This window comes from Phoca vitulina, unplaced genomic scaffold (assembly GCF_004348235.1).
Source record: "Phoca vitulina isolate PV1807 unplaced genomic scaffold, GSC_HSeal_1.0 scaffold127, whole genome shotgun sequence".
Lineage (NCBI taxonomy): Eukaryota > Metazoa > Chordata > Mammalia > Carnivora > Phocidae > Phoca > Phoca vitulina.
Window position 1 is genome coordinate 6,924 of NW_022589830.1, and position 69,685 is coordinate 76,608.

General features: G+C 52.4%; 3 protein-coding genes and 1 non-coding gene across 4 annotated transcripts; 1 reads left to right on the plus strand and 3 right to left on the minus strand.

Annotated features, from left to right (window-relative positions):
* Positions 1-1,872: 1,872 nt before the first annotated feature.
* On the plus strand, positions 1,873-1,976 carry LOC116628752. The gene has a single exon (XR_004298659.1). It is a non-coding gene; the product is annotated as a U6 spliceosomal RNA (small nuclear RNA).
* Positions 1,977-4,207: 2,231 nt separating this feature from the next.
* On the minus strand, positions 4,208-13,514 carry RBP3 (retinol binding protein 3). Its single transcript, XM_032399063.1, has 4 exons — positions 10,467-13,514; positions 7,984-8,174; positions 6,044-6,186; positions 4,208-4,604 (listed from the first exon to the last, which is right to left on the minus strand). Exons 1-4 carry the CDS (start codon positions 13,512-13,514, stop codon positions 4,210-4,212), a joined length of 3,777 nt encoding a protein of 1,258 aa, XP_032254954.1. The 3' UTR covers positions 4,208-4,209.
* Positions 13,515-27,095: 13,581 nt separating this feature from the next.
* GDF2 (growth differentiation factor 2) lies at positions 27,096-30,950 on the minus strand. Its single transcript, XM_032399056.1, has 2 exons — positions 30,605-30,950; positions 27,096-28,039 (listed from the first exon to the last, which is right to left on the minus strand). The coding sequence occupies exons 1-2, from the start codon at positions 30,948-30,950 to the stop codon at positions 27,096-27,098; spliced, it is 1,290 nt and encodes a 429-aa protein (XP_032254947.1).
* Positions 30,951-39,360: 8,410 nt separating this feature from the next.
* Positions 39,361-52,572, minus strand: GDF10 (growth differentiation factor 10). Its single transcript, XM_032399061.1, has 3 exons — positions 52,257-52,572; positions 42,374-43,299; positions 39,361-40,331 (listed from the first exon to the last, which is right to left on the minus strand). The coding sequence occupies exons 1-3, from the start codon at positions 52,570-52,572 to the stop codon at positions 40,140-40,142; spliced, it is 1,434 nt and encodes a 477-aa protein (XP_032254952.1). The 3' UTR covers positions 39,361-40,139.
* Positions 52,573-69,685: the final 17,113 nt, after the last annotated feature.

Below are 69,685 nucleotides of genomic sequence, written 5' to 3' on the forward strand. Positions count from 1 at the left end.
ATTTGGGTTGCATCCTTTTTTTCTGAGCCCTGTCCTCTCATTGCATTCAAGCTGTGTGGATAACCAAGGCCCTCACTGACAGGCAGACATGCAAACACGGCTGCGTGTAGGGCTGTGTAGGTAAGCAGGAGGGTGAGATGGAAGGAGAGCTGGGGTCTTCCCCTCTGATGCTCCACTGTGGTCCCTCGCTCCGGCTGGACCGGGGACTTTGGACAAGTCTCCAGCAAGGATCCTGATGGTGAAGGTCCAGCCTGTCTGTGGGCTGGGGTTACCTTGGGGGATGGGGAGGACAGGCTGGCCCCAGCCCCTCTCACTGCAGGTCAGTGGGTGCCTTGTGGGGGGGGGGCGGGCCTCAAGCAGGGGGAGACCTGAGAAGGTTGCATGGCAGAGACCTGAGAAGGTTGCATGGCACAGAAATGGGGGTAGGAGTCTGTGGTGGGGATTTAAGAACCAAACCAGGACCCCAAAACAAGGGAGGGGGAATGGCAGGTGGGCCCAGAGCAGAGTGCAATTAACTCAGACAACTCATTATCCTGGTGATTGTGTGGACACAGCGGGGTGGGGGTAGAGAGGAGGGATTTCGGGTTAGCTCTCAGATCTCTGCCCTAATTTCAGGAGGGAGGTGTGGCTGTGCACAAGAAGGGGTCTTGGGGACAGGAGCAGGCCTTGGCCAGGCAAGGTAAGAGAAGGTAGAGGTAATGAGCTCATACTGGGACATCAAGAGCTCAAGAGGCCTGTAGTCTATTGGAGCAGAGGCTCCTAGGCAGCTGTGGGTCATCTGGCTCTGCCACCGGAAGAGAGGCCTGGTGGGATTTTGTTTTCCTTTTCCTTTTTCTCCAGTCTTCTATCTCCAAGCAGGTAACAATGCAAGAAAACCACCTCAGAAACACTGACCCTTTCTCTTTGGTCTGAACAGGACCCTTTTGGTCTACTTCTCCCACTTCAGGCCCTCTTCCCAGGGCCTCTTCATGATGTGGTAGAAACAGCAGGGTTTTTGGAGCCAGACAGATGTGGGTTCAAAGCTCACCTGTCCCCTAGTCCAGCTGCACCAGACAGTGCAGTTTGTTGTAAAAAAAAAAAAGTCTGTGGTTGATGGAAGCAGAAAAGGATGCCTTGAGAGGAGCCTGGCCTGCACCCAGCATTGGATGGGCAGGCTGAGGGCTCAGGGTGGACAGTGGGCAGGAAAAACGAGCTACTCAGCAGGACCTCAGCCATGGTCAGGCAGGGGAACTGCCTCTGGAGGACGTTGCTGCCACCTCTGCTGAGTGGGGTCATGACTCCACAGCCCTGCATGCTAGGCATCTGACCACTGCTGCTGCCCAGCTCCCACTTGCTTGAACATTTAACTTGCTTAAACAGATGAAATATTCTGCACAGGAACCTCTGATTGGCCCAGGAAGGACCTCGTGCCTACCCTGGTGGCCAGGGTGATGGGAAAGTGAACTTCTGGTGTGTCCAGCTTGATGGCGGGGGAAACGGTGTCAGATGACATTGGCTGGACACTGGATTAGCTCATTTCGTCTTCATAGCCCTGAAAGTGCTATTATGTCTCTCATTGTCCAGATGAGAAAACCAAGGCCCAGAGAGGTGAAGCAACTTGCCCAGGGTTGCGCAGCTGGGAAGTGGCTGGCCTGGCCTTTTCCCCGGGACAGGTTCACGATGGAACCTGGGCTCCCAAACACCTCACTGCTCTTAGTGAGTCTGTTTCCCACAGGTTCACATGGGGAGCGCTTCTCTGAACGCTCAAAGGGGGTGCATATGTTGGGTGGCCTAAAGGACACGTGTCCTTTGTGCTACCTGTATGACCTGTGAATTTGTGAGCTTAATTGAGTGTCAGCTGACTCCTGCGGAAATGGTAAGAATGGTTGTCCAGTGTTCGTTTCGGCAGCACATCTACACAAATCACAGTGACACAGAGATTAGCGTGGCCCCTGCGCAAGGATGACACGCAAATTCGTGATGTGTTCCATTAAAAAAAATTGTTGTCCATGCACTGTGAGGCTCAGAAGAGAACTATGTATGTCACCCACCCTAAGAGCTGCCCCACCCCTTCCCCTATTTAAGACCCATGGAGATCTGTGCCGTCGGCAGACCCCCAGCACCTAGTCTGACACCTTAAACAAAATCAACTGTCAATAAATGTCAGTTGTGTAAATCAAGGAAATCCAAATAATATCAAAGGAAAACCCATGGAAAAAAATAAGCAATCACTAGTGATCACTAAGGTATGGTTAGTGACTCAAGATATAATTTGTTTTATTTATTTCATTTTTGGAATAATGACTGCTGCATTTGAAAATTATGATCTATGCTTATTATAAGGATTTAAGAAAAAAAAGAAAAGTATAAAGAGAAAAAAAGTTAAAATATGACCCCTGATTCTACCACCTAGAGGAACCATTGTTTGATTTAGGTGATCATCAGATAGCTGTGTGTGGGGAAGGGTGGGAAGGAAGAGGGAGGAGAGAGAACGCCTAGAATGTAAGCATGTAGGGGCGTACACATCTGCCCGGATGTTAATAGGTCTAATGAAGAAAAGGGTGAGATTCCAGTATCTGTGCTACAGCTAACATTCAATCGTGCACTTAATCTTAGTTGAATTTAGCAGAAGGAAGAGGAACTGGAATGCTTTCCATCAGAGCTTTCCTATTTAGACAGGGTTGGTTCAAGGTTTTCCAGGTGGCGAAATCCCTAGATATTGCTGGTGACCCAGGGGTGTGCTTAGACTCCACAACTCTCTGGGACCTGGGGAGGGGGCTGGTGAAGTCAGGGTTGTGTAATGAACTCGGCCCAGTGCCCTGTGGGACGTCACCTGTGGCAGCTCCAGGCTGCACTCCCCAGACATCAAGGCCAGATGGCACCAGGACTTCATCCTCACTCAGACATCTTGGAGCCCGGGCTCTGAGAGCACTAATTGGGGGCTGTGGATGTCCCCACTATTCCAGCTACATCCCCACCATGACTTTGGGCAGGGGCCTGGAAGGCTCCCACTTTAGGGTCCCTGGTGATTTCCAGCAGAGTAAGTTTGTGTGGCTCCCAGGGCCAGCCAGGGGCCTCATTCCTCCAGGTCACCCCTGAGCTCCTCATCTCCTCCTGGGGCTTTCTCGGTTCTGGAGGAGGTCTTGGGGTCTGCCAGCTTCTCACCCTATTAGGATTGGGCTTGGTCGCTGGAGCCAGCACAGTGATAGGCTGCACTAGGCCAAGAGGGGCAGGCACCCAGACCACCGTCCAGGGCCACTCTCCCCTCAAGTTGCAACTCTGCATGTCCAAATGCTGCATGGTACTACAGCCCACTTTTGGGGGCCCCTGACAGAAGCTGGAGAACAAGGCCAAGGGAGGAACATATGAAGGGAAGACAGACTTGCCATATAGAATTGGATTGGGAGGATTCCAGGTGAAACTGGACCCGTCTTCAAGGGTCTAAGGGCTGCCACCTAGAGGAAAACAGACTTGCTGCCAGTTACTCATGTGTGTTCCTTGGGCACCAGGTGCTGTGCTAAGTGGCGGGCAGTAGGAGACCAGGGTGAGTAGGATGGCCATTGCTCCCGAGAAGCATGATGGGAACAGAAACAATCCCCGGGCAGGAGGGAGAGGTGCTTTAATGGGGAAGATGCAGATGCAGGGAGGGCAGAGCGGGCGCAATGTGCTGGGGAATTGGGGTGCCTGGCCTCTGGGCCTGCGCTGTCCCACATGGGATCCACCAGCTGCAGGTGGCCACCGAGCACGGGACATGTGTGTGAGAAATGGGATGCACTGTAAGTGCGGACTACATACTGGATTTCAAAGGCTCCCTGCAAAAACATCTCATTCATAATAATTTTTATACTGCTGAAATGATGCTACTGTGGATATAGTTGGTTAAATAAATTACACTATGAAAATAAATATTACCTGTTTCTTTTTACTACTAGAAAATGTTGAGTGGCGCATACGCTGGTATCCGTGGCTCGTGTTGTTAACTCTATTGGATAGAGCTGCTCTCGGACCAGGGGTCGGCAATGAAGAAGCACGGGTGGGGGTGCCTCTGGACTTCACCTCCCCCAAAAAACTACTATGGATGGGGTTGCCTCTGAGGGGTGAGCTCCCTGTCCCTAGATGTTCAAACGGAGATGTTGGCAGTGGTGAAGAGACCATTGGATGAACTCCAAGGGTACCACCAACTCTAACTCTACGGGAGCTCAGCAGGCCCCTTTGCTGCCCCTCGGGGCCTCAGGCAGGACCACGCGCTGGAGTGCCCTTTTTATGTGGCCTGGAGGTCCCGCCCACCCCGGGGCTCCTTCTTGCCCTCAGCAGAGTGTGCTGGAGCATCTCCTTGGCTCTGGCAAGGGCTGCCTCAGCAGGAACAGCCACGTGGGGCATCACGCCCACCCCTTCCCAGGAGCTGCCATCTGCAGCCCCCACTGAACGGGCTGTGGGGATGGTGATGTAGAGATGAGTGCCATCTACGTGGTAGGTTTGCGGTGGCTGGCAGCCCCCACTGGTCACCTCCCCGATGACCACTGCCCGGCCCAGCCTCTTCATGATGTAGGTAAATTCCTCCGCGGCGCCGGCCGTCAGGGCGCTGGTCAGAATGGCCACATTTTTCTCAGAGCCGTAGCGTTCACCTGGAAAATAGAAGGTCCTTCAAGATGGCGAGTCCAGCCCCCACCCGGAGGCACCTGCCTTCTCCATACTGTCTGGCCCCGCAAAGAGGAAGGCCTGGACTTTAGTTCTGTGGCCTTGTGTCCACATGCAAGTCACTCCTTCCTGAGCCCCAGTTCTGTATCTGTAAAATGGAGATAAGAATGTGCGCCCAGAAAAAGGATGCTCTTCCTCTTCGTGAATAATGAGAATGCCTAACCTGACCAGTCTCACTTTTCACTTTGGACTTCTGGAAGAGCCAAACGTGTGACTTCACCGCAACAACCCTCTAGGACGGCGACGTCTGATAGAAATGCAACAGAATGTGAGCCAGAATGTGAGTCTCAGGTGTCACTGTAAGCTTTCTAGGAGTCACATTAAACAAGTAAAAAGAAACAGATGAAATGAATCCTAATAATGTTTTATTTAACTCAATATAGCTCAAAAACGTAATCAATAAAAATTATTGAGCGATTTTACATCCTTATCTTTCCATAAGAAAGTCTTCCAAATCTGGTGTGCACTTTATACACTTTTTACATCTCAGTTCATATGAGCCCCGTCTCAATGCTTGGTGGCCACGTGTGACGTGCAGCTCCTGGGTTAGACACCACAATTCTAGGACCCCATGATCTGCAGATTCGAGTCTATTTGTTCCTCTTGGTTTTGAATGTCTATTTGAATTTACAATTCACCTGGTTCTAATTTTTATTTACATTTTGCAATATTTTTGCATGTATGTCTTGAAGCTCCCCTCAAATCCTCATGTGATAAGGAAGTGTAAAAAGTGTGAATTGTGGGGTGATTTTCTGGTCATATGCACCCCCCACCGTTGGTCCCCTAGCCCCTCGTCAGATGGGAGTGTAGGTTCATTGGTTTGTCGTGCTGAGCAAGGGAGTCGGAGCTTGTCACCCACAATGGGGCTGTGAGAGCCCTGGGCCTGCATTCACTCCTCCAGCCACTGCTCTGGGTCCAGAGCCACAGACTTTCTTCGAGCACGTATGCTGAGCTGCTGCTGGGAGCTCAGGCAGGATGGGCGCCAGACACCCTGTGTGGTTTGGCGATGGGCAGGGGGATCCTTACAGTTTTGCATTTGTCTTGTAGGCTGATGGTTGTAGTGGTGAGAATGGAGGGCATTTTGGTTTTAGACAAACCAGTGTTCAAACTCTGGCTCTTTCACTTGCTAGTTGGGTGATGTTAGATAAGATACTCAACCTAGTTAAGACTCATTTTTCTCCTCTAGAAATTAAGTATAAAGGTAGCATTTTGCAGGGATTAAGGATCATCTGTAAAAGCGCACAGCATAGGGCAGGGGCTTTATATTTTACTATTACTTTTCCCGGAACCCAAGCTATCTTTCCTTTCCCTGATTTTCCAGAAGCTTCTAGAATGAGAACAGGAAAGGGAAGGCTTCTGCACATACCTGCGAGCCGGGAGTGGGTCCAGAGCTCACTGACAGAGTCATTGGGCCGGCTGTAGATTTTGTCCAGCAGAATTGGAGGGCCTTCATCGAAGAAGTAGGAGCACAAGGCAGAGATGGAGGAGGTGGGACCGCCGATGTTGAACCTGAGGGAAGGGAAGTGGGAGCCCTTGGGGAGGAGTTCACAGGGAGGCCCTCCGTTCCCCTCTGGGAGCCTGGGACCTTTGTCCTGAGGAGGACACTAATTCCAGGCAGCCTCAGTGCCCCATCCTAGTGCCCCATCTTCCTCCTGCAGAATTCCTTGTTTGGCATTTCCCAGCATACAAGTCTCTTGAGAACAAGAGACTTTGTGGTCAAATTTGTGTAGAAAATATTGAATGCCATACCTGCCCCTTCTGATCACATATTAATACATTATGTGATATGTATTGTATAAATTACATTAAAGGCTCTGACAAGTCCTGCAGTCATGAAATTGTTGATAAATTTTCCCCACTTACTGACCATGGACTGCTCTCCCGCACCCCTGCTGCCTGTGAGGTCACTGCCTTCCCCAGCTGCATTCTCCATAATCCCACAAAACCCACTGGACATTTTTGTTGGTGTGTCCTCATGGGGCACTTAGTGTAGCAGAGTGCTCAGAATTGTGGAACTACATTGGGGGGGTGGGGGGACACGGGAGGAGGGGAGAGCCTGTGCCTGTCCTAGGACAGGCACAGGGTAAACTACTTGGGCCTCTGTCTCCTTATCTGTGAACAAGAAGTGTGGGCTGGTGATATGTGAGGAGTCAATTCTGGTTGATGGTCTAGGATGGCCCAACAGGGTTTAGGGCTTGTGACCTCGGCGTCTGAACCTCCCCCAGCCTCTGGTTGGAAGGGTCTTTAAGCAAAGCACACCTGTAGGCTGGGCCACTTCCTCTTACAAATGTGGCTACACAGTTAAGTAGAAAGGGACTTAGCATGAGCCTCATCTGCATGTTCAATAAGTGTTTGAAGGATAAAATCTTCAGGAGTACGACAGGAGCCTCAAGCACAAGTTCTGGCAACACACACACACACACACACACACAGAACCCTGGGAGATGTTTCCTCTTCCAGGGAGAACAAGCCTCTGAGATCCGGACCCCCTCCTAGTGAGGACCAAGAACTATGGCTGAGCGGCAGGTCATGACTTGGCCAATTCTGGCAGCTTCTCTCCTGCAGCTGGGGGGTTGGGGTTCCACCTCCGGGGGGGGCAGCCTGCCCCTCCCTGTGCCCACGCAGGGTGCCCAGAGCAGTCAGGGAGTCCTGGGCCTGGGTGCTGCAGGCGGGGAAGTTGCTCTTCCACCCTTCTCCAGGAGGGAGGTCTCTAGCTGCTAGAAAGCATCCCGCAACAGTCTTTTTGTGAGGCAAAGAATTCTTTTTGCAACAATAGTGGCTAATTTGCAAATTCTCTCCGGGACTCTGGCTTTTTTCTTTCTTCTTTCTTTCTTTCTTTCTTTCTTTCTTTCTTTCTTTCTTTCTTTCTTTCTTTTTTTAAAATTTTATTTAAATTCAATTAGCCAACCAACATATGGGACTCTGGCTTTCTAATTCTCATGACCGGAGTGGTCATGGGCTGATTTTGTATGACATGAGATTGATTGATGGTCAGAATCACCTGGGATGATGCCTTTCAAGTACACAGATGACAAGGCCTCACCCCTGGAGCTCTGGATTCAGTAGGGTGCCCTGGAATCTGTTCTTAATGTCTCCCTTTCCCCCTCTCTCTCCACTGAATCCTATGACCAGGCAAGTTTGGGAGCCAAGGAGTAGCCCAGTGATTCTCAGCCTGGAATAAACATTGGGATCATCTGATGAGCTTAAAAAGACCACCAGTGCTGGGGTTCCCTGCAGCCGACCAAGGCAGAACCCCCAGGGCCAGAGACCTCTGCCTGCCCCTCCCCTCCTCCCTGGACCACTGACCTCATGTCGATGATCATGGCATCCGTGTGCACGATCTTCTTCCAGACGTGCTCCACCAGCAGCTCTGACACCTGGGTGAGCAGGTCACAGTCCCCAAACATGTCAAACCTCAGGTAGCCAAGGTTGTCCTCAAACACATTAGTATGAAAGGAGAACTTGATCAGGTCCTCAAAGACTTCAGGGGAAGGGATCTGAAAGATGAGGGGGGGGTCCAGCTCAGTGTCTGCAAAGGAGCAGATTAGCAGATTTTACAGCTCAGGAAAGTGGTCACCGTAGTTTTCCTTTATACATGAACGATACTGAGGGATGGGAGCGGACTAACTTTTCTGAAGGAGGTAGTAGGTGCCAGGAGCTTTTCCGGTGGAGCATCTAGGAGGTTATGTGGGTGGTGGGCCTAGGATGTGGACCCAAGATTGGCAAGATGTGGTTGGCAGACTCCTTACAGAGAACACTCATGTGTGCAAACCCCACACCATGGGCCATCGGGTCCAGAGCTACAAGGCCCAGGTGTGCTCTCCACTCTGATTCCTCCCCCGCTCCCCTCACCGACATCACCAGACACTTTCTGATGTCTCTGAGTTCATCTTCCTTTCCTTCCCTGGGGCACGGAGGGAAGATATTAGCTAGCTCCTGGGCCTCTAAGTCTTCAGCAGGGGTTTGGCCTTCTGCCAAGCACATTGCAGCCCTTACCATCACCCTCAGGGCACCCTGGAGCATCCCTCCTCCTTTCAGTGAGGAAACTGAAGCACAGAGTGATCACAGTCACACAGTAAGTGGTGGAGCCAGAAGCTGAATCCACATGTGACTCCAAATTCATGAACCCTGGCTACACTAGAAAGGAGTGATTTGGAATCTGGTGGCCCTGTGAGCCCAGCACAGTGCCACATGTGAGGCTCCCCCAACATGCCTCGTGCCTCCTCTTCTCTCTTCAAGACTGCTAGAAGGACACAGGCTCTGTGGGCTGGAATGAGAACAAGCAGTGTGCCGGGGCTTAACTGGGACACCCGGCCTCCAGGGTCTGCTCTGCCCTCAGTCACAAGCTCTTTGGCCATTGGCCACTCTCCTCTGCACCCCTCTGGGCTTCCGTTTATGTTTTTGTAAAACGGGGATGGCTATTCTGCAGTAGATGCTTCTCGTGCCCTTAGCCCTCCTCTGACTCTGGCTGCCGCCAGCCTTGGCTGCCAGGGCCTGCCTCCAGCACACCCCATGTCTTTCCACCCTCTCCTTCAGGACCTTCTCCAAGCTGCCTCAGAGTCTGAGAGAGTTTATGTCCACAGGGGGACCTTCAGCCAATGAAGGACAGGAGCTGCCCGGTCCCATGTGCAGATGGACAGCTCCGGGAGGCATTCCCCTCACTTGTTAGGTTCCCACTGGAATCTTCAGAAGCAACAGCTTCAACAATGCACCCACCTGTCCCCACCTGTCCACTTCCCTCCTTCCCACTCTCTCTGCTCCCGCACTCCTGCTTCAGAGACCGCCTCCCCCATGAACTGCCTACATCCAAGACCTGCTTTCCAGGGAACCCGAGACAAATGCTGCCCTGCCTCCTCAAGACTACGCAGTGAAATAATGGATGATAAATCACGTGGAGAGATGTTGTAAATGCTGCCTTTTGATGAGGCTCCTAGCTGATGGGAGTGCTTGGTGAACCCTTGGCTTATCTGGGCCACGGGTCTGGAGAACCTTCTCCTCAACCACCCAGCAGCAGAGCTCCTCAACCTTGATTTACCTTTTCAGTGTTTCCCCAAACGTCACTGCTGGCTTCAAATAAACTGACCACAATCACCTTGCGCAGAATTTCCCATCCAGCTGGCCCTCGGTTCAGAGCACGCCCACTGAGTGAGCGCCTTCCGGACGCGGTAGAACTACAATGACATGCGTGGTGGGAGGGGAGGAGAAGGCAGGGGGGCCTCACCACGGCCGTGGTCCTCTGGGCTGTGCGAGGCACCCTGACCACACCCCTGGCCGTGTCCGGGCTCCATGCTTTAGCTCTGAGGCGACTGTGAGGTCGAGACCTCTGCCTGCTTCTCTCCCCACCCCCTCAACTCATTCACACAAACTGCAGCACCACCCCCCCCCCAGGCGGGCAGGTGGTGAGAATGAACACAAACCCCATGTTGCCAGAGGAGGAAACCATCGTGACTTCTCGTGACCTGACCTTTTCCTCACCGCTGACTATAAGCAGCGCTGCAAACATTTGCCTTCCGCCCCTGCCAAGAGTGAAACTCCTTCTCTACCAGGGCTTTTCAAACTGCGTTCCTGTGGGTACCACTATTCCACAGAGGTGCTCAGGGACCTCATGGACGTGAGGAGGGGAAGGGATGACAGGAGGAGAGGAGGGAAAAATGTGACTAGTGAGAACTTGAACACAGAAACAAATCTGGAGGCCATTGTCTTGCACCATGCCCAGAGCCCTGGGTGTGCAGACAAGTGATCGGCTCACTCCTAGGACCGTGCTAGGCTAAGCATCCCTTATATCTCACCTGCATGGGCACAATCCCGGGAATGCGGTCCTTGGCATCCTCAGGGATATGGGCTGTCTTCAGGTGCGGGTCTCCGGACAGCATCTGCAGATCAGCCCCCAGCATCTCAGCCAGGGCCCCTTCTGAGGTCACCCTGGAATAGCGGCTCTGCAGACCGCTCAGCTTGGCAGCCATCTTGGCCCCCAGTTCTGGAGAGGCATAGTTATCGGCTACCAGTTTCCCGGTTGTCTGCAGCACGGTGGACACCTTGGCACGCAGGGCCACTATGTCCCGGGCTGTGGAGAGGGCCTCACTCATGGGCACGGCGATGTCCGGCTCCACCCCAGCCAGGTCCCAGACCTCGCCTGTGCTGGCACTCAGGGCCATCTGCGTGGGCATGGAGGCATATAAGGGGCTGCTGCCCACCTGGTAGATGCCCACAGAGAGTGCCCCTCCAGCTGTGGGCTCCCCAATGACTGTGGCCCGCTGCAGGTCCTGCATGGTGTGGGCAAAAGCCTCGGCTGCCGACCCGCTGATGTGGCTCGTCAGGATGTAGAGGTCCTTGTGGGGGCCATAGCGCTGACCGGCCACCTGCGGCAGGGTCCACACCTCCGTGACCCTCGAGGTGGCCCTGTCAAAGACAGAGTAGAGGTGCTGGCGGGGCTCTGCCTCAAAGAAGTAGGAGCAGAGCAGCGGCACGGCAGTGGAGTAGCTGCCAGGGTTGTACCTCAGGTCGACGACCAGCGCGGCTGTGTCCACCAGCCCCTGCCACACCAGCTGCACCAGCTGTGGCCCGATGGCCTTCACCGTCTCCAGCTCCGCCATGGCGTCGAAGCGCAGGTAACCCAGCCGGCCAGGGAGCACCTCTGTTTTAAACAGGGCTTCAATGAGGTAGGAGACCTCCTCCGGGGAGGGGACAGCGGGGGGTGGTGGGGGCACCTCCTCAGCCACCATCTCACCAGGGCTGTGGAACACCAGCAGACGGTGGTCCCCAGACATCTCCTGCAGGTCGGCCGTGAGCTGGGAGGCCAATGACTCCAGGTCCACGGCTGTGCGGTAAGCCCCCTGGGCCAGCTTGGCTCTCAGCAGGGCACTGGTCTGCCCGACGACCTCTGGCTGTGCGTAGTGCGCCTCCACCAGGTGCCCTGTGCCCTCCACCAAGGCCTCCAGGCTGCGGTGGAACTCCAGCACCTCTTGGGCCTTGTCCAGGGCCTCCTCGGCCAGCACGATGGCATCGGGCACCACGCCACCCCCCAGCCAGCACTCGCCGTGGTTGTCGATGAAGGTGAGCACGGGCACCGTGAGCACCAGGTCCCCCTCGGGCATCTCGAGCAGGGGCACCGTGCGGGTGTGCAGCAGGCTGCCCGCGGTGATCTCGCCCACCAGCGTGGCCCAGCCCAGCGACTGCATGAGGAAGGCCAGCTCCTCGGCGGCGGTGGCAGTGCGGTGGCTGGTGAGCAGGTACACCCCGCGCTGGGTGGGGTAGCGTTGGCCCAGCAGCTCCATGCGGCTGAAGTGTTCCTGTGTGACGTTGGTACGGCGGTCATAGGTGGTGAAGAGGCGCACGGAGCCAGCGTCGGGGCCCTGGAAGTAAGAGAGTAGCAGGGGCACAGCAGAGGATGGCCCCCCGGGGTTCTGGCGCAGGTCCATGATGAGGTGCTCCGTGTCCTGCAGGGGCTCCCACACCTGGTGCACGATGTATGGGCTCAGCACCTCCAGCACCGAGGCGTCGGCAAAGCTGTCAAAGCGGAGGTAGCCCACGTTGCCCGGCAGCACGGACACCTGGAACATAGAGTCCACCAGGGCCTGCTGGACAGCCTCATCCTCGGCCACTGTGGGGACCACCTCCGGAGGGTCATCGTCTCCGACCTCAGGCCCAGAAAAGGTTTCCTTGGGCCTGACGGCCCGCACCAGGAGCCTGGGGTCCTCAGACGCAGTCTGTAGACCAGCGTTGAGCTTCGTGACCAGGTCCTCCTCGGAGACCACCGCAGAGAAGTCCATGTTGGCCAGGTGGTGCAGCAGGGTGGGCACGCGGTCCACCAGCGTGTAGTAGGCTTGCAGGGCCTCCTGCAGGCGCTGCACGACTCCTGGCAGGGCCCGGCGCAGAGTGAGGATGGCCAGGGCTTTCTCGAGCGCCTGCTCTGCTGGTGTCCCCACGCAGGGCAGCACCCCGCTGCCCTCCCATGTCTGGCTGCCTCCTCCCAGGGGCCCTAGGGACCTGGACACGGGCACAGTGAGGAAGAAGTCGGACTGGCCTATCCGCAGCTTCTGGAGGTCCAGGGCACCCCCCACAGTCCGCTCACCCACCACGATGGCCCTGCGCATCTGTTTGAGGATGTAAGTGATGTCCTCAGCCACGCCCCCCGTGTGGCCGCTGGTGAGGACCACCACATCCTTGTCGGCACTGTACCTTTCTCCTAGGACCTGGGGCAGGGTCCAGATCTCAGTGGTTGTATTGGAGGGGCGGTTGTAGATGGTATCCACGTGCAGGACTGTGTTCCCTGGGTGTAGGTAGGAGATGACATAGGGGATGCCGGAAATATGGCCCCCAGTGCAGTGCCGGAGGTCCAGCACCAAGGCAGAGGTGCCCATGAGCTTCCTCCAGACGCTGGTCACCAGGAAGCCCCCCAGCTTGCTCACCACCTCCTGGCCTGGGATGTCGTCCATACGCAGGTAGCCCACATTGCCCTCCAGAACCTCGTGGCGGATGCCCTTCTGCAACCGGGCAAGCTGTTCCTCTTGTGTGAGGTTGGTGAGTGCTGGGGCTTGCCGGGGAGCCTCAAGGGTGCTGGGCTCATATGAGATGACCAGGCGAGGGTCGTTCAAGGAGCTCTGCACCCCCGTGGTCAGCACATGGGCCAGAGTCTGAGGGTCTGAGATGGCGAGGATCTTACGACTCTTGATGGCCTGCTCGATGGCTTCCTGCATCCCCATCAGGTTCTCTGGGAAGCAGTAGTTATCCAGAAGGACCTTGGCCATGTCTAGCACCAGGCTTGGCTGGAACAAGTGCGTGGGGCCAGCCAGGCCACAGATCAGCACGGACAAGATCAGGGCCCATTCTCTCGTCATGGGGATCCAGCAGGAGAGCTGGCTCCTGCACAAAAAATCCCTTGACTGTGCGTCAGGCACCACCCTGAGTGGTGGCTGCCTCCCTCCCTCGTCCTTCTCAGCGGGCGGACAGAAGGTCTGGGGCTAAACTCGGGAGTTGGGGTGCGGCTTCTAGCTCCAGTAAGCCTTTAATCCTGTCTAATTCAGGCGCATCAGCCCTGGGGACTGGGGAGCAGGGGCCGAAGTGGTTTGACCCAGAAGGTACGTTGGATCTCGTCTTGCTGTGCCACCTCTGTGTGTAGTAATCTGAGTAACTACCATTCACTTTGAGTTCCTGCCACACGCCAGGCACTGTGCTGCATGCTTCACCAGGTGACAGTTTTCACCAGAACCTAGCAAAATAAGAGCTATTAGCCTGCGGTCAGCAGCATTTCCCCACCACACCAAGTGACCCACAGTCTCTGGAATTAGGCAGAACTCATTGGAGGCCTGGCTCTGTGACTCTCTACTCTGTGGCGTTAGGGAAGTATCTTATTTATTGTGTCGATTAAGTAAGAAACTATGCGTAAAGCATCTCATGGTTTCAGGCAAGGAGGGAGCATTCCATTACTGATAAGTTCTCCGTGGTGGAAATGATCTCTGCTGTACGGCTGAAGAAATAGAGCTCAGTATCTCACCGCAGCCCATCATCTTAGCTGAGAGGCAAGGGGTCACTGAGAAGAAGTCAGCTCCGACAGTGCAGAGGCTGAGGCTGAGGCCGCTATCCACTTCAGGGCTGGAAGTTGATTTTTATGTCTTGCTAATGCATCCAGGGAATTGGTGAGGGCCCCCCAACACCTTTCAAACAGTAAGAATACAATGTCTGGAGCTCAATGCGGTGTGTGGTGAGTGGGCGCGGTGTCCACCTTCCAGACACCACGGGATCGGTGATTCCAGGTCAGATGAGGTTGTCTCTGCGACCTAACGAGTGTCCATGCTCCTGGCTAAAGAAGACCCTTGCTGGTTGAGGGCTCGGGCCGTGGCCCGCTGTTTGCAGGGAGAACCCAGTTGTAGAACTTGAGTCTCTGGGGCCCCAGACCTCACAGGCATCCAGATCATTCCCCCACCTGCACAGAGCACACAGGCCTGTCTCAGGTGAGCGCTCCTTCGCATGGAAGTGCCATGCTTGCGGCTGACTTGCCACAGATCTCCAAGGAGCCTAGAGTCTAGAACCCCTGCTTTGCCTCCGCATCTCTCTGGGGGTGGGCACTTCCCATATTTAACAGACAAACATGGCTCAGAGTGCACACAGCCAGGGAGGGCACTGGGAGAGCGGCCCGCCTCCCCTCTCCTCGCTTGGCCCCGTTCGCGCCGCACACACCCCTTGGGTCATGCAAGCAGTAGGCAGGTGCACACGTGTGCCTCAGCAGGCAGCTGCCGGAGCTGTTCCCGGGGACAGGGGGCCTTTCTCGGCACCCTCGAGAACCACAATCCGCTCTCTGGAAATCATTATCTGAGGATGTTTACCAAGGGGTTTATGAAGGCCAAAGAGGTCAATTAGCTAAAACAAACATATTTTTAGCTCATTAGGATTTGTTTAATGCCCAAGTGACATATGGTCACATCACTCCACTGTTTGCAGCCAATGAGGTGAGCCCGATTTATTATAACAATAAGGCCTCCTTAGTCCCCACTGGGAAGACTGGGCCTTCCGCTCTGCCTCTACTTGGGGAATCACATGTCCGAGTATGCCATCCTGGGCCTCCGAGGGCACTTCTCCGTCCTTGCTTGAGCTCAGGCAAAGCCTCCGGACCCGGAAGGGCCGAGGATAATGACGACCAGGGGAAAGTCCTTCTCTGGGGAAAGCGCTTCTCCTGGACTCTTCCTGAAATGCAGTTACCGGATGGGATGCCTGGAGCCATTGTTGGCCCCGATTTGTGGGGATGGATGGCCCAGAGCCTCGCAGAAGATGTGGAAAACAGAATGTGGGTCCATCGCAAGTCACCAGGCAGGCGGAGTTAGTGTCTACAAGGAGACATGATGGGTCCTCCTGTGGGTGTGGCCCGAGAAAGTTCTGTCCCCAGAGTTCGTCTTTCCCTCAATGTTCTTTATGGACATTTTCAAGCAGTAGAGCAAATATCCATGTCCTTAGATTTTAACATTGACATTTTCTTTTTTTTTTTTTTAAAGATTTTATTTATTTATTCATGAGAGACAGAGAGAGAGAGAGAGAGACAGAGGCAGAGGGAGAAGCAGGCTCCCCGCGGAGCAGGGAGCCCGATGTGAGACTCGATCCCAGCACCCTGGGATCACGACCTGAGCCGAAGGCAGACGCTTAACCGACTGAGCCACCCAGGCGTCCCAACATTGACATTTTCTTACCCTTTCTTTATCTCACCTCTGTCTCTCTGACTCTTTCTCTAAACCTTAAACCAGCATATTTTTTGGATGCATTTCAAAGCAAGTTGAATCCTGTCTTTATTTTATTTTAATCCTTTTTCTTTTTACTTTTTTTAAAAATAAGAGTAAAACATACTCATTTTTTCAAGTTAAATAATTCATAAATGTGTGAACAATCTTTTTCCAAAGCCATTCCAAACCAGCCAATAATAATGTGTATTAGACATACATAAACAATGTTTAATGTGTGGCTGTCCTCACTTTTCTCTGGGTTCATACACGAATGCACATATGTAGGACATGTATTGTCTATTCATCTATGGATGCCTATCCATCCTTCCATCCATCTATTTATTATCATCTATGTACACATAGTGTCCATACTGTGTATACATGGTAATTTGCCTTTTGTTTTACTTACTTAAACATATAGCAGAAACAATCCTCACTGTTGAAGCATATACATAAAGTTCATCCTTGTAATGGCTGCATTGTAGTCCTTGATAATTTACTGATCTGTTCTCCTAGTGAGAGATATTTTAAGTTATTTTTGTTTTTGTTTCTATAAACGATATCGTTAATAAATGTTCTCGAACACGTGTTCTAAAAGACTAGTGCTTCTTGTTTCTGTAAATTCCTAAAACTGGACTCGGTTTTATCATATTTTCAGTAACTTTTAAATTATCTAATAAATGTGTATTTTTTCTGTTTTTTTTTAAACTTAATTGATGTATAACTGACATACATTGAACTGACCATATTTGAAGTGTACAATCTGGTTAGTTTTGACATGTGTATTCACCTATGGAACTATCACCCAGATCAAGATAATGTGTATTGCCCTCACCCTCAAATTTTTCTCATGCCTCCTTGTTATCCAACCCCCGCCTACATCTCCATCTCCAAGCAGACGCTGATCCGCCTTCTGTCACCACTGTGGATTCATTCTCATTTTCCAGAATTTTAAATGGAATCATACCATGTGTACTGGTTTTTTTCTTCCTGTCTTCCTTTATTCAGCATAATGATTTTGAGACATACCTATGTTGTTGAGTGCACTGTTAGTTTATTTATTTCATAGCTGAGTAGTATTCCATGGTATAGATCTACCACAATCTATTATCCACTCACGGGTTGATGGACCTGCAGCTTGCTTCCATATATAACGGTTACAAATGCAGCTGCAGCGAATGTTTAAGTATAGGTCTCTGCATGGATATATGGTTTTATTTTCACTAGGACAGGAATGCACGTTTACATTTTAAGAAATAACCTGTTTTCCAAAATATAAATTTATACCAGCAACATATGAGACTTCAATTCCTCCACATCAATGCCAACAATTGGTGTGTATGGTCAGACTTTAATCTTAGCCATTCTAATGGATATAGAGTGTCTTCTCATGATTTTAGTTGACATTTCCTTGATGACTAATGGTGTTGAGCATCTTTTAATATATTTGTGGGCTATTTGTATGTATTCCAAGATGAACTATCTGTTTAGACCTTCTGTGCATTCGTTGGGGCTGAGGGGGATGTCTAGGAGTGGAATTGCTGGGTCATGCGGTAATTCTCTGTTTAACTTTTTGAGGAATCTCCAAACTGTTTTCCCCTTGCAGTTGCACCATTTTGCATTCCTGCCAGCACGTATGATGTTTTGATTTCTCCACATCCTCATCAACACTCGTTATCATCTGGCTTTTTGATACTAGCCATCCTAATGAGTGTGAAGTAGCTTTGATTTGCATTTCCCTAGTGACTAGCAATGCCAACTATTTTTTTATGTGCTTATTGGCCATTTGCAATCCTCCCTAATGAACTATCTATTCAGGTTCTTTGCACCATTTTTAAATTAGGTCATTGGCCTCTTTATTATTGAGTTATAAGCATTTTTTGTATGTTCTAGGAAAAAGTCCCTTATCAGATACATGATTTGCAAATATTCCCTCCTATTCTGTGGGTTATCTTTTTTAACTCTTGGTTTCAGCTCAGGTCATGATCTCAGGGTCTTGAGATTGAGCCCCATGTCAGGCTCTGCACTGGGCATGGAACCTGCTTAAGAGGCCCTCTCTCCTTCTCCCTAGGCCCCTTCCTGCCTCCCTGCTCACATGTGCTCTCTCTCTCTCTCTCTTTTTTTAAATTTTGTTGATGACCAGTTTACCTAGTTTTTCTTTTGTTGCTCTTGATTTTGATGTCATACCTAAGAATACTTTGCCAAACCCAAGGTCATGAAGACTTATCTTTACGTTTTCTTTAAGAGTTTTATAGTTTAACTCCTATATTTAGGTCTTTGATCCATTCTGAGTTAATCTTTATATATGATGTGAGGTAGGGGTACATTCATTCTTTTGCTTGTGAAAATCCAGGAGTCCCAGCACTTTCTCATTTGATCTTCAGTAGTGAACCCAAGGAACAAGATACAGAGTTGATGATAGATAGATAGATAGATAGATAGATAGATAGATAGATAGATAATAAAGATGATTTATTTTTAGGAAATTGGCTGGCTCACGCAATTGTGTGGGATCACAAGTCTGGAATTTGTAGTGCCAGCCCCAGCAGGCTGGAAACTCAGGCATGATTTCTATGTTGCAGTCTTGAGGCAGACTTTCTTTTTCCTCAGGAAACCTCAGTCTTTCCTCTTAAAGCCTTCAACTCATTGGATGAGGCCTATTCACATTATAGAGGATAATCTGCTTTACCTTAAGTCAACTGATAGTAAATGTTAATCACGTTCACTAATACCTCCACAGCAACATCTAAACTAGTGTTTGATCAAACAACTTTGCACCAAGCTTTCTTGACATAAAAATTAACCATCACAGGTAATATTGTTCCCATTTTATAGGTGAAGAAACTGAGTCCTGGAGAGGCCAGAATTCTCCTCCAAGGGCACAGTAAGTAGCCAAGTGAAAACTTGAACTGAAAATTAGCTCCAAAAAGGCATTCAGTCCTCACATCCACACGAAGCCTTTCTGTTTGTTCTGAGAACAGTCTAGGCTCAGAGAACGCTTGAGTATTCTGCAAACAGGTTTCAGAAAAAAATAGTTTCATTGATCACAAATTCATGCTGCAAATGACTTGAATTTCTCTAAAACATAAATTCCTCAACCCATTGTCCCTGAATTTTTAGCCCCAACACTGCCTTATGTCTCACCAAACGTGAAGTTAGACACAGACTTTCTCAGCCCACTTTCTCCAGATGTCCAGAATGGCTTGGACTCACTCCTCCATCTGCTCTGCCATGGCCCCCAAGAACTGTGCTTGGGTTAGCGCAGCCTCCCCTCTTTGGTGATCCTGTGAGAGTTTGCTTCATCATCTTCTAAACTCAGCTTTTAATAATGTACTGTGCTGTCCTCTTTCTGCAGGACTCGACAATTCTGGGGTTTGGCCCAGAGCATGAGCTAGGCTAACTAGTGAGGATGGCCCATCTCTGCTGGGCATTGTGGGTGTATGTGTGTGTACATGGATACGCACGAGTGTGCACACGGATATGTGCGTACATTTGTGTGCTCACGTTTGTGTGCATTTCAGATCACACTGTGTTTTTGAGCCTATACTCCCTGCTTAGGAGCATACTCAGCCCTGCAACCTGACTGCATGGCCTGGGAACAAGCAGGAAGCAAGTCCACACAAGTTTAGTCCACAAGGCCACCAGGGCAGGGCCACACACTGTATTGGTTTTCTGTGTCCTGTCACAAATGACCACAAACTGCGTGGCTTAAAACAAACAAAATTTACTTCCTCTCAGTTGTGGAGGCCAGAAGTCTGAGATAAAAGTGTTGAGAGGGCCGCATTCCCTCTGGGGCCTCTAGGGGACAATGTGTCCTTCACCTTTTCCGGCATCTGGGGGCTGCACCATTCCAATCTCTGTCTCTGTAGTCACATGGCCTCCTCTTCTTTTGTCAATCCTCTTCCTTATCTCATTAGGATACACATGAATGCATTTAGGGCCCACCTGGATAATGCAGAGTATGGTCCTCCTTTCAAAATCCTTCATCACATCTTCTGCCACTAAAGTGACAGTCACTCTTCGTGCCATATGAGGCTACACTCAGGTTCTGGGGATTAGGTCGTGGCCATGTTTTGGGGTCCATACCCTCCACAGGGCTAAGCTAGGCTTGAGATCCTGTTAAATGATGCCAACAGCCCTTATGCCCTGTGTCCTCTGGGTCCGGACAAGGTGTCTCACTGAAGTCCCGGGTCTGTCTAAAGGACCCCTCTGCCTTCCATCCTCTATCGGCCCCGACTGCTGCAGTCTCCTGGGTGATGCCACTTGCCTCCTCCAAATCCCCTGTCTTTTTACATTTAATTTAAATCTCCCCAAACAAATGATGCTTATTGTAAAACAAAGAGAGAGGGAAAGACAGAAATGGTCAGAGGCAGAACATGGGAAGTGAAGAATTCAAAAGCAGCTCACATTCTGCCTTAATGGCAGCACAGTTAACAAGAATGAGGGTCGTTGTTGCCTGCAGCTGGAGGGTAATTTTGCAGATCTGATGAGCAAATTCATAGTCTGAAGAAAGAATGCTTGATGGATCTTCATGGAGACTGACTACCAGTGTTATGGCCGTGCATTCCCTGGGTGGTCTGGCAGAACGAGAAACTTCTAAGGTGGGAACCCCCTCGGGGGACTGGAAGCTGACTCTTCTGCCTGTGTCTGCAATTTCAGACCAACAGATTTTTTTCCAGTGTAGCCAACATGCTGTGCATAATCCATCCTGCATCTTAGGAGGGCCCCAGGACTGCCCCTGGACAGACTGCGTAGCGTAGTCACAGGCCCTTCCCCTCTGGGATCCTGGGTTGGTGGGTGGCCCCGGGGCCCCACCCTCAGGGCCAGCAATGCTGTGGCTGCTGGACATATGTTTGGCATTTAGCTGGTAAGTTGGGACATATGCTTGTTTCAGTTTATTCTCTGCTTCCACTGCTTCCCGCTATTTGTGTGGCACGTATCTGTCAGTAGTTCCCCATGTAGAACACTGTTCACTGATGCTAGTTCACAATTTCCAAGAGAGGAGGTCGTGGTCAAATATGTTGTTAGAGTCTTGCCATGTCTTTTCAATACCTCTTCAAGGGAACAAGCTGTGGAAGGTTATCCTGCCGTTGTGTGTGTGTGTGTGTGTGTGTGTGTGTGTGTGTGTGACAGCGTCTCCCAGTGGCACTGAGACACCACCCTGCTCAGTCCTGGGTTCCTGTCAGAGCCCCCCCACCCCCAACCCACATGCCAGCCCCCTGAGCTGCTGCCTGGCCGGAGCCTTGTCCAGCAAAGGAAGGAGAGTCCAGCATTGACATGGAAGACCCTGAAGGCTCTGGGAGGTGGGGCCCAGCACTGCCTCCAGAATGTGAGCGTGACACTGGAGTCCTGTGACGGCCACAGAGCTCACACACTCACTGTCCCGCTCTGCAGACCCAGGAATGCTCTCTGGCTCCCACGGGGAGGTCGCACCTCGGACGTTGTATTTGAACCACCCTAAACCAACACTCTCAACTCTGTTTATTTACTGCCTTTCTTGTTCCTATTTATGTATCTTTTTAAAAAAATCACAGAAGGAAAAAAAGACCTTTATGGATAAAGCAAGATGTCTTTTTGATACTCCTCACCTTCCTGCTATTTGCCGTATGTCCTCCTAGCCCTTTTATAAACTACTTCCGTGTGTGTCTGCATGTCCCTCGGTGGGTTTTTGTTGACGTAACTAGTATCACCCTGCACATCTCACTCTGCAGCTTGCTCTTTTCCACTGCATGGTATTTTTGATATCTAGCCATCCTGGCGCACATCAACTAGTTGGCTTTTTAATTGCCCTACCTCATTTCACCATATGCGTGTGCCATCCCTTTGTCGATGATTCCCCACTGATGGATATTTGTTCTGTTGCAGGTCAGGTTCCCGGAGAAACAGAATGAGCAGGAGGCACACGGGTAGGAGCTGTGCCTGTCAGGGAGGGGAGGATGTTGGACTGGACAGAGAGAGAAGTTGAATGTGATACAGCTGTCATGGGGACCTCAGCCAACTTCGAGGGGCTCTGGAGTGGGGATGGCCCTTTAAGAATTACCCCAAAGTGGGGGTGCCTGGGTGGCTCAGCGGTTGAGTGTCCGACTCTTGATCTCAGCTCAAGTCTCGATCTCAGGGTTGTGAGTTCGAGCTCCACATTGGGCTCCATGCTGGGCGTGGAGCCTACTTAAAAAAATAAGAGTTACCCCAAATCGAAGCCAGGGGCCAGACCTTCATACCCCACACAATCAGTCATTGGATGAAGGTTGTCCATGAGGAGGGAACATAATCTGGGCGAGTTATTCCTTGTAGGCAGCCAAGAACAACTCCTGGGAAGAGGTGAGCTGTCAGCTGATGGTCCTGAAGGGGTCTGTGGTGCACAGGTGCTAGGAGCTGGTGTACAAAGCCTAGAGTTTGCAAACTCCAGTCTCCACATTAAGGCAAGTCTGGGAAAAGCCAGACCCCTTTGTGTCAGGCTGCTCTAAACCTTCTCAGCAACCTTGGTCCCCCAAGGAGTTGCCATAATGATATAATAGGCTTGCCTTTGAGAGCCTTTGGTCACAAGCTGGAGAAGCTTTTGGGCCTCCTCAGTGTGCACCAGGGAGAAGGGGGCATGGCCGGTCCTTTCACTCAGACCCCAGGGCAAGCTCTCAGCTGCAAAGCTCAGACTCCTTGGCACATTGGGATCACATCAATGTTGAGGCCTGAAGTAGCCTCCAGGGGGGCCCTGGGACTTGGGAAACCAAGATGCTGACTGCACACATGCATTCAGTGTCAGCTACACTGATGTGTGAGGCCAAATGCAGAATGAAAATGCAGGATCCTTGTTCAAAAATTATTGTGAATTTCAAGATGGCGACGGGAGAACATGAAACCAAGCGGGCCCCATGCTACTGCCCAGGCCACGCCGCACACTTGTGTGCCTTCTAGAGAGCAGGCAGTGCAGGTTCCCTGTAGGGAAGAGGCCAGTAGGGACCTCTCCTCATGTTGCTCAGTGCCAGCTAAAGGCTGGAGTCTGCTGAGGGCAGCACCCATGGAAGTAGGCTCACCCCGGACTCCTAACTACGCCCTGGGGAGGAACTGATGTCCAGGACAGAGGGCGCTGATCAGACAAGGTAGATATGTAATCACAGCCTTCGAACATGGGAAAGAAGATGTGACCTCCCATACCCGCCTATATTGGCCCCGCTCACATGGGAATTCAGCTGGGCTTGGAAAGAGAAAGCTGCAAGGAAGGATTGACCCAGGGATTCCTGCTTTCTCCTAATTTTGATAGAATTCTGGAAGAGGTACAAGCCACAGTGTTTCTGTTACCAGTAGGAGAGTCTGTGTTGTGTGAATGGAGGTCTCAGTTCTTGGATTTGCCATGAATGATTTACATGAGGATCCGTGCTCCAGTAAGGACAGCCAGAAGGGAAGGAGCAAGCACAAAGCAGTTTAGTAAGGATAATACACCCTTAAGGTGGGAGAGTGGGCAGGCCCAGAGGTGGCATCTACCCTGAGGCTACAGGGGTCCTTTCTTTTTTGTGTGAGCTGGGTCTTGGGTCATGGACAGACAGGGTGGTCTCTAATGGAGGATGTTTCTAATCATTTGGGAAACTCCTCCAACAGGTTGGGAGGGGGAGTTTTTGACCCTACAAGGTTTGTACCAGAACTGTCGTGATAGCCTTCCACATGGGGGAGGGGGCTAAAACTGCAATGCAAATGCATAATAATGAGTCTAGGGGTTACCCTGGGGCAGAGGTGGAAGAGGAGAGTGCCTATTACGCACCTGTGGCTCTTGGTCTGTCAGCCCCCGGGGTCCTGGGAGCCACGAGGGGTCTTGGAGGCCACAGTGTCAGGATGTTGTGTGTGGAGGCATTTAATGTGTGAACTATTTATCACTGTCCTTGCCTCCAGCTCAGGTCTAACTGATTGCCTACTTTACCACTTCGTGACCTTGCCAATAGAACGTTAATCAAAGGGGAGAAGGGTGTCCTTCTCCACCTTCTCCTGTGAATTGGTGTCTGGCTGACCAGAGATGTGACCTCCCACACCTGCCTAAGTGGGGCAAGAGAGGCAGTGACCAAGGAGGGCAGAGTCCACAGGAAGGTGGCACTTGCCCAAGAGAGCACAGGCTTTGTCTTTAATTCTTCCTGCTCATGTGTCTTTACCTTGAAGAAGGTCATCAGGACAGAGGCCAGTGCAGCAGAGAGAACTTGGGGTTAGCATCACAACAGGGGTTCAAATCCTGGCTCCAGCAGTTCCTGGCTAGTGGCTCTGAGCAAAGTGTGAAGCCTCCAAAAGCCTCCATCTCCTCTTCATTTGCAAAAGTCAGGATAAAAATGTCTTTTATTCTATGGTTGTTGTTTGAGCTAGCGAGTGCAAGTTCCCAGCCTGTCCTGCTGCTCGGGGAGCCCCCCAGCTTTCCTCCCTGGCTCTTCTCATGATCTCTCCACACCAACCCCATCTCACTGTCTCTCTGTGTCTGCCTGTGGCTTTCTGCTTGCCATCCCTGAGCCTTTCACTCTCCTCTTGCTCCTCGCCCAGAAGGGAGGTCACACGAAGAACAGGGGACAGCCGATCCGCCCTACCAAACTGGTCACTTTGCTGGGCTTTAGCTTCTTCATACGTGTGATAGTGATAATATCACCGCCCTGATATGACAAAAATGAAACGTTCTAGGAAATGTTACACGCGCCGCAGTAAAATTGGTCATTAGGCCGAGGGCTAACTAGCCACGTAACAGAGTGTCCAGAGGATGGCGCTGTTGCATTTCGTTCTGGGGGTGAAAAGGTTTGGGGAACCTGGTGGGAAGAATAACCAGTGAAATGGAAGCCAGACAGCATTTTTGGGGGTGCTCCTTGCAAGTTCATTTCCCAGCACATCTGTCCAAGTCAGTCTGCCCTGAACCACAGCCCATGGCAGCCTTCTGAGAGTGACCCAGGCCAGAGGCTCTCAGGCCCTGTCCCCAGAGGACGTGGCACCGCAGGAGGCTTAGGACAAGAGATGCCGAGCCCATAGCAGCCACAAGACAGAAGCACTGTAGTGCTCCTCAGAGTGGGAAGATCAGAGCTGGCGCATCAGGAGGGGGCCAGAGGGGGTGGCTCTAGAGTCGGGCCTTCACAGAAGGTGACTTGGGCTGTACAGCTGGGGGTGGGGTGGCCAGGGCAGTCGCCTGAGACTGAGGGGGTGGCCCTGAGGCTGGAGCTGGGCCTTGAGTGGGAGTGTAGTGGGAGCTGGTGCTGGAATAGTGGAGCAGGCCCCAGGCCATTGGGCAGGGGTGACTCATGACCCAGACCTCCCTCCCCTGGCATGAGGGAGGTCAGGGAAGGCATGGGGCTGACTGTGGCCTGAGGGGAGGGGTAGGCAGGCTGCCGCATTGAGGGGCCATCAGGCCCAGAGCTGACGTTCAGGAGAAGTCCACAGTTTAGACATTTGACTTTATTTCCCAATGAAACTTTGAGGCAGGCACAGAAGTACACCACCGGGACTAAAAGAGGTTCCCCGTCCATCTTTATGATTGAGCGACGTTGTTGTACCAGGAATTAGTATTTTCTACAACTCCAGTAATTAATTGTATTTAAATTAATTAATTTGTATTAATTGTGTTAAAGCTGGTTCATTGGTTCCATGTAAACATTTAACACAAACCATTGTTTAAAAAAATATATACTGGGAGCTTCAACCAGTGGGAAAGGTCCGGGTCTCTCTAGGCCTCTCAGAGGCTCTGCTCTGGCCAGTGGTCAGAAAGGCCATGGAGTGGAATTTTCACCACTTCCAGACTCTTCCTCATAACCCCACCCCATTCCATGTGTGGCTTCTAGAGTCAGAGGAGGAATGGAACGCAGAGGAAATGGAAACTCTGTCCTCTCTTGGGGTCAGTGGGGGCTGAATCCAATCCTGAGGCCCAAACCCAGGACAAAGCTGAACACACACAGCTCAAGAAAGCCAGCAGGTGTGGGCAGAGCTGGCTGTGGCCAGTAAGGACCTGAGCTCCTCAGGGATGGGGAACCCTTACCCAGGAAGGCTGGACGTCATCACTAGAGTCACCAAGGAGTAAAAGTAGGGACATAGCAAATACCAAAGCAAGAGCACATTTATTCCAACAAAGTCAAATCCAGGTCCTGTCTCCCATGGAGTCCTGGTGGGAGGGAAGCCCACGGACGTGTTATGTGGGTGAGCTGGTTATGCTGAGTCAATTAGCACAGCCATGCGAGCTGTAGGCTGCCCCATCCCTCAGGGGAGATTGTGCCTGCTCTTCCCAAACTGTCTCAGAGTTTGAGGCCACGGGCAGCTGGTGGCCCCGTGTGAGCCACTGGTGGGACAAGCACTGCACCAGAGGGTCCAAGTACCTCCAGCCCCAGTGCATACCGCAAGCCGAGGGCTCCCGTCACGCACTCTCTCCATCCTGCAATCCTGCAGTTGGTTTGGGGGGTAGTTTTTCCAGAGTCGAACATCATCTTAAAAAGCACTAGGCCACTGAAGCAGCACAGGCACTGAGCAATCAGATTGTGCCCTGGATGCTCCAAGCAGCCCAGTCATACTGGTGGGTACTGGCCAGGGCTGAGTCCAGCTTGCTCCACGCTCCCCGCCTCCCAGAATCTAACTGTTCTTTCACTGCAAGGTGACCTGATAAACTTGGATGGGGTATTTGAGAAGCTCCCGGGCTTTGGTGGTCGACGGACCTATGCAGACCTACGGGTTGGAATCATGCTGCTGACTGGTGTTACTTGAACTGCCTGCGTTTTGGTTTCTGCATGTGTAAATTGGGACTCATAATACCCATCTCAATGGGTTGTGGGAATCCGTGAAATGATGGGTGTAGAGCACATGGCTGTCCCTGTCCCCTTCACTCCCTGAGGTTATTGGAATGTGCCCCGTCCTTCTTGCCTCCTTTAATTCCCATAAATCTCTGCACCTCATTTGTCCTTACTCCCCTGCCTCGTTTCTGCTATTTTCTCCTGACTCTGGATTATTTTTCTCTTGTCCTCTTTTCATTGTCACCCCTTGCACCCCAACAATCCTTCTAGGCTTTCCTCTTCTCCCCAATCCCCACCCCCCACCCCCAGCCGTTGCCTTCCCCTATGGTTGGACCCAGTGGTGTATGCTCGGGGCGGGCAGGCCTTTACCTCCAGGACGTGGCAACTCCCTTTCCTCCTCCAGGCTGGCATGCAGGCAGACTTAGTCCCCGTCATACCCAGAGGGACACAGGAGCCCTCCACCCTGTTTCCCCCTGCCCGCAGGCCGGCACTACCTGCACCCACACTCTGCCACGCTCATCCCTTCATAATGGTACTTGAGGGTGGGGACCCCCATGTCATCCTTGTAGAGGATGGAGATGGGGCTCAGTTTGGTGGGCACGCAGCAGGCCTTGCCCACCTTCATGGGGAACTTGAGATGCACCAGGGTCTGCACAATGGCGTGCTTCGTTGGCGTCACGTCATCAGCCAGGGGGAAGAAGCAGCCGCCTTTACATTCGAAAGCATCGTACTCCTTGGGTGCGATGATCCAGCTGTCCCAGCCGATGTCCTCGAAGTTCACCCGCAGGGAGGTCTTCTGACAGTGGTTGTTGGCCCCAGCACTCCTCTTCCGTCTGGCTAAAGATGACCCTGTGGCCGTGTGACCTTCCCCATCCTCCTCATCCTTGTTTTCACCTGCCTCTGCTGGACCATTCTTGGACAACTTCTTGAGCATACTGTCCTGTTCATGGCTGATCATCTCCCGGAGCTCCAGCCTCGTCTCCTTGGTCCCATTGCTGCGGTCGTTGGAGAAGACAACGAAGAAGGGCAGGTTTTTGGAGCCTGGGGGGACACTGATATCCAGCTTGTCACAGCCCTTCCTGTGACTCTCCACAGTCACTTCCAGTTTATTTTTGCTCTTGGTGGAGTCTGCTCTGACCCACCGCTTCACAGCACTGGAGACCTCAAAGGTCTCCCAGCCCTCATCCAAAATGTCCTGGGACACAAGGAATGTCTTGGTTCCTGCAGAAGCATCCCAGGCATCTGCTCCATCCAGAACGTCATAAATGGCCATGTTGCCTCTCAGCTCATGGGAAGCGTCTACATGACTTTGGCAGGAGACATAGAGTCGGAGCTCGGCCCTGGTGATCTGCTCATGCCTAGGAATGGAGATGTTGAAGAGCAAGATGTGCTTCTGGAAGGGGAAGTCCTCTGTGGCTGTGATAGAGACAGCATCTGAAATGCAAGTACATAGTGATGGTCATCTTTCATGACACCAAAACTGGGACTCATGACTTGGGTCAGAGGGCGTCCAGGATGACATTGACCTACTCTATCAAGTCTTTACTTGGTTTCACTTAAGCCCTTAATGTAGAAGAGAATTTCGAAAGGTATATTTGGGATCCTCCAAAGAAAAACAGAGGCAAGAGATGCCTTGCTTTGGAGTTGTCAGGTCCAGCTCTTTAGTGAGCATCTACTCTGCCCAGTATTGCACTAGAAGCTGCATTCTGTATTTCACTTTGTTCTTCACAGTGGCCCTGGGAGGATCTAATTATTATTCCACTTTTACAGGTGTGGAGATGGGATTTAGGCTGTTTAACTGCCAAGTGCACACATCCTACAAAGCTCTTCACATTAAAAAAAAAAAAAAAGAGTCAAATAAACAACATAGCAAAGCATATTGTCAGCCTCAGAGTGTAGATCTTGAGTGTGTGATGTTAAAGCAGATACCCTGGGAGAGGATGGTGCATGTCCAACATTAAGACAATGTTAAAAATCTCAGCAACTTAAAGGGCATAGAAATCATTCAGAATCCTTATTTCTGAGTGAAGTGAAAGTGGATTTTTTTTTTTTAATGTTTGAGGAAAAAAATAAAACAGATTAGCCTCGATTGCTTTGTCATGTTAGGCAAAAATGGGGCTTAGCTTTTAGCTACACAATTTTCTCAGTTTCCAACTTCTCCTGGCCGGCACACAGCCCTCAGGACATCTCTGTTACGCCATGGCTTGGTCACAATTACGAAGTCAAAACATGAGGGGAGTCTGCGTGCTGCTGTGAAATCCAGCGGTGTCTGACAGACTGCAGTGCTAATCTGGACTCAGCCCCTTCCTAGGCTTGTGACCTTGGAGAAGTCCTGAGTCTCTCCTTGCCTCAGTTTCCTCATCTGTAGAATGGGGCTCATCCTACCTGCCTTCCAGGGTTAGTGTGAGACTTCCACAAGGTGGCATATAGACTTACTAACACTGTCCCTGGCTCATAGTTGATGCTCAATCAATATTTCTGTGTTCTCTCCAGGCCCTCCTCCCCAACGTGCATGCCCCCCTCAAAGCACACGGCCCTCACCCAGCACAGATGTGCCTGCCATTCCAGCTCCGGCAGAACACGTGTGCATAGTGAATGGGGTCTATGAGCATTAATGGCCTACTGTGCTCTTACTGTGCCATGCTTTGAAAATCGCTGTGGGACCACATCCCACATCTAGAAAACAAACAGCCTCCCTACCTGAGCTGCACTTGGACCATCTATGGAGGGAAGCACAAACTGGCCGTCACAGGAATGCAGGCCACAGGCAGAGCTAGGATTGAGTCAGAAAACTTGTTCTGGGGACATGGACAATGCTGGGCAAGGGAGGGGATGATCATCGAGATGGCACCAAACGCTGGACTCCCAGACTATGGGATTTGGTGAGTAGGTCCAGACAACGAAGCTCAGCCTTTTCCTAAAGCACAGGCTACAGTCATGCCCTATGGGCATGGTGAGATGTTGGCAGCATCTGGGTAATCTGCAGATTGCATTTTTTAAAATTAAGCTAATATTTTACAAATCAGGCAAGTTCACATAAAATCCAGAGAAATCTGGATTTTTCTTCTTCTGGGCAATCAAAAAATTCAGCACTGCTGGGCATCCATCATGACTATGGCATCCTTCAGACGGGGCATGTGCTCTGCAGGCTGGGCAGGTCTGGCCTGCGGTGGCACTGAGCCAGGCCTGTTAGGGGTTTGCAGGTGTCAAGCCCGGGAGGAGAGAGGCCCCATGTGCCTGGGTGTTCAGAGAGACAGCAGCAGCAGGAAAAGCCCGAGCTTTGTAGGCATGTGGGGCCTGTGTCGGAATCCAACTGCCGAACCACTGTGTGACCTGGGCAAGTTCCCTCAGCATCTGCAAGGCTTGGCTGCCATGCTCACAAAATCATTTCACCTACGTCGTGTGAATTAGAGGACGGAAGCCCTAAATCGATGTTTGTTGTCTTCCAGCCCTTTCAAATCAGGTAAATCATTTTATATTTAGAAAATCACTAAGTTGTCCTCCACTGTTTCTCTCTCAGAAAAATTTATCAGACTTGTAGATACTTTCTGATGGGGGAGAAACAGACATTCTTTCAAAGTTAAAAAATACACCAATTGATTGAAAGCTAAATTAGTTGTCTGTTTCAAAGTAGGGAAGGGGACGAAGAGAAGGGATGGACGAAAGGGAGCTGGCATTCTTGTGGCACCTAATGTGTAAAATTGGCACTGGGCCCAGGGCAGGAGAACCTTCTACAGCAGAGCTGTCCAGTAGAACTTTCTGCCATGATGGAAATGTGCTGTACTCCGCACCATCCTGTAAGGTAGCCATTAGCCACACATGACCATGAGCACCTGAACCCAAGCCAGTGAACTAAGTTATTAATTTTATTTCATTTTAATTCATTTAAATTAAAACTTAAAGGGCCTCATACGTGCAGTGGCTACCGGACAGGGCAGCGCAGCCCTGAGCCCCGCGTCCCCCCCCCACCCGGGGGTGCCCTGACGGAGCCGACTCTACCTTCCACGCTGAAGCTGCGCACGATGTTGGACGCGGGCGTCGTGGACTTGTCGGTGGTGTATCTGTTGTACAGGTCGATCATGTACTGGGGTGGCTCCGCTCGGGTTTTGTCCTGGGAAGGGACACCGCTGAGATTGAGGCTGCGCAGGAAATCCACCTTCATGTTCTCCAGGAACATCCTCAGGTCGAAGGTGCCCCCCTCCCGCTCACCTCCGGGCCCCCCGAGCAAGCGGTGGGCATCTCCCCCCGCCGACGCCCGCCCCCGGCTCTCCAGGGGCTTCCCTGGTGCACAGCCTGCCAGCAGGGAGAGCACAGGCAGGGCCACCCAGAGCGCCCTGCAGCACATCTTGGGACGGCGCCGTCGCCCTGGACAGGAGACTGCGGGTGGCGGCCGCGGGTGTGTTAGCGGGCGCAGGGAGGAGCCCGGAAGGAGCGGGCCCGCATTTTCCTGCCCATGGCTCTGCACGAGCCCCCGGGCCAGTTCACAGGCTCTCACCCGCGGTCCCCGGAGTGGCCTCCCCTTGCTCTTATCTGGCTCTCGATGCCGTGCTCCCACCTCTTATCTAAGGGAGCTCTCCGTTAATGAATGCTCTATAAACATCTGACAAACACACAGGGCTTGTGGGAAGGACACAGCCTGCTGCAGAGAATCTGAATTTCTCTGTGGGGTTATCACCCCCTAATTAGGATCCTCTCTCATTTCCTTGCCAGCTCCGTTCTGAAGAATCTTGAGACAGGGTGACACATGCTCTATCTCCAGGGCCATACAAACAGAGAATCCAGGAAACAGACAAGACCAAAAAGTCCTCCAAATATAGAAACAACACAAAACTCTCAGGAGACCGTGGCAAACGGTGGGTGGGGTGGGTGACGGGCAGGGTCCCCCAGGGTGAGTAGGAGGCCTGAGAGGAGGGCTCAAATCCTGGCTCCCTCATCTACTGCCCACAAGTGTCGCTTCACCTCTCTGAGCTTCGGGTTTAGCAAAGACATGTGAGAAATCAAAGATGATTGTGTGCTAAACATCACGGCAGTCTCCACAAGCCTGGTCAGCTGGGCAGGCGCATTCTGGCTGTACCCTGCGCCTCCCCAGCCCGCTCTCCAGGGGACACCACACCCACCCTGAGACCTGCTGCCCGGTCCCCAGAAGAGCTCTGTCCCTCGTGTCAGCTGGGTGGCTGCTTGGGCCACACTTGTCAGCCAGGAGAAGCAAGCAGTCTGGGGAAAGGAAGGAAGGGGAACGGGGAAGCCCTAAGACCAGCACATGTCCAGGAGCTGTCCCCCTAGCTCCGGGAGGCTGACAAGCTGCAGCCCAGTAGGGGTCTGTGAGGTCCCGGGGTCTGTGTTATGCTAAGGGCATTGTGCCCACACGTAGACTCTGTCCATTCCCATTCTGTGTGGGTTTGACTGAGCTAAAGAAAATGGGGATAGTTATAAACGTCAGGGGGTCTACTCAGAGGAGGATTTGAACATGAAGTTTTTCTGTGCTGGCAGGCCTCCCGGGGAGAGGCAGCACTGAGCCGAGCAGCTTCAGGAAGATGGAGGAGAGGCCACGTCAGGCCAGGGGGCAGAGGTCAGGGATCCCAGTGTGTGCCCAGCGTTCCTCCCACCCCTCATGGGGGAAGGGTGAAACCAGGAGCCTCAGCGTTGCAGGGCCTGGACAGAACTTGCTGTCCCCATTCTTTGGGGACACTGTCGAGGGAGGGTGGATGGGAAGGGATGCAGCTTAGAAGTGTTGCTTGGATAGGGGGCAGGAAGCCTACTGGGCGTTGAGCCAGCTCAGTGCAAGAACTTGCTAGGGCAGGGAAAGGATGAAGGGGTGCAGAGCCTGGAAATGGAGCTGCAGTATGCATCAAAGAGGGCCTGGGAGGAGCTAGAGAGCCAAGCCGGCATCCCCCATGGTGCTCCAGTTCCTGGGGGCAGCCCAGAAACAGGCCACATTCAAGAGGTGGAGCCAAGAGATACATGGGGGTGGCTGAATGTAGTCAGGGGAGCGTAAGGGACTGCTACCTGATGTTTTCTTAAAAATATGGTAGATCTTATTTTCTGACTGTAACAGTAGTATATAGTACAGATGATTTGGGAAATGCAAAACATTATAAAGAAGGAAATAAAAATAACCTAGTCTCACCAGTGATGCCCACAGTTAATATTTTGAAATCCAGTATATGCAGCTCCGCAATCCCCTATTTACAACCCTTTTGTCCAGGAGTATTTTGAGATTCAGAAATTTGCAGATCTTGGAAATTTGGTATGGCATATATGCTGTAATATTCCCAGTGGGGTTGGGGACAATACCTTATAACCAAATACATTGATATTTCTGCAGTGAAACAAATAAAAACACAAATATCCATTCGGATCAAGTTTTGCCATGAAAGGAGTGAAAAGGAACTTCAGGTTTTCTGATAGTTTTGGATATGAGATCTCAAATAAAGTTCCGTGGACCTGTTTAGATGTGGGGTCACCACATTTGGCTGTGGAGGCTGCACATGAGCCCTGCCAGGAGGCATCGGTCACGTAGACTATAACGTGGGTGATGCCCCCAGGGCTGTGTACTTCTGGAGTTACCTGCCCAATAAGCTCAGGGTATCAATACATCCACCTGTCCTTCCTTTACTATTTTTGACTAATTGCATCAGGCCTCCTGATCCATATTATCAGGAAGTCTGATCCATTTCCTACATCGTCCAAGAGCCCTACAGGTTTATTTAGTCCAAAAGAGGTGGAGGTGGGATGGTATCAGTCCAGCTTCTTAATGCTAGAAGTGGTGAGGGAGAAAGGGGTTCTAGCAGGTCCCACCTGCTGTTGCTTCTTAATGACACTTGGTTTTGCTGTTGGACATGGGTCCCGCACATCTAACAGCTGCTTGAGAACAGCTGCTGGGATGCCCTGGCTTGTTCAAGTTTCTTCCCAGGTCTCCATAATGTCCCACACTTTGGGCACCGAGATAACAGGTTTCTTAGGCACACTCCCAGGCTTACCATTCTTCAAAAGGCGGGTAGCTGGGGCGAGAGAAGAAGCCATCTGCGGCCACATTCTGATCCCATTCTGCCCTTTCTCACAAACCTGTAGGTTCTTGTAGGGAGCCTGTGCTGCCAGCTCAGACTCCCACTCTCCTCAAAGTGGTGTGATTTCAGAGACCTTGTTCCGAGGGGGAGTGGGTACAGAATTCTAGGTTTGCAAGATGGAAGGACGCTGCAGAGGGATGGCGGTGGTGGTTACGTAACAATGTGAATGTGCCAAATGCCACTGAGCTGCAGATGGTAAATTTTATGATGTGTATATTTCACCACAATTAAAAAAAATAATTTTAAAAAAGTATATCACTTAGAGTTCTTTTTGTGGTAGATTGCAGAAAAGCAGAATCCAGACGGTTTTAAGCAAAGTGGATTATGGCTAACTAATGAAAGCTGCAAAGTCCAGGGAAGGTTTGACTTTAGCACAGCCTGGTCCAGAGTCCAGGCAAAGTTGTAGTGATGTTTTCTCCACGCCCAGAGCTGCCTTCACTGTGTGGTCTTCACCCTCCGCCTCCCTGTTTTGGCAAGATGGCGGCAGCAGGGCCACACTACATCCGGTTCACACGGGGGCGGGGGCCTGGGGTGGGGGGCCGGGAGCAAAAGCCTCTTCTCCAGGAAGATCCCGTTAGTCTCAGGGCGGCTTCTTGGTCCTGATTGGGTGATCTGCCCATGCCCTAGCCAACCACGGTGAACGAGGGGAATACAATGTGCTGATTGGCTTAGACGGGGGTGATGGCGCTAGCCGCAAGGAATGAGAATCGGATTGGGATAATCCCCGAGAGGGGTCTAGATCTGGTCCCCGGCAGAAACCACTGCTGAAGGATGGCGTATCTTCCCATGCCATGAAAAATTTTCATATGCTTCATTTTTAATGACTGAATAATATCCAACAGTATGGACCTATCCTAATGTATCCAACATTCTCCAACTGCAGGACAATTAGGCTATTTATTAAGATAATGTTGCAAGGCACATTGTTATAGGCTATATTTTATATTATTTTCTTAAGACGGTTCATCAGAAGAGGGATGTCTAAGTCAAAGTGTATGCAAACGACTTCAAAGCTCCTGGTAAACACCGCAAGTTGCTTTCCAGAAATGCTCTTTTATTACTCACTTCCACTAGCAGACCCTAAGCACCTGTCTTCCCACCCTCAGCGGTTGTTCTTACTAGTCTTTAGTAATGTGATGAACAAAAAATGTTAATTTGCCTTGCTAGCTGAGCTGGACTCTATTTTCTCCATGTTTTGATGAGCCATACCAGAGTCTGGACTTCAGCTTTCTGGAAGGTACAGTGGTAGCTGCCTCGTACCCACATCTGTCCAGGGCCGTGCTCAGGAATCATGTTTGGTTCTGCGCTGTGTGTCCAGGAGAGGGCCAAAGTGATCCACAGAGGCCTGGGTGCTCCTCAGGAATGCCGAGTGCCCTTACTACAGAGCCTGACACACAGTGAGCATTCAGCAAGTACTTATTCTTGCTCTTGTCTATACACTGTCTGAACTTCCACCCCTGTCTTTGTTACTGCTGGAGTGGCTCTGCCCTTCCCTTTTGCAGAGCTCCTGCTTTGGGTGTGCTTTCAGTTTGGAATGCTCTTCCCCACTGCCCTCCACCTGGGCCAGTCCCCCCTGCCTTTCAGTGCCTGCTCAGGACTGCCCTCCACCACACAGCCTCTGTGTTCTGAGTGACAGCACTCAGACATTTGGATTCATCTGACAACCACTATGACGGGCCGTGGGACCCCTGTCGGCTGTTGGCTTGAGCTGGCACATCCTTCCTGCAATTTGACATGGCCAGAGAGCAGGCCCTGTGTTCATGGTGGATTGGATGCCTCCTCTGGGCAGGCCTCCATGCTCGTCTCTGCACATGTCCTTGAACACCTCAGGGTACTCCAGGCATTGTGTTGGTCAGGCTGGCTCTGCCCCAGTGGTTGCTGACCCAGCCTTGTCTTCCTGTCCGTAACTGATGCCCAGATAGTTTGGCATTACTATGCTATGGTCGTGTTTAACCAAAGCCCCTGTAGTACCATCTCTCCCACGACTTGTGAGTCACAGAAATAGAGTCATCACATGCAATTGCTATGGGACAAGTCCAATTCAATGAATAAGAGAGGCACACCTGACTCATCCATTTATTTCAAGGACCGCTGAAGCTCATCTCTCCAGCAGACAGACTTCAGCCTTCCTTTATGGAGGCGGGACAGGATCAGCCTGAATTTCTGTGTTACAGCTGCCACCAGGGGGTCAGGAGCCCCTCTGGCCCAGAAGGTATGCCAGGAAGACACCTGTTCCTGTGAGCTGCTCAAACTCCACACTCACCCACACGTTGCCCAGAGAATGAAAACTGGACCCACCTTGAGGCTGTAAGGAGAGAATGAGTCAGGCCGAGCAGGGGCTAGGTCCCTTCCCAGCTCTGAACGTAGCCTCTGGGAGACCCTGCTCGCATCTGGCATGGACGGCATCAGTCTCAGGACTGTGCCCAGCTGGTCAGCACATTTACTGGAACACTGGTTCTTAAAGTGGGGTTCCTGGCCCTCCAGCAGCAGCGCCTGAAAACTGGTTAGAAATGCAAAATCTTAGCCTGGGTCAGCAACTCTAGAAGCAGGGCCAGCAACCTGGTCAAGCCCTCCATCTGATTCTGATGCACATTCAAATCTGCACACTGGATGTGATAAAAGAGGAAATTTGTACAAGCCTTCCAAGAGATAAAGTATGTCTACACTGCCTAGTACGGGATGGGGCACACAGTAGCCGCTAAATACTTGAACAGACAGGTGCATTCCCCGCTCACCCCTACTCATACAGACAGGACTGCTGGCACAGACCGAGGGATTTAGGGTGGGGTTAGAATGGAGAGGGAAGGAAAAATACTGGAAAGCTGGAATGAGCATCATTCTCTCCGAGAGTAAGAGAGAGAAAGGGAATAAAAATCTCAGGGGCACCAGTTTATCAGTGAAGGATTTTATGCTTCCAGCTTTTGGTAAAAGGAAATAGCCTTGAACAGCCAGGGCCGGCAAGCTGGTCCTGTCCTGCTGGTCCTCTCCCCAGAATCCTGTCCAGCCCCTAAATGCATTTTGCACAAGCTGGCACCTACATTGTCTTTATGCCACCAACCGGTCCAGCTCTCCCATCCTGCTGGAATCAACTCCATTCCTCTCCCACTGGAGCCCCCTCCTCATACCCGCCCACCCCCACCCCAGACTTCTGCAGACTCTTCCAGCCTGGCCCTGCATGCATCCTGGCCACGGAAGAAGCATTAGTTACAGGCTACGGCTCGTGTGGCATTTTATGAGTGACTTAGACATACAGAGGCACCTGGTGGAATGCCTCAGGTTAGACACTTGGTAGCCCCTGGACTCAGTTTCCCCATTTGTTAGGAAAAAAGGTTACATCAGAAGTTTTCCAAAGTTTCCCCCCTGCCTTAAAGTTCCTGGCTTTCAGTTGTCCTGTCTCTATTTGTCACATGAATTAATCTACGAGACCCTACCCTTTCAGAGCATATAAACATTCAGGAATCGGGCTCACTGGCAAGCCCCCACACAGCTTCCTCCAAACTGACACAGATGAAGTTGGGTGACCTCAGGGACCCATGCACGTCTAGGCTGTGTGCTGGAGCCTTTTGCTTTTATGACAATGTGATGCTGCTATTTGGCTTTTAAGAGGAAGAAAAAATTGTTTCATATAAACATTTCTTTCTAAACCTTGCTTTATTATAAGTCACTCAGTGCCATTGGGAAAACCCTAATTGGCTGGTGGGGGGGGGGATGGTCACTGTCCGGGAAGCTGGGGAGCAGCTCCAGCCATATAGGCCTTGAATCAGGCAGCCTTGGGTGTCAAAGCTGACATGGCCCGTGGTCTTGGTAAGACATTGGTGGTGGCCATATTATTTACCTGTCCTGAGCTGTTTTTCTGTGGCACCAGTTGGGTAGTTAAGTTGCAAGGTTGCTGCGAGCCTAAACAAGATGCCGTATCTAAACTGCATGGCGCTTTATAAAGGTCAGTGGTCACCGAAGACACCAGTTCCTTCCAGCACACTCCAAAGTCATCACCGCTGGGTAACATCCATCCTGGCACAACCGTGGAGCCCCTGCATGGCTGGACACAGGGGTGATCCTCCCAGCCCATCCCCCATCCTTGTAAACCAGAAATGAAGACTCTCAGAAGCCGTAGGATTTTGTGGTGACCCTGATCTCCCAGAAACTGCGAAGGCCAGAAAGAATAAGAAGTCTTATAGGACCACCCCAGCTTCATCAAGAAATGGAAGGGGAGCACTGTATGAGAAAAAATTGAGGGGGGCAAGGAAAAAGGAAGAATCTATATTGAGAAGAAAGGTATTGGGACCCTTATCAAGTCGCAATATTTTTATTCATTTTGCTATTAATTTATATCTTGTTATGTTCCAAAAAGGATTAGATGTGATGCAGATCAGTTTGAGACACCCCAGCATCCAGAGAACGGATCCTGTAGGCCCAGCCCAGTCCCTGCAGGAATAAGGCCGCGTGTGTGCTAAGGACCACCCCCTTGCCTCACCTGTGTCCACCTGGGCGGGGCTGCTGTCCCCACACATGTCCCAGGACCAGCTGGAGCGCCTCGGAGGAGACGCTGAGCAGACTGCTGGGCTCCGCTTGGTGCCCTGAGGACCCCTCCCCACACCTACCTGTTCTGGGTACTCCTTCCAGTGTCTGTTGTCCTGCCTCTGGCTGCAGCCACCGCAGCCTTCTTCAGAGGCCACCTGGGCTTCTAGAGCTCCCACGAAGAGAGCCAGAGAACTGGGAGTTTCCATCTCCCCACCTGGGAGCAACCTGGAAAAGAGGTCTGAATGTCCAGCTCCCTTGCTTCAAGGCTGGGCGAACCCTGAGGTATAATTAAGCTCCAGAGCTCCCCACAAGATCCAGGATCTGGGATGCCTGGCTTCTTGGCCTCCCGACCAGCTTTTCCCCTTCCTTGCCTGTTTTTCCTGGGAGCACTTCCTCATCTATCCCTTGCCCAGGCACGCTCGGCTCAGGAGCCTGACTTAAGATAGACATCATGGGCTTCTTTTCTCCTCCTAAGTTCCCTCTCAGAGGACTGCTCATGGCTTCTCAATCTCCTCCAAGTAAGACTTGGGGCTCTATCATTCTCTCAGGTCCCATCTGAAGGGCTGTTATACACCCGCCCCAAATCGGAGCCAGATTCTTCTTCAGAAATGCCGGTCGATCAGCTTCAGGCACTAGAGTTGATGCCTGCTTGGGGTGATGTCAGCTCGGGGGTAAGGGAACCATTTACGGGAAGCTATTTGGGGATGGGGCTGCTGACAAGGAAGCAGAAGCCCCTGGACCTCAGGAGACACCCCAGACTGCTTCCCATTGAATCTCTTGCTTGAACTACCCCAAGTAAGAGGTCTCTACCCAGGGTACCACAAATGTTCCTTTAAATGTCTCAGACACCTTTCAGTCACTCAATGTCCCCTCTGAACCTAAGGATGGGAAGAAGCTCTGTGAGACCACTGTGCCTGCCTGGGGCCCTCTCCCGCCTGGATGAGCCCAGGATGGCACTTACACAGCAAAGCGGGCGCGGGCCGGATGCTGGAAGGCATAGGACTAGCTGGTTTCCAGAGCTTAGCATAGAGACAGCTGTGGAGAGGCCTAGGGGGGCTCTGCTCCTAACGGAGGCCCAGCGGCCGCCAAGACATCATATTTGTAGGTGGGGCTCTATCCATATTTTGGAATGGTTGACATTCAGTTTTTCAAGATACCACTGTACCTTTAATTTATTAGCTTTCCATAAAAACACATAACATACACAATCTACAGGATAGAAAGTATAATTTACAAAAATATAAAAATCTTGGTTATTTTTTAGTATTCCAACATATTACTGCATGTGTTATTTCAATAGACATGTTTAAACAATGCACACTTAACCAGCCTGATTACCTCTGTGGGGAATGGTGTCCACTCCCTCCTCTTTGTTTTAAAATAAAATATATATTAAGAAAAAGAAACCACGATTGGTTATATGTGCATACTGTATGTGTGAAAGCTTTTGCAGCGGAGTTTCAAAGTCCATGCCATTATTTAGGTGCTGCGTTTCAGTATCAGTATGTGGCCCAACGTGTTTTCAACTGACTGTTTAGACAGAGGTTCTTCCCTTGTGAAGAGAGCAGGTCCCCTCACATCTGCAGCCTTCTTTCCCGGTGATGAGAGGAGGGGTCACAAAAGCCAACATGGTGGACCCGTTCGGCTTTCAGTTCTTCAGAGCAGAGGGGATGGACGATGAGCAGCCTTCAGGTGAGGGCTAATTCCCGGATTCCTTCAGGAGATTCAGACTGGCGTGTAGGGGGCTAAGTCATCAGCAATGAGAGACCCCAGGATGGGCCCCGGGGGGACAGATCTTTCTGGGACCCGGCAAGGGTGCCTGTGAGCTCTGCCCGCATATGCGGCTGTACCCCTTACGAAGCCCTCACCCCAGAAGGCCCTGAGGACGCTGCCCTGCTGGGTGTGGAGCGGGACGGAGGTTTCCTTCCATCCCGGAGTGGCTGGTCTTACCGGCAGGCACAGGTCTCCACAGACATGTTGGGGTACACCTTCAGAACCACGTTCCGGTTCTCATCCAGGAAGAGGACCCCAAGAGAGCTCATTTTGTCGGGAACACAACAAGGCTCTGGGATGCCCGGGACGATGCCCACAGCCCTGACGATGCTCTGGATGGTGGCATGGTTGGATGGGCGGACAATCTGCAAGGCAAGAAAGGAGCACGGTCACCTAGGCGCTCCGCCCTCACCCACCCACTGTGCCACCCGCACGTCCTCGAGGAGGCCACAGAAAAGGTGTTGACCTAGAAGAAAAGGTGAGATTCCAGGGCTGGGCACACATTTCCTCTGAAGTCAGCCACAAACTGAGTCCCAGGGAGGTGTGCAAAAGCCTCAGGCCTTCCTGCCCTTTGGGTCTCCCGGAGGGAAGTTACATCCCTACATGACTGGCCACTTGGGGGCACCTGTGCATCACTCATCCCCAAGGAGTCCTTGGACCTGGGCAGGAACTGTGCAGAGGGCGATGCCCAGTTGTTCTGCCCGGGCCACAGCTGCCCACATTTCCCAGTCCCAGGAGTTCCGACACGCTTCCCGTGTGAGCGTCCTTAGCACTGGAGGGGAAGGCCCACAGGTGTGTGTGCACCAGCATGCTGGGGCCGGAATGCTCATTTCCCAGGCGGGTCTGACTGTGGGGTGTCGGGGGCTGCTTCACCTCACCACCCCATCTTGTCATAGTATCAGTCGTATGGGGTGGGATTACCTTTATTTTACTGGTGAAGAAGTGGAGGCTTAAAATGTCTAAGTAACTTGACCAAGACCCCTCAGTTAGGAAGCAGCCCAAAGTCATGGCGAGTTGGAGACCATGCTTGCAGGGGCCGTGCGGGCTTTCTTTCCCTCCCCAGGCAGCCTTGCACACCCAGAGGAGTCAGGATCCCACCACAAACACAGAGAATGCTGTTCTCAAGCACCTCCAACAAGAGAAACAGGACCAAGCCACAGGAGTTACCCCTCATTGCGGGCCAGAGGAAGTTTTATATGTAGTGCGTTGCTGAGAAAGGCCCCTTGCGTGGGGAGGTGGGGAGGACAGCAAGGTAGGGGCATCTGATTTGCGGGCTCAGCCCGCTGTCAAGGAAGGCGGCAGGCTGTCAGCCGGACTGGTAAGGTAAGCGCTGGGTCAGCCGGCTGGAGCCTGCTCACTGCTCATCCGGCATCTGCCCGGGCCTGTGCTAGGCTCTGCCGGCCCACACCTGTCACTCTGTCGGGCACCTCCCTTCCTCTCTCGCACATGCAAGAAAAGCCCCTTAATTCCCAAGCAGGTTAATGCTGCCCCAGGTCTGTGGCTGGGAAATCCCAGCCGACTGATTTATTTACATTCAAATTGGATTTATGCACGGACTCCCTTTCTTGAAGGGGAAAGAATGACCTGAAACTCAGCAGAGGAGCTAAGCAGGAGGGAAGCATGTGCTCTGTGGGGAGGGCCGACCTCGCCTGGCAGCCAGCCCACCGCAGCCTGGCCTTGGGGAGATGGACGGACAGAGCCACAACCCAGCCCGCAGGGAAGGGGAGACTCTGCAAACCCCGGGGCCAGCATGGTGGATAAAACAGCTGCAGCTGCATGCTGTCTTTCCTGCAGACTCATGCACGGTGAGAGCTAGTTGCCCCGTGGATCCCTGTCCTGTGTGGGAGACAGGGGCGGGCGGGGGTGGGGAGGAGTCCCTAGGAAGCCACTGAGGCCAGCTCTGTACTGGTCACAGACCCCGGGGTCCTGAGGTCCAGACCAGGAATAGAAACGAGAGCCTCGGTGAGGAAAGGGCTTTAGAGGCCTGTCTTGCCTTCCGGGGGGCCGGGGGGGGGGCAGCATGTAGTCCAGCTCTGTAAGGCAGCTGCTATGTGGGAACACACACCTAAGGAGATGGATTCTCCTACTTTGGTTTCTCTTCAGATCGCATAAATCTCCTGCTTTTCAAAAGAAGACATGTTCGGATTTAAAATTCAAACTCAGCTAAGTCAGCCCTTTCAAAAGCCCAGCCAAACCACGTCCATCTGTGGGCTGTATTCCCCTGACAGGCTGCCACTCTAGGACCTCTGCCTACTCATCCCCACCTTGAATAGATGGGAGGTGTTCTAATCCCCAGTTCACAGCCGGGAAATAGGTCACAAGGCAGAGGGACTTGCCAGTAGGGGCAGAGCTGGGACTCGCAGCCAGACAAGGGGCTGAACGCAGCGCTGCTGCTCAGCCAGCCTACCTTGGGCATGGGGAACTCGCACACCCCCGCGCAGTAGTAGGCGTCGAAGGATTTGGGCAAGATGATCCATTCATTCCACCCGATGTCTGCGAAATCCACCTTCAGATACCTGCGGGAGCAGACCCTTGGCTCGGCCCACTGCTTCCTCCGGGCTTTCTGCATCGTCTTCTCGTCAAAGTCCAGCACACTTGAGGAGGCCATGAACACATCTTGGCCCTTCTTCCTGCGGTCCTTGCGCCCTGGCCGTGGCTTCAGGGCCCGGAAGGGGCCAGGCCACAGTTCGTGTTTGTGGTAGTGCTGGGCGTGGGGGGTGTGCACCGGCCTCTCGTCCAGACCTGGCAGCTCATTGTCCTGGAGGGGCCCCGTGGCCTGCGTGGCCCGGCGGACCCGGGGGTCTGCTGAGCTGTTGGGGGCTGCGCCAGGCTCCGGGTCTCCAGCCTGGAAGGGGTCATATCTCTGCAGCGTCACTGCCACACTATTGGGCTCTGAGATGGCCAGGTCATCAGCGTAGATGAGGATGTAAGGTGCGTGGGGGCTTGGCCTGGACACCCTTGGGGCCTTCTCCCCAGGATCCAGCTGGGCAGAGAGGAGCAGCTCGCCATCCTGGCGGGCTGCCTTGACGATGGGGGAGATGTCCTTGGCCTGCCACAGGCCCCGTGGCGGCGGCGCCAGGGCCATGGCCCCACGGAGCAGCCCCTGCGTGGCTGTGTTCTGCGAGAGACTGCGGAAGAGCAGGTGTTGGTGTGCGGGCAGGCCCGGGGGCAGGAGGCGGCAGGGCGCGTTCTTGGCCCGCTGCTTGCATGGCACCTCTCGTGCCCGGGGCCACCGAGGTTCCGAGTAGAAGTGGAATGTGGCTGAGAGGATCATTTCTGAATCCTGCATAGAAGTCAGGTTGAAGAAATACACAGCCTTCTGGTCGACCACTTCTGTGAGGGCAGGACAGACCACAACAGGTTAGGTTCTTTCTTAGATCGGTCCCGGTGCTCACAGGATCTCCCACTCAGCGTTGGGATGGAGGAAGAATGCCCATTTAGGGAGCCCCTCCAGGCCAGCCAGGCTTCCCTCATCTTGGCTCATCCTCACAGTAAACTGAGGAGGGCGCCCTTACTTATCCTCAATGAACAGATGAGGAATTGAGGTCAGAGAGGCTGGGGATTGTCAATACCCCATTACAAAAAGGAAGAGGTAGCAGACGGGGAGGTGGGTACTCAGGCACCTCCCTGTGTCCTCTCCCTGCACTCCAGGGTCCTCAATGCACAAATGCACAAATACCACTGACACCTCCATGGAGAAGATAAGGTAGAATCAGGCTTGGGGGATGCTTTGAGTCAGGCGCAAGCCCTGTGAGAACGCCCTCCTGTATGTACCCAGCCCTCTACTTCACAGATACTAAATGCGGTCGTTCTTCCAAACAAGGTGAACGAAGCAGAGCGCCCCTGACTCCCCTGTGTTCCGAGTGCCTTCTGAGGGAAACTGGACTTGAGGGCACAGCTGTCTGGGCATCTGCTACATGTTTTGCCCAAGGGCTTATAAAGCCTTGTTTGACAAAGGAAGAGCAATATCAGGGTTGCACAAGGCCACTCAACAAAATCTACAAAGACCAGGTTGCTCTCTAGAGGCCCAGATCATGAGAAGGACTGGCATTCCTCAATCATCCCATCGGCAGCTCGAGAATGCTCTGGCCCCTGCATCCCTGGGGCTGTCAAGCACCTCTTCCTTCTTGCCTGGTTCTACCAGGTGTATTCCAGGGCCACGAGGCCGAGCATCCTCATCTGTGGCCCTAGGAAGCTGCCCCGAGCCCAGGCAGCATGAGTTCTCTGAATGGCCAAGTCCTCCGGAGGGTCCGGGTGGGAGGGACGAGTTGTTCCCCAGGCCTCCCTGTGACACTGCAGGCTGGCGGGAGACCAGAGCTGCCAGGCTGGTTGCCCCCCTCCTACTGCTCCCCTTCCTGAGGCCAGGTGTCTGCGTGCTGGTACGGACTGCTGGGCACAGCTGCCAGGGGCACAGAGCTCCGAAGCACAGCACTGTGCATGTGTGCAGGGACGCTGCGCCCAAAGGGCATGGGCCAGGCTCTTAGCTTCCCTGACATCTGCACCCACAGAATCGGCTGGGATTTGTTTTTGTTTTTTTTAATCAAAATCTTCCTTTTAAGGCTATTTCCTTCTATTGGGAAGAAGGCACAATGCGATTAGGAACTGTCATGTCCTCTCAAGGGACCATGAAAGAGAGGAAGGAAGGAAAAAGCATACCCACAGAGGGCCTGATAAATGTCAGTCAAGATTTAGATGACACTCTAAAGACCCTGCCTTATCTGACCCTCAGAGCAAACCCAAGGAGAAGAGCGGCAGCCCCTCAGTGTGTTCCACACATAAGGAATAGGGCAGGGCCCTGAAGGCCAATTAAACTTGGCTTCTCCAGACACTGCAGCTTTTGGTGTCCTGGGCTCAAGATCTGCGTATCCCCAACTTCCTGCTCTCTGCCTTCCTCCCCTGGAGATGCTGATTCAGAGGGTCTGCGACAATGGGGCCAAGGGATCTGTGTTTCACCAGTATCGTAGAGGACTCTAGCATCAGGCAAGTTTGTGTATCTAGGGTTGATGTGTGGATGGGGTGCAAGCTCACCAACACTGCAGCCCCCCATCCTCCAAGCTAGACAGGGCCCTAAGAACCAGGTCCCCAGGCCGCATCAGGACCACACCGAGCTCATCTGCCTCAGGCGGACAGTGAGGGTCTCTATTTCACATGATTGTTTGCAGGATTAAATAAATAGCATATGTAGTGTGCTGGGCACCAAGGAGGAGCCCCTAAATGTGGTTCCCTGCCACTTCCACCTAAAGGACCAAGGCTGGCAGAGCAAGCAAGCTCTTCCTACACCGGCTCGGTATCCTTCCAGTGATCCAAATTATCTGAGTTGTAACCCAGCTAACAAGGCAGATAAAGTGCTTTTTTCTTTTATCCAATTGAAGTCTACTGTTCTTCTACAGATTCCTTGCTAGGAAATGCGCTAGGAGGCTCTAGGACAGACATTTCTGACACTTTCCGAAGAGTTGGCCCACTGCGGCAGGATGCAGGCATCTCTGGCCTAGGAACTTACAGCCTTTGGTGAGGAAGGACACAGCAGACTGGGGCAACAGAGATAGGCCTCCCCAGAGGAAAGGCACCTCAGCCTCCCTCCCAGTGATGAGCTAATGGACCAGAGGATCTCTGAAGAAGGACGACTGTGACCACCATGCCAGGGACAGCAGCCTGAGGCAGGTGTGGCCCAAGGAAGGCGCTGGGAGGCCTGCCCTCAAGGAGCAAGAAGTGCCTGAGAGGAGGACTGACCTTCCCTGAAGGTTATTCCTGCACAGGATGCAGGAGAGGGACAGCAAATACTGCTCCTCTTCAGACAGAGAACCACAGAGAGTGTGTTCTGAGACTGACACCCAGCCTGATCAATCCCACTCAGGACAGGAGTCCTTCCTCTGTGTGGCTTCAACACCTTTGGCCATAGGGAGCTTGTCCCTCATGAGGCAGCCTGCTGCCTGAAGACCCTCTCTGGGGGAATTGTGGGGTGGTGATGGGCCACCCCCATCCCCAGCGTGTGAAGGGCCACAGGGTAGCTCTGCTCTCTGTGTCTACATGCATGCAGTGCAGGGGGCTCCAGGCTGTGACGAGAGAAGGGGAACCTACAGGAAGTCTCCCGGCTTGCATGAGCCCAGGCCTCAAGAGAGAAACCCCTAAGAGAAGTCCCTATTTCCTATTTCCCATGTCTCATGGTCAACAAGAAAAGATCCTCCCACTCTCCTTCCCTCCCCCACCCTCCTTCCTGTCCTTTTCCTTTCTCTTTTTCTTCCTTCCCTCCCTGCCTCCCTCCCTTTCTCACTAAACATTAGGTAAACTCCTACTCTGGGCTCAGTGTTGTGCTGACTGGGGTCCTGGAAAAGGTGACCAGAGGGGCTCCGCCCAGGGATGAGACAGACGGGTCATCGTGACGACGCCCTTCTGCTGCCCTCTCACCGCTTTACAGAGCACTGTCCAAGTGAGGCCCGGGTGTGCTGGGTGTATTCACTCACAGGCCACTGCCCTGCTCACAGCCCTCCATTGCCCCGAAAGCAAAACGGAACCCCTTGCAGAGGCCCTGCTTGACCTGGCCTGCCTCCCTGCCCGCCCGCATCTCTGCCCCAGCCACCCTGGCTTCTGGTCCCTCCAACACGAAGCTTCCCCGCTCAGGGCTCTGCCTCTGCTGTCCCTTCTGTCGCTGCCCCTTCTCCTCCAGGCCCCGCCCCCTCCCCTTCGCTCTCTGCTCAAAGGACATCTCAAATACAGGGCACCCTTGGCTCCTGTGGCCGGAAGAGAAACCCCGTCACTCTGTCCCCTGCTTCATTTGTCTTCATGTCACTTCCCAACTTCCTGATCCGTATTTCTTTGGTATTATTTCTCTTCCCCCCGCTAGAACACCAACTCCAAGGGAGTGGAGCTTTGGCAGCTCTGTGCACTGCTGCATCCCTAGATCCTAGCCCAAAGCCTGAGTGAGAGGTGGTGCCCGGAAGTAAGTGGTGAATGATGGGGGAAGCGTGGGGTCTTTGCTAGATCTGTCTGCTTCAGTTAACGAAGGGGGATCCCTGACCTGCTGCCCTCGGGCTCAGCAAACACATCCTGAAAGTCCAGAAAGCCTCATTCTTTAGGAAGATGAAGCTCATGATACACATCCAACTGGAGACACTGGGCAGCAGGATCTTTGTCCAGTTACTTCTGCTTGAGCCTCAGTTTCCTTGTCTTTAAAATGGGAATAATATCGTTTACCAGTGATGGAGGTCCAAGCCCCAAACATGTATATGTGCTTGATTCCCCAAATTCACAAAGAGGAGAGCAGATGTGTCATTCATTCTCTGGGAGAAGATGGAGCTTCAGAAAGGGTATCTAACTTGCCTAAAGTCACCCAGCTGGTAAGGGGCAGGGCCAGGGCGTACACCCAGGGCTGTCTGACCCCAAGGCCATGCTCCCCTGTGTACTTGGATTAGAATGGTGATCTACCTAACAGCGAATGTCACAAAGACCATGTGCTGTGAAGCGCAAAACATTTTGCAAACACAAGTCATTATGTGGATGTTTTAGAGTTCTAACTCTCCGAGAAAGAAAGGACTAACTTTATTTAGATGAGCCATTCTTTCTTTGGATTTTTGGAAATCTCAGAATCCTAACTGGGTCCACTCTGTGGGCACTCAGCCTCCTTCTTGAGGGTAATGGGGATGGGACTGGGTTGGGGGGGGGAGGGAAGAGGTGGCTCTAGCCCAAGGGTCCCTCCAGGCACCCTGCTGACCAACCTTCAGGCCAAGAGGACTCTCAGAACAGAACCTAAGCCACATGGAGATTTGTCCCTTCATCCACTGCCCTGGAAACAGCCATCAGGGGGACCAAAGATTGAACTAAAAGGACTAAAGCCCACACCAGAGTGGGGCTAAAGATTCAAGCACCAATGGAAGGTGGAGGAAGGGAGCCATGGGCCACCAGGGGTGCTGCACAGAAGGGAAGAGAATGAATATGTATCAAGCGTCTATTTTCAGGCAGGTCCCAGAGGAAATCCTGCTTGCATCACTTACTAGCTGTGGCGCCTTAGGCAAATCATGGAGCCTCAGTTTCCACATCTGTAAGCTGCGCAGAGTTTTTGTAGGCATTTCCTAAAGTTGTAAGATCATCTCTGCAGAGCTCACGCCATGGTGTCTGGTACCCAACACATGCTCAGAACATACTGGCCATGTGGTGTCACCAGCTACTATGACACTCAGGGCACCATGTCCTTGTCGCCTGTCCTCATACCCAGCGGGAGGCATCGGCACCTGTCCACCCCTCCAGCAGGAGCCAGAGGGTCCCACGGCCTCTCCCCTCCTGCATCTAACCAATCCCAGTTCCTGCTAGCTTCGCATCCTGTTTCTTCACACCCATCTTGAACTCTGCGTCCCTCCACCACTGTCTTCACTCATGGCCCGACCTCCACTGCCACCATGACATGAGGAAATCATCTATTATAGATGAAGAGTCAATATCCTTACTATACAGAAAACCTCTACCAGTCGGTAAGAAGTCAAGACCACAAGGAGGAAGCCATTTCCGCAGGAAAAATTGCAACTGGCTGAAAGGCATGAAAAACAGTTCAGGATGACCAGTAATGGGAAAAAGAAGTAACTTTAAATGAGGATATAGCAAATTTTACCTTCCCATTAAAAATATGATCCTCTTAGGGTAAAAAATGATATATATATCTAACATATAATATATATATACTATATACAGAATATGGTAATATATTTATATAACCTATAATATATATTATATATATTCTACTAAACTATTAATTCTGGTTATATTTGGGTTTGTAATTAAGAATGACTTCTTTTCTTTACGGTGATTTTCTATGGTTTCCAGATAAGTACGAATTTATTTCATACTCTCTTCTCTCTCCACCTCCTGCATCTCTCCTTCCCTCTTTCTCTCCCCTCCCTCTTCCCTTTCCCTCCCCCTCTACCTCCACCACTGTCTGCACACCGTATACTGCCCACAGCTGCAGCCAAACTCAGGCCCCTCAAGGCTCTTATGGCCTGGTTGGGCCTGCTGGTCCACCTCTAGCTCCTGCCTCTCTCCTCTCATTGTTTCCTCACAGAAACCACAGTCCTCACAGTCCCCAGCACACAGTAGGCTGCTTCACTTCTACACCTGGCCAAACACCACCTGCCCTTCAGAGTCTATCTGGAGCCTTACCTCCTCTGCGAAGGCTTCGCTGGCCCTTCCCCACCGGCCCTCCCCATGCCGGGACAGTGTCAACCCTTGGCTCCCAAGCATTCACACAGCCCCTCCCCATGGCATTGTGCCCCCTGTTCTGCTGCCCATACTCTTCCGCTTACTTCTCCCTTCCCCCCAGGTCATGCACTTTTCTGGGCAGGGCCAAGAGTCTGTGCATCTGTGTGTCCTCTGAGCTTACGGCACCTGCCACCTAATGAGGTGCTCAGGAAATACTTGGGGAACTGAAACGAACGTGACCTTTGGCCTTGTTGGCAGATAAGTATGTATTATTACTCTCATTTAGAGATGAAGACATCAAGCTCAGAGAGGTTAAGTAAATTGCCCAATTTCACACAGGTCAGTGGAAAAGCTTAGAGTTAAACACAATTGTTTAGGACGGGGGAAGGTTTAACCTTAAGCCTTAGGGTCAGGCTCGGAAGCGCCCTCCTCTGCTGTAGACTTAATAGGTACCAAGACACACTTCAGGAAGCAATGGAAGGGAGGGAAGAAGGGTGGCTAAAATAATAGTAATAGCATCTAATAAATTACTGAACCCATGCCCAAGGCACTGTCTTAAACACTTGATATATCTCAGTTCATTTTAAAAACCCTATAAGGAAGGGAGCATTACTAGCCCCATTTTAGAAGTGAAGAAAAAAAATGAAACACTGAGTCATGGACAAGTTTAGTCCCTTGCCCTGGTCATTGACTCAGCATCTGGACCTCGGCAGTCTGGCTCACAGCCCGCACTCAGAACTTAAGCCATGTTGCCTGGTGGCAGGGACTACCCCACTGAGGCTGCAGAGGCCACTGTCATGCCACAGGATGGTACTAGTATGTTCCAGGACCAGAGCTAAAGTCCCCACATTGGTGCCTCCTCCATAAGATGAGGGGTCCCCGCCCAGGCTCACAGCTCCTCACAGCTGGGTTGCTGGCTCACAAAGCAGGCATCTCTGAGGGCTGACGAGGGGCTGGGTGGGAGCCACTTAATAATGTGAATCAAGGGAGGAGGTGAGAAACCAAACCGCCTGGGCCGATGCTGTGTCAGGCAAAAACCCACCGCATCCCGCTGAATCACACTCTGCGCTGTGTGCACAGAAACCCATGCTCAGAGAGGGAAAGCTGGTGGGGCTGGGCCTTGGACCCAAGGCTGTCAAATGGTTCCAAATAAGTCGCAGACTGGTCCGGAATAATCCTGATCTCTCGGAGAATGGTCTGCTCTATCCTCTGCCTCCTAAGCCCTGGTTCTGATGGAGGTGGGGAGAGATGCTAGCAGTGGGAACAACACTGGCTTGGCACATGGGAGGTGCCAGCCCCTGCCACTGTGAATGGCCCCCTACCCCAGCCTCAGTTTTCTTATCCATAAAATTAGATGGCTGGATGTGAAGTACTGTCCTCAGCTCCTTTTCAGGGCTAACACCCTATGCGTCAATGTGATTTGTGCTACCCCTGTTCTGTGCAAATGGAAAGACAAGACCAAGCACCTCCATGCCGGGGGCTGCAGCAGTGAATGTGCTCAGTGGACATGCTCACCCCTGTTGCAGGATGGACCTCGCTGACCTTGCTTTCCTCAAAGACAAGGCTCTGAGGACTGAGTTAATGGATGCAAAGTCAAGTGTACACCTATCCGAACACAAATGCTTTGTATTTCCATGGGAACAACATGCACCAACACCTAATCTGGCCAGTGTTAGGCTCTGGGCAACCCCACAGGAAAGATACTGGTAAGACCTGCCCATTTTGTAGATGAGTACAGTAAAGTCCAAGGAGGTTTAGTGATTTGCCCAAGGTCATGTTCATGCTAGATGATTCTTGACTGGCTTAATTTAATAATGATGTTCCAGAAATGGACCCCATGTGATGAATCAAAATTACCAGGGAGGTATGGAGTTAGGCCCAGTTGGCATGGAGCCCCGGAACAGTACCAAGTGGTCTGCTCAGTGGAGGATGGGGGCCCAGGCCTCTCTGTGGCAGTTATTCCTCAGTACACCGTTATGCAAGGCCAAGCTTCCCAGGTAACAGGTGTTACCTTGAGTCACACAACCAGCAGTCAACAGGTGGCTGACCTGATCCCAGACTGTCTGGCCCCAATGTTGGGGTTGCTCCTCTCCGCCTCAGGAGGGGTCGGTCCCTAGAGACCAACAGTTTTTGTTTTTGTTTTTGTTTTCTCCTGATGAATGGCCTTTTCCCCCACTGGGGCTGCTGTGGACCCCTACCCACACTTTCTAGAATGGCATTCTGTGACCACGGGTGGTCTCCATGACAACCAGGGTTTTCCCGCCACCCCTGCCACCAGTCTGCGCCTCCTCTCTGCTCGCCCGGGGCCCCCAGGGGTAGGCCAGCGGGGCTGGCAGGTGGCTGAGGCTGCAGGATGGAAGTGCTCTCAGAGCAGGGCGAGGAGGTGCTCTAAGTGACCTCTGTGCAGCTCCATCCAAGGTGTGAGGACAGGGGAAAGAATCTGCCTGGGGGGGGGGGGCAAGGGTGGGAGGGGAGTATGATGCCCCCACTGCCCAAGCTTCTGGACCCTTCCTCAAACCCCCATGGTCTGAACATTTCATGTTAGTGCCTTCAGGCCTCAGTTGTGTGCACCCAAGACCAGACACCTGAGGCCCTTCTCAGTTCACTCTGTTTGCCCAGCCCTGGAACCTACTAAGTGCCCCCAGCTAGAGGTTCACGCCCCCTGCCTGGGTCAGTATCTGGCACTTTTATCCCGGCTGCCTTATGCCCACCTGACTGTTCCCACTCAGTGCCCTTCTCATCTGTCAAGAGCCAACACAACTGAGTCCTATGACATGCATACCACCAGTCAGGAGCTTCCCCAGTCCAGGACCATCTCCACCCTGTGCGTAAAGCCTTGTGTATGGGGTGGTCTAGACCAGCCAGTGTGGCACCCTCCCAGTCTTGGGAGCACCCTAGGGGCCGGAACTCTGGGTCACTGCCACTCTGGTGTCCCCACTGGAGGTCCAGGGCCTGGCATAGAGTGCTTGGTGAATAGTGAATGAATGAATGAATGAATGAGTCTATGAATAGAAGGAAGAGAAGAAGTGGGTGCAGTGGTGGGGAGGATGAACAAGTGAGGAAGGGGGAGAAGGAAAAGGGGGGTGTCTGGTACCCCCTCTACTTACCTAGCCGGGCGCGGAAGCTTCGAACCGTGTTGCCCCCTCCCGGCCTCGCGCCCCTCCGACTGTATTTCTCATAAAGCCGGAGCATGTGGACAGCGACCATGTCTTGGGCGCCGGGGCCCAGAGTGGCGGCAGCCTCCCCCGGGGACCGCCAGGGGTCTTTGATCCCAGCCAGGCCATCAGCGGCTGCAGGCGGGGCGGACCGGGCGGACGCCTGGTGGCTGCCGCCTGCGTCCCGGAGCAACAGCAGAAGCAGAGGCAGCAGCGCGAGCAGTTGGGGCCCCGGTCCCGGGCTCGTCCGAACAGGGCCACGGGCCATGGTGGGTGGCGGCGGCGATGGGTCGAAGCCGGGGAGGAGGAGAGAACGCGCGGGCGCACCGGAGGGCGCGAGGGCGCTGGGTGCCGAGATCCGCGCGGGGCGCGGAGTGGAGGTAGGCGGGAGCCGAGCGCTCCGGTCCGTCCGCGCCGCCCGAGCCCCGGGCCAGCGGTCACGGCCGTCCGGAGCCCGGTGGAGCCGAGCCAAGCCCGAGCCGACGCGACGCCCCAGCGGACTCGCGCAGCGAAACTTTGCAGCCCACAGCTGGGCCCGCTCGGCGGGTTCGAGGGGCGGGGCGGGGCGGGGCGGGGCGGCCGGCGGCGCCCTCGGGGGGACCGGCTGTGCGCCCCGGAGCACGCGGGGCCGCCGCCGACAAGGCAGTGCCTGGCCCGGCTGCGGTGTGCATGCGCCCGTGTGTGGCGGCGGCGGCGCGCGCGCGCGCAGGGCTGTGCGCCCGAGTGTGCGCCCAGGAGTGTGGGGGGCGTGGGCGTGGGCGTGGGCGTGGGCGAGCGCGCTCCCCGCGCCCCTGCGGAGAGACGGAGACCCAGGACCCGGCCGGCTCCTGTGTGTCGGCGCCGCAGCCTGGCCAGGGTTGCGCGGGGGCTGGGGCGGCCTTGGGAGGGGGGCCCGCCTGCCGGGTTGCCCCTGTAATGGCATGTGATGACTATGGGGTTGCAAGATGACAGCTCCCCCGTGAGGACCCGAAAGGGGATGTGTGTGCGCCCGGTTGCCTCTGAGCCGGCATCCAAAATGCAAGAGTGAGGGGAACACGGACCGTCCCTGGGCAGCCTCTGAAAAGAGAAATCCTAACCCCAAAGTTCAACCAACCCAGGGCAACTGGAACAAGATCCACATTAAAATTCAGAATTAGTCCATAAACTGACCCTGTATTTGGCAACAATGATCCCAGTCGTTGAAGAAGCACATCAAAGGTCTGTATTAATCTTTGGACATGTAGCCACCAGGATTGTCCGGGGTGGCGGGGAGGGGGGGGAAGGGTGTGGTTTCAAATTGCCTTACAAAACCTTTCCAAAGCGTCAGGATAGAAGAAGAGAAAGCAGTAGTAGCTTTTCCGAGGTTTCACAATAAAGTGAGGGTACAGCGAATCCCTGGCCCACTTCCCCTCCGCTTAGCCCTGGGGCAGGAGGTCCTGAACTTCATCATGCCTTTAGTGCGGTTTCTTGTCCATGGATAGAATTTCAGGGGTTCTGCGAACTTGGATGGGGAAAATTTACATTTTTATTTTCAATAACCTGTAACTGAAAGTTAGCATTTCCTAATATTAGAAATGCAGGCAACCAACCACAGGGGTATTAACTATGCCTGTGACTTCCATGAATTAATAAAAAGGCAGATATATTGCTATGTTGCAAAGTTATTTTTCACAATATTTGGATAAGTTTATTTTAATGTAATTGGCTTTCTTGGTAATATTGTATATTAAAAACATTCTTTTGAAAGGGGGTCCATAGCTTTCATCAGACTGAGAAAGGGGTCCAAGGGCCATACAAAATATTTACAAATCCTTGTGAGGGAAGGAAAGGACCTCTTCAAACCCATGTTCTCCCAGAACTATCTAGGATACTGCCTAGGCTACATTTCAAAGGACTGTTTGCAAACTTGTGAACACCCTGTTCCCTTTACTTGGTAACTCTGGGCTCGGTGAGCCAGAATCGTTACTTTTCTTGGAGGGCTCACAATGCAATAATTGAAAAATTGCTGGAAAAAGCTTCTGTTGGTGTGTAAAATACAACCTATTTGTAATTCTTTTTAAATCTTGCAGTGTCCAATTAGAGGTTATCCTATTGAGAGCCTCTGAACCTCAGGCCTGTCTCATTTGGAAAACTATAGAGAAGCATTTTATTTATTTCGATAATTATCTCACATGGCATTCAACTTCCCGTTAATGTATATCCCATTTGTTCTGTGAAACAGCTCTCAAAACTGCTTGCCTGGAGGTGAGATGATCAAGTCACAGTCTTAGACTCGATGAATCTGTCCTTATAAATGATCCGCACCGACTTTTATTGCTCCCTTTCCCCCACCCCCACCCCCACTCCCCTCCTTCTCCATGTGCCCCTCACTTCCCTTCTCCCCTCCTCTCCCCTACTCCCCCAGAATGCCTCTGACCTGTACCGGCTGGGGGTAACCTCTGCTCATGGGTAGTTTTGTCTCTGCTGGGGCCATACACAATCGAGGCCTGTGAAAAGGAGGGTTAGTCTGCAGGAGGCCGGGACAAGCTGGGCTATTCGGGATCTGTGTCCATTAAAGCCTTCTTGCTCTCCTTAACTCATTCCCCCTCCATTCAAGCCAGCCTGAGGGTCAGGCTTTAGCCAGCCCTAAAACCTGTAGGGTACAGATTCTCTGAATTGTTGGGAAAGAATTAAGGCATCAGCCAGGGACGGCTAATATTTCTTGCCTCATTTTATTGCTGAACAGCGGGACTGTAAAGTCTTGAACACTGGAGCACTATGGTCCCCTTTCATGTAGCCGAGATGATGGGATAAAAATGTGTTTGGTGAAGCAATTCAGATTACCACCGGGTCACATCCTCGCTGGCTCCCAGCACGGCCTGCAAACAGCATCGCCGAGACAAGAAGCAATCGCTGTGCAATTCAGCTCATGCAGAACAGTGTTTCTAGCGTGGAAATGAGGCTAATTGTGGAGCTTGCCAATGAGAATGTTTTGTTTTTAATAGCTCAGGCTGTAGCTCAAAATACGAGTTGAGATGGCGGACTCAGGACACAGTCCTGAGAGCTGTGAGTTCTGACAGCTTCCTCCTAAAATGATCGGGGTCCTGGGAGTGTCATACACTATTCTTACCAGGAGCACTGGGGTCTTGGACTTGCCAACTGGGACAGGAAGGGCTCTCTCCAGAGAGGTGAGGGGTTTTTTGGGGGGCCCTTAGTCTTCCAGGTCTCTCTGCTGCACACCCTGGGTTCCTTACACTCAGAAAACCCCAAGGAAGAAGTGGAGAAGCTCAATCGCTAGGAAGCCCCATGCCTGGACAGTTCTGAGAAGCACGCTCATTTGCTTTCCTCCGAACCTCTCCCCAAATAAACACCCCATGAAATGTTCCTGAGCAACTGTCTCATGATATTGTCCAGGTAACTTGGGGTAGAGTCAGTTCTCAGCTCTCGCTAGCTCTGCCACCAGTCCCATTGCCTCCTTGGAACCCCAGCAGCTTTCCGTTTACATGAGAAGGCTGAGCCCTGGGCTCTGTTTCAGCTCCAACACTGTATACCTGGGTCTGTGGCCTCATGTCAACCCATTCTTGGAAGTGAGAGAGTCAATGTGACCCTTTGGAGTCAATTGGGACTAGGTTTGCGTGCCTGTCTTCACCACTACCTAGCTGTATGGGGACAAGAGCGAGATATTCTGAGGATCATTAGTAAGGGTTTAGCATGAGATTGTACTAAATAGCATTGCTCCTTGTTACTACCCTTTTATTTCTTGTGTGTTCAAAAGAGATTGTAGCCTATTTGAAGTGGACCCAGACTCTGGGAGATTTGGTGAGAGGTTCAGCCCAGCCTTGCTCTACAGAGGAAATGCATTTCTTAGTGCACAGTGCCAAGAGTTAAAAAGAAAAAGAAAAGAAGGAGAATGTTTCCATGATTGGGAAGTCATAGACCTCTACTGGCGGTATCTGTGGGTCCCTGTCCAGAGGTTGGGGCGGAGGGGGGAGATGACTGACAGCCCTTCATCTAGGCTTCCAAAGCTCTTGGCCCTCAAGGACAAAAGAGATGTGAGCAAGTCCCTGTTCCCATTTGGGGTATGAGCTGTGAAAAAGCAGCTGAAGGGTTTGCAGGGACGCTGGAGACAAGAATCCCAGGGCCTCCCCAGGCCGCCGGGCCCGAGCGTAATAAATCTGCGAAATAACAAGCACAAAGGACTTTATAATCAATGACAGATTTTATTTTTGCTCTGGCAAAATCCATCCGTGGAGCTAACATTTTATAGGGAAATAACTACCCACTTTGTGACTCCTTCTCGGCCCATATTCTCTTTCTTAAAGTCGGGAAAAGCTCGGAGAATCAAAGTCAGCTCCTCCGAGAACTGTGGCGGGAGAAAGCATGACTTCCCCTGGGCGGGAACCCAACCTTCCCGTTACTTCCTAGGGTGGCTCGGGCCATTCATTTCTGTTTTGCTAAAATACCCGTGACATGTGAATAAACCAGGATTACAGAACATTGTCTCGGTCAGTAATCTGAGCCGGCATGGGCTCTGGTTTGATGAAATATGGTGCTCTCTGAGCAAACATGGGAATTGGTATTACTTCTCGTTAAAGCTGAACAGTGGGACTATTTAGAACTGATGCATGAATGCTGCACTGTGGGGAGTGACAATTTGAAGGGAGCCGATTTGGGGGAGGGGGCCGTGGTGTGTGTGAGTTGGCCAGAGCAAGGCAGTTAGGAGACGTCTGCGGGGGAGGCAGCCAAAGAGACACTTGGGAATTAGGACCCCCTTCGGGGCTGCCTGGGCTCCTGACAACCCCAAAATAATCCTTCTTAGAACCTTTGCAGGAGGGACAGAGCCTTACATCCTTGTCCTGGCATTTGAGCCCTTCTGGTCTGGCCTGACTGTCCCCTCTGTCTTGGTGGACGTCTCTCCAGTCTCTTCCCACCAGTTCTCTCGTGCCCTGGATTCAGAAGGACCCGCAGTCTCTCCATACAACTGCTAACCGCCTCTGGAGTGGCGCTGTGCTGACCACCTAGCACCCCTTCCACGACCTGGGTGCTCGTTCCTCTGGCTGCCAGGGTGGTGGTCTGCTGCTGGCCCACCGCTGAGAACGTCTCCAGGGCCTGCCTCACCCAGAGCTGTCCCCTTCCCTGGGACAGCCCCAATGCAGCCACTAGGCCCTGAAGGGTGGGGAGGCCTGATCCCCTAGCCCCGAGGCAGGACGGCTCTGAAGTCTCCTTAGCTCCAGGATTTGCCGTGGGCTCTGCCGGGGTCCCTGTCGCAGCCATATCACATTTGCCTTCCTGGTCTGATGAATCCCAGTTTCCACAAGCACATTCCCACGAACCTCTGCATGCACAGTTCTATCTCAGAGTCTGTTTCCCGAGACACCTGACCTATGATAGTCGGTGCCAGGAGAGATCCGAAGAAGTGGGCTCTAATATGGGACCCGGGAGCAGAGCTCTCTACTGCCTGATGGCAAAGAGGACTCTCTCATGGCAAAGAGGACTCTCTCTGACTGGTGTGGCTAGAGTCTGGATAGCCCTTGGCGTGCATAGTGGGGAACCCCAGGGTTTAGTAGCTTAGCTATTGAAGGTTCAGGGAAAGTGATCATTATAAAGACAATGGAAAGGGTTGGCTCCTGCTGAGTGAGACGGATTCATGGGAGATAGATAATGAAAGGTTGAGGGTGATCAATCACTAATTTAAGCCAAAGTGTGCAAATCAGAGAGCCTTCCCAGCAGCGCATAAAGAGCCCCTTGCAGGTGGTGGGGCTGAAGATCAGGCCCAGGACTTAAAAATGAAGGTAGCAGAGCTCAAGTGAGGGTTGAATTTTCAACCCCAGCAAGTCTGTTATGCCAAAGTCCGGGTCCTAGTTGGGAAGGAGTGGGACCCTGAGACTTGGGATGGGGGCATCTTGGTTGATGCCCTCGAGAACCTTAAAACTCTACCCCTACTCGCATGGTCTGGGCCTGAGGAAGTAGCTCACACTCCCCTTGCTTGAAGAAGATGCAGATATAACATGTGTCCCTTTCATAATCTACCCATACCTCCCTTCCTGGCTGCCGGATGAATACTGGGGTCATGTCACCACATGTCACCACATGTCACTCAGCCAGGAGAGTGCTGGGAGCACCAACAGGGAAAGGTACTATAGATTGGAGTGTTTTAGTACGGAGTCAACATGCACCAATAGAACACGATTGGAACTGGATCTTGGGGGTGCTGCATCGGGGGGGGGATATAGAGTTGGATAGGGGAGCGCTTCTCATTACAGAAGCACTGTCCCATGCTACAGGATTTACACCATGGCAAGGGCCCCAGTAGATGGGGCTAACATGCTTCTGGGTTGGCTCTTGGATGCTTCGGCAAAGCAATGGCATGCACTAAGTGAAGTACCAGAGACAAGTTGCCATAGTAAATGATGGGGGAACAGAGGCCGCAGTAGAAGTAGTATATAAGGCTAGAAAACCACAAGCCTAAGTGTTCCAGAGAAGGGCTCGGAGGGCTCTGCATTTCCCAAAGTGACAAGGAATTCAGCAGTGAGAAGAGCACCAAATCATGAAAAAGCTCAGTGATGGCTGTTCTCTGTGGGCTAGGGCTCAGGGCAGGAGATGGCTCTTAATGAACTAGGGTCTCTAGCAGAAGTGGGACAAAAGGATCCCCAAATAAGGGAATGCTTAACTGTCCAAATTGAAGTGAACACAATTTTCAAAACGAAAGGCATGTTTGGCGTATTGTTGGAGTGCTTAACTTACCCGGAGCTATGAAGTACTTACTAAAACACAGAGGCCCTGGGGGGACAGATAGATGGACAGCGAACCCCAGTATAGCTTAACTTGTTCAATCAATTTGTACAGTCAAAACTAAATGAAGGATGGATGAACAAGGCTGAGGGCAGCTACCCCAATAAAAGTCACACTCCCTTGCCTAATTTCTGGACGTAGACCAATTTTTAGGCCACTTGGATGAGAGAGGCTGGGTCTCCGGGAAGAAGGAGCCTGCAACAGCACAACAAGGATGAATGGTGATGATTTCTCATCCTTCCCCAGAGGGACCTGTGGCCATTTACTCAGGGAACAACTATACTTGGGGGAAGGGAAGCATCCAGACACTTCAAGGATGGATGGACACAAGGTCCAAGTTGACATTCATACTGGGTGCCCAAAGCATAATTAGCCCTCTGTTAGAGTAGAGTTTTATGGCGCCTAGGCAGGAAATGGATCCTGGTCCAGCCCAGCTCACTGGGCCCACGGTCTCATGCAGTAGCCACCTACCCAAACCTCAAATGCATAGCTGGAATGAACATCCTTGGTAGCCTCCAGAATCATATTGGTTTCTTAGTCTGGAGCGTAAAAGACATGGTAGTGGGGAGGCAAGTGAAAGTTTACAGTAGAGAAGCCCAAGTGGGGGCCCCTGAAATTGTTCCCTCACTCCCGCCCTGGCCAGATTAAAAAATCAAAATCAGTATTGTGTCCCAAAGATTAGTATCCTTCTTAAAAACATCAAGGATGATTCTTCACCAGATTGGTCCCTACAGAAACCAGACAGATGCTGGAGAATGACAGTGGACAGCCACAAACTCAATCAAGTGCAGTGTTAATCACCCCAACTGCAGCAGTGATGTCTCAGCCATAGCTCAGCTAGAACAGATCGACGTGGCCTTGTGTACAAGGTATGCAGCCTTTGATCTGGTGAGTTTGCTCCTTTCCATCTCCTTCAAGAACGACTTAGAAGCAGTTTGTATTTATGTAGGGAAGGCACCAGTATACATTTACTGGTATGTGTATTTCTTTCTTTAGGGCCATGTTAACTCTACTGTCTCTGTCACAAGAGATCAAATGGACCTGGATCATCTAGATATTCCACTGAGCATCCCATTGTCCCTTTGTATTGATGACATAGTGTTAATCAGATTGAATCAGTGAGAAGTGGCAAGTACTTTGGAGACCTTGTGCTCCAGAGGGTGGGATATAAACCCCATGAAGATTTAGGGGTCTGCAACATCAATGAGACTATTAGGTAATAGTGGTTTGAGCATGCTGGGACATCCCCTCCAAAGTAGATGACCCATTATTGTATCTTGCACTGCCTATCTCTGAAAAGGCAATTCAACTCCTGGTAAGCCTTTTGGGTTCTGGAGACTACAAATTCAGCTACTTTGACCCAGAGGGACACAGAAAGCTTTCAGCCTTGAGTGGGACCCGGAGCAGAAAAGTTTTCCGTAGCCCTACTGCTTAGAACGTATGACCTATCAGGGCCTGTGGCATTAGAGGGAACTAGAGGAAAAACACCGTGTGGAAGTAGTAGTAGTATATAAGGCTAGAAGGGCCAGCCATCTGCAGCCAAGAATTATCGGCCATTTGAACAGCTGCTCCTGATTTGTTGCTGCCCATGGGTAAGGGATAGAAAGCCTAACCATGCGACATTGGGTGATCATGCAACTAGAAGTGTCCATCATGAGCTACGTTCTCTAACCTCCACCAAATCATGCATTTGGGTGGGTGCAGGAGGAATTCTTCAAAGATGGAAGCGGTCCATCTGAGATTGGGCCCGAGTACTGAGTAGTGCCAAGGGTTTGACAAAGCTGCGTGAGCAGGTGGCTCAGACCTCCGTGCCACCCACCACTGTTGCACCAGTCTCTTTCTTTCAGTTCACACCTGTGACCACTTGGAGTGATCAGCTGATGGAGAAGGAAAATGCCTGGGCTTGGTCCATGGCTGCGTAGGCTTGGGTTGTGGGTACCAACTGAAAATGGATTCGAGCTGCCCTGCAGCCTCACTCAGGGCTGGCCCTGAAGGCCAGGAATGAGAGGGAGTCCTCCTTATGGGCAGGGCTTTAGGGGTCCCAGCTGGTCACCACCTTGTGCAGAGGAAAAGTGACCTAAGGTAAGAATGTAGGTAGATTTGTGGGCGGTGACAGATGGCTTGGTTGGTCAATTGGGGACCTGAAGAAAACAGACTGTAATATCAGGCATAAAGAGGTCCGAGGAAGAGACATGTGGATAACGTACAGGAGGGGGCAGGAAGTGAGAAGACCTTCGCACTGTGTGTCAGCGTCCGCCAGAGAACAGTCACTGTGGAAGAGGCACGAAACAGCCAAGGAGACAGAACGGCTTGGTCGCTCGACGTCAGCCGGCCTCTGTCATCAGTCACCCCAGTGCTGGATAGTGGGTGCATGGACAGTGTAGCCAGGGCAGCAGTGGGGGCTCTGCATACCGCAAGAGCCTGAGTGCCCACTGGCCACAGCCCATGGCCCACTAGGACACACAGTGCTCCTGAACCCTTAGCTCTGGAGGTCCTGGCACCCAGGGGAGGATCTCTTCTACTAGGGCCACATAGCAGGATTCCCTTTCCATAGCCAGTGACAGGTGCTACCCAATCCCTCCCAGCTTCTGTGCTTAGAGGCCAGTGAGGAAGGATAGGAGTCACCATCCTGCACAGGTAATCAGTCCTGTGCTGTCACACACTGGGACAGAGGGGCTCTGTTCAGCACCCAGGTGGCCCAGTGGGACATCTCCTGGTAGTCCCTGCCCAATTCCGATGGCAAATAGCCACTGGCAGGAGCCACAGCTTGAGAAGGACATGGTGGTCTCTTAGGGTGAGCATCTGGGTCACCCCGCCAGGCAAGGCCCTAGCCCAGCAGAGGTGCTAGCTGGGGTGCGAAATCATGTAGAATGTGTAGTAGGGGAGGAAGATGATGATTACCAGTGGTCCTAAGCCAAGCTAACCTTCCTTATCCCTGTATCCTTCTTATAAGGTTTCCCAGGACAGGAGACCACACAAAATCCTGGGAGCAGTTCCCAGATAGGGTAGAATTATGCTAAGAAGCAAATGGACGCAAGCTCCTGAGAAGGCCGACTGTAGATGCTATCGTGCTGCCCAGACCCCCGTCAGGACCCAGCTCCTTATTCCTCCTGCTCTCCGGAGCGCCGTCCGCTGCTGGCTCACTGCTGACACCCTCCCCAGGAATTGCCCCAGCGGCCTGAAGAGCTGTCCCGCCCCTGGTTATGCCTCTTTATCTCCAGGGCCACCTGTGTCCTTTGGCTGGTCCACGTGATGCTACGAAGGCCTGGGTTCCCTTATCTTCACCTGGGACCCTTTCGAGGGGCCATCCCAGCTCCAGAGGCCCCCATGGGAGCAACGGCAGCCCCCACTGTATGGGCTTCCCACTCACCTTTGCGCTCTGGCCAGCCCGCCTCCTCACCCCTCACAGGCCGTGTCCCCGAGTGCCTACTGCACTAGCATCCAGCTCTGCGCCTGGTTCCTGGGTGGCTGGACAAGACACCACCATCCTCAGGTGTCCACAGTGCCGCCGTGGGTCCCCGTATATAACAACGGCTTGCTCTTCATTCCCTTTCAGCCCTTAGAGGAAAAATATTTTTCCTCTCTTATTTCCTTAGCACCTCTCGCAGACAGACTCACTAATTCCTCTTTTTAACAGAGAAGAGCAGGCCACAGGTTCAGATCTGGGAACGTATAAGCCCAGGTAGCTTTTATTTATTTTTATGGTTTACTTCTATTTATAATAAGGAATGCAGATTTTCTACTTATACTCGAGACAGAAAAGTTCTGTTTAAAGTAAATTTAAGTCAAAAGGAGTGAGTTGGTTTGAAGAAAAAAATACTAAGTAAATGGTAGTTGTGGCAGGAGCGGGGAAGGTGGTTTATTGAAGGTAGAAACGTGGCAAACACCTGCTTCTGTGGCGTCTCGTGCGCGGGGGGCCACCCCTCTGCATCCGGTGAGTAAGGGCCCCACAAGAGCCAGCCCCACGACTCCATTCTTTGTGAAGTCCTCAGGCCCTGCATTAGCAGAGATGCTGTGTGGAATGACCTGCCTCCATGTCTGATTCTGCAGCTGGTCAACAAGGGCCTCGAGCGCCGGGTCTCTCTCTTATTCCCTGTCCTCACACCAGCACCCAGCGTGGGCTGAGACCCCGGGTAGGTGTGGTGGGCAGAATTCTAAGAGGGTCCCAGAATTCACCTCCTGTGTGCATGTCCTTTATAATCTCACCTTTTGGGTGGGGGTAGGGCCTTTGGAGGAGGCATGTAATTCCTATAATTAGCTTTCATTATATGGCAAAGCTAAAGAGATTTTGCATATGTAGCAAAGGCCCCAGTCATTTGATTTTGAGATGATTGACAGGGAGATTATCCCAAGTGGGCCTGCCTTAATCAGGTGAAAGCCCTTTTAAAAAAAGCCCTGGGCCCAGGGTGCCTCGGTGGCTCAGTTAGTTAAGTGTTTGACTCTTGATTTTGGCTCAGGTCATGATCTCAAGGTTTTGAGATGGAGCTCCAAGTCGGGCTCCACACTGGGTGTGGAGCCCACTTAAGATTCTCTTTTTCGGTCTCCTTCTGCCCCTCCTGCCACCCCTTCCCCCCACCACCCTGTGCTCTCTCTCCCTCTCGCTCTCAAAAGAAAAAAAAATTAATTAAATTAAATTTAAAAGGCCTGGGCCCTTCGCAGAGAGAGAGCGCCTTCTGCTGGCCTTGAAGAAGCAAGAGGCCATGTTGTGAGGAGGGCTGTGAGGGAACCAAGGGGAAGCTCAAGAAGCCAGGGGCAGCCTGGCTGACAGCCAGCAAAAGAGCCGGGAACTCAGTCTCCCACCACAAGAGGATGGGAAGAGGCCTTCAAGGTCCAGAAAGGGCTGCAGCCTGGCCAGCACCCATGCGGCCACCCCAGAGACCCCGACTGGAGGACCCAGCGGAGCCATGCCAGACTCTGGACCCGAGCTAAAGCCATGAGATCATAAATGTGTGTTACTTTAAGCCACTGCATTTATGGAAATGCAACCATAGCAAGCCAGCCCAGCAAGCAGCCTTGGGAAACAGTGGCTGCATGAGCAGAGGAACTGGGCAAGTCTCTGCTCACCAGCCTCCGGTCTGTCTTCGGATTGCTGGGCTTTTCCCACCAGGGGAAACGGGGTAAGTGAGAAGGGAAGGTTAGTGTCTGCAGTATCCTGTGAATTGCCCCCTGAGCTTGCTTGGTGTAGATGAGGAACGGGCCCAAGCATTGCTCTCCATCATTTCAGAAGGGGCCCTCTTAGCCCCACCCTTGGGCACTGGCCCGTGTGCTCACTCCATGGCTCTTTCTGGGGAAGACATCCCAATCCCATCTCTCCCCCTGGCCTGCCCCCCTCCCCTTAAGGTCTGGGCTGGGAGTGGAATGTGCCCACCACCACTCTTATGGACCCTCCGAGGATGGAGGGCCTCTCCCTCACTGCGCCAGCCAGCCCTTCACCCTTGACCTTCAATTTGAGCACCCAGGATGGTCTGCCCTCTCTGGGACAGTCCCACCCTCCACCATCTACCCTGCCTCCAGCCAGCAGCACTGGACCTGCCCCAGGCCACCTGCCAGTCCCCACCCTGGGTTTCTCAGAGCCCCACACCAGGCCCGGGCCACTGGCTCCTAAGCCCGCCAGCCTCACCCCAGCATCTCCTCTCTGCTCGTCCCAGCAGGTCTCACCCCTTCTGCATGTGCTCCAGCTCCACAGCTGCCCAGCCTTCCTTTCCCGAATGAAGAACCCAGCATCTACACCCCTGAGGACACTGAGGTCCCTGCAGTGGCCAGCTGCAGTGGTCTGCCCACATGGCTTCTCCCTTTCTTGACACAGAACTCTGCTTCCTGTGGAGGAGGGCCGCCCCCCAAACCACGCATGTGGCTCAGTGGGCCTGCCTGTCTGAGAGGCCGCCCTCTGGCTGTATCAGTGGGTCCAGCTCGTGACGAGCCAGTCCAGCACCCGTCCTGGGCACCGTGAATCTCAGGGAGGAATCCCAAACTGGGTCAGTCACTGTTGATAGGATGTTTCTGAGGGGATTTGATGGGATAAGCCCCATTTGTCAGGTTGCTCAGGTGGAATGACCTTAAGGCCAGACCTGGCTGTTGCTGCCATGTTCGCTGTCACAGAGAGATGCCCGTTTCTAACAGAGGAGACCCGTGCCGGCTGAGGGAGGAGGAGGTGGAGAGGGCAGAGATGAAGACAGGAGGGGAGAGGAGGATAGTGATCTATTCCTGCGTGACAAATTACCCCCAAACTTACAGTGGCTTAAAACAGTACACACTTAGCTCAGAGTTTCTGTGGGTCGGTCATCTGAATGTGGCTTAGTCCAGAGTCTTTCTCGAGGCCGCGGTCAAGGTGTTGGCTGGACCACAGTCATCTCGAGGCAAGTAGGGCAGGATCTGCTTCAAAACTCCCTTATGAGGCCCTTGGCAGGACTTGGCTCCTCGTGGGCTGTTGAGCCGAGCGCCTCTGGTTCTTGCTAGAGGCCAAGCTCATGCTTCTCTGGCGTTCCTCTACTTCTCTTTCTGGATGCCTCTGACCATTCCCATCCTGCATGTCCACCCAGACCTAGGTCCGGATCTCAGGTCACCTCTTGCTTCTTGTCCCCATCCCGGCCTTACCCCTTTCACTCCCCTCCTCCTGGACAACATAGTAATCCTCCTCATATCAGATTTGACCCCGTCACTCTCCTATTTATAAAGCATTCCTTGTTCCCCTCACCCCTGGCACAACAGACCCTCTCAGGCTAGTCCTTCCACACCTCCCGCTTTCCTCCACACCCTCTCTTCTTGGCACCCTGGTTTTGCTTCTCACACCTGCCTATGCCCTTCATTCTCCCAAGCAAGACTTCCCTCAGCCTAAAACATCCTCCTGCTCCAGACCCACCTGTGCAATCTTCTTCCACCTTCAACATTCATGGTTAAGTTCCATGTTGCCCCGGAAGCCCTCCCAGAGCCTTCCAAGCCTCTAAAGCCCTTTCTTCACCCTCAGAATAGGACTTGCTCCAGATGGCTCTGTAAAGAGGGGTTTGTGCTTGTGCCCCGTGCCTGTACACTAGGGGCTCCTGGGGAGACAGTGGCTGCCAAGAGTCCATCCTATGGAGGAGATCAGGGGCAAAGATGGGTTTGCTCCAGGGCTCTGGGAGGGGAGAGGGAGACCCAGAGGCCTGGGGGTGATGCTTCTCCAGTCACTCATAGCTCCCTGCCCCCTGCTTCCCTCTTGCCTCCCCTCTGAGCCCTTGAACACAAAGTAGGAAGGAAGAAGAGTAAGGGACCGAAGCTTCTCAGCTCTGAGCATGTTGGTAGTTTCCTCTGGTTCTAGAAGGGGTGCTAGTCCTCCATGATTAACATTCTGGTTACCATCTGAACAAAGGGTAGGCAATTTTTTTTCTGTAAGGGTCCAGATAGTAAATATTTTAGGCTTTGTGAGCTGTATGATCTACTCTGCCCACGGAAACAGTCATAGACAATATATAAATGAATGGGCATGGCTGTGTGTCGATAAAACTTTATTTATAGAAATAAATGATGGGCCGAATTTGGCCTATAAGCTGTAGTTTGCCAACTCCTGGTGTGGACATTTTCTTTCTGGCTCAGATATCAGCTCATTCTCTCCTATGCCAGAATAATGCAGGGGAGGGGGTGGGAGTGGAGGGGTCATGGGTCCAGCAGCAGAGCTTATGGCCTCTCTCCTCCATAGCTTATGGCCAATGAGGAAAGGCACGACTCTCTACCAGCCCAGTTTGAAAATCTTGGTGGAGGACGTTGGTTTGGCTTGTCAGTTGCCCAGCTCTGGAGCAATCTCAAGAGAGACCTGTAGGAGGGGTTATCTGACTGCTTCCTGGTGGTGGGGTGAGGTACCATGTCTTAGATGAAAGTATATAAAATGCTTTGTTTGAGATATATAAAATAATCAATGTTCAGTACATTCTATATCCCTCGAACATAGGTCAGCTTTTGTGAAACCAGTCTTGATTATTACTATGACATGATTTTAAAAACCCAGATTTTTTTCACCTGTCATGTCCCATCATCTATGTTTTCCTCCTAAGAGTTTATTTATTTATTTTTTTAAAAGATTTTATTTATTTATTTGACAGAGAGAGACACAGCGAGAGAGGGAACACAAGCAGGGGGAGTGGGGGAGGGAGAAGCAGGCTTCCCACGGAGCAGGGAGCCCGATGCGGGGCTCGATCCCAGGACCCTGGGATCATGACCTGAGCCGAAGGCAGACGCTTAACGACTGAGCCACCCAGGCGCCCCTCCTCCTAAGAGTTTAGTTGGTCCCCTGACTACTTTCCACCTTCGTAAATACACCTCAGGCTATAGTATGTTTCTCCCAGTTGGTATTTCATCCAGATGGACTCATAATATTGGTTTCCTGAGGCCTACTTGGTTTCTTATTGACATTTCTTCCTTTTCCCCTAGCCTTTCTCCAAGTCCCACTTCCTGCCTTTAATAGGCCAGATTCTAGGGGACATGAGGAAGCTCCTGTCCAGTCAGACCCTACAATGGCCAAAGATGTGCTCTGTGACCTTCCTGTTTCTAACCCTGATAGTAGACTCCCCAACCCTCATGCCCACCTGTGGACCTAGTGCAGCCCAATGCAGATGTGGGCATCTGTCCTGGCCCAGGCGAGCAGTGCTGTGGATTGAAGCTGTTGGTTGAGCCCCCTGGCACCTTAGAGTCCCAGGAGGAGACCCTACCCTGTGTCTCCTTCCCTGGCTGCCTGAGGTCCCCATGCCCAGCTTACCTCTGGGGTCAACCCCCCTGTGTGCAGTTTCCTCTTAGGCCTGCCTGTCTGATCTGGCTGCCTGCTCTCCCTTCTTTGGCTTCCATTCACATCTGGCCTCAGCTTAGACCTCAGTGCGTATTACTTAAATTCTGGCCCCCTGGGAAGCACCATGGCCCATTGGAAAGAGACCACATTGGGATCTGTGGACAAGGGTCTGGCCCCTGGCTTCATCCTTGAGCAGGTGAGGGACCTTGGCAAGCTCTGTTTCCTCTTCTGTTAAATGCAGATAATAATGAACTCTCCTCACAGGGAGGTTGTGAAGAGATAACAATTGAGATAACATGTACTGTTCTGGGCTCATCACAGGACAAGGGCGCCATGTTGATTGGCCGGGGACCTTCCTGGTTTTAGCAGTAGAAGTCCTGTGCCCGGGGAGCTCTCAGTCCCAGATGAATGAGCACTGCAGTACCTGCTGCAGGGCTATCAATTCTGGTTTCCTCCTCTCCCACTGCAGCCCCTCCACGGGGGCCGATGTCCTCGCCCACCTCCGCTTCCAGCTTCGAGACTTCCCCAGGCCATCCCACGGTGCCCTGGTTGCTGAGCTAAGACCTCAGAGACAGTCCCACAGTGTGGTGTCCTCTGTGTGCTAGACTCAGCCTTAGCTTTGCCTCTAGTGTGGCCTGTCCCAGGAGGATCCAGGCCGTGCCAGAAGGACTGAGGCCACGCTGGCTGCCACTAAGCCCAAGTCCAGGCTCCCCCCGTGTTCATGCTGATGCTCGCTCCGGCCTCCCTGCCGGGAGACAGGGTGAAGGTGCCGATGGAAACCGCCAGCTCCCAGCCACCCCTCTGTCCTCCCCAGCATCCCGCTGCATTGCCAGGGCATCGTGTAAGCCATCTGCCCAACCAAGCTCCGTCTGCACTCCCTGCCTCCCCTGGAAGCCAGGTGCTGCGTCTCAGGGTTCCCTCTGGTCGTTTGTGCTCTTCTGTGATGCCTAGCTATTTTTAGGGAACAGTAAATGGTTTGGTGGGCTTGGTATGGGGAAGCACTGGGTGAAACAGGATGGGAAGGACGGGACTGACAAGGCAGCTGGATGCCAGGCCGCAGCTTCTGTGGACGTGGGAGCCATGGGAGGCTTGTGAGCAGGGACGGGCTGACCAGGAGGGGCTTGGAGGACTGACTGGGGAGAGCCTGGGCCTCGGGGGCCCCAGGAGGGAGGTAATGAGGGACTGCCCCCCACTCCCGCCGGCACTGCCTGCTCCCCGGAAAGGACTCAGACTCTAGGCCTTCTGTCCTCCCCTGTTCACAGTGCCTGGGGAGGGCTGTGGATGCAGCATATCACACCAAGTTACAAGGCCCTCAGTTTCTGCCACTTCTGCTATCGCCAGGGCTGAGTGTGACAGGGTGAAAGCCAGTGCCCCTCGAAGCAAACGAGACTCATAGGCCGTTCTGGTGCCAGGGTGCCCAGAGGTGCCCTCGCCTCAAATTCAAATTAGTCAAGTTAACCTTTTGTACGGGAGAGGATCACCCCACACGAGACTGGCAGTAATCTCTTAGGAGTTTTTCCCTGATTTCTGCTTTGTGAGCATTTGTTTCTACCCAACCTTGAACTCCAGTATTTATTACATTTGTCTACTTCAGGTAAAATTCATCAGATTTAGTGCTTCTCAATATGTGTTCCTTTGCGAGGTTTAAGGCTCACTCGTGCTCACTTTTGTGCACGATGCAGATCTGGGTGTCCGTCCCTGCTCTTGGGGTGGCCTTTGTGACCAGGGACTCGGAGCCCACGGCTGTATTGGTCCCAACTCAGCACAGCATCGGACGGTCAAGCAGAAATGCTGACATGGACAGAATCCTTTCAGCTTTGCTGAGAAAAGGTATTTGCTTATTTATTATAGATACACTTAAAACTCATTGGCGAGCATA

Coding starts and splice junctions, on each gene's coding strand:
- RBP3 (XM_032399063.1), bottom strand. CDS start 13,514: ATGACGAGAGAATGGGCCCTGATCTTGTCCGTGCTGATCTGTGGCCTG. Junction 6,187..7,983: donor GCCATGATCATCGACATGAG/GTCAGTGGTCCA, acceptor CCCTTCCCTCAG/GTTCAACATCGGCGGTCCCA. Junction 4,605..6,043: donor GACCCACTCCCGGCTCGCAG/GTATGTGCAGAA, acceptor TCTATTTTCCAG/GTGAACGCTACGGCTCTGAG.
- GDF2 (XM_032399056.1), bottom strand. CDS start 30,950: ATGTGCTGCAGGGCGCTCTGGGTGGCCCTGCCTGTGCTCTCCCTGCTG. Junction 28,040..30,604: donor GCGCAGCTTCAGCGTGGAAG/GTAGAGTCGGCT, acceptor CTTGCATTTCAG/ATGCTGTCTCTATCACAGCC.
- GDF10 (XM_032399061.1), bottom strand. CDS start 52,572: ATGGCCCGTGGCCCTGTTCGGACGAGCCCGGGACCGGGGCCCCAACTG. Junction 43,300..52,256: donor AAGCTTCCGCGCCCGGCTAG/GTAAGTAGAGGG, acceptor CTGCCCTCACAG/AAGTGGTCGACCAGAAGGCT. Junction 40,332..42,373: donor GCGAGTTCCCCATGCCCAAG/GTAGGCTGGCTG, acceptor CTTGCCTTGCAG/ATTGTCCGCCCATCCAACCA.